Source organism: Mirounga leonina, unplaced genomic scaffold (assembly GCF_011800145.1).
Source record: "Mirounga leonina isolate KUSES-001 unplaced genomic scaffold, KU_Mleo_1.0 Mir_154, whole genome shotgun sequence".
Classification (NCBI taxonomy): domain Eukaryota; kingdom Metazoa; phylum Chordata; class Mammalia; order Carnivora; family Phocidae; genus Mirounga; species Mirounga leonina.
The window spans coordinates 40338490-40408835 of NW_023270389.1; the positions used below are offsets into that span (position 1 = coordinate 40338490).

The window sequence follows — 70346 nt, forward strand, 5'->3', positions numbered from 1 at the left end:
GGTTTGTCTCCCTCTCTGATTTCATCTTGTTTTATTTTTCCCTCCCTTCCCCTATGATCCTCCATTTTCTTTCTTAAATTCCACATATGAATGAAATCATATGATGACTGCCTTTCTCTGATTGACTTATTTCACTTAGCATAACATACTCTAGTTCCATCCACGTCGTTGCAAATGGCAAGATTTCATTTGTTCTGATGGCTGAGTAGTATTCCATTGTATATATACATATATACATACATATATATATACATATATATATATATATACCACATCTTCTTTATCCATTTGCATTGTTTTAAGACACTAGTTTGTGATGATTTGTTACTGCAGCAATAGAAAATGAATTCAGGTGGTTTAGAAGCCAAAGAGGAAATCACTTCGGGGGGGAAAAGGGAGCTATCAGCTGTGTCAAAAGCTGTGTGAGGTTGAGTAAGGGGACGACAGGTGTGAGCTCTGGATAGGGCAACACAGGCTTGTTGTCGACCTTGACAAGCTGTCTCAGCAGAATGGTGAGGTCAGAGACCAGGCTGGAGTGGGTTGAGGAACAAAGGGCAGGGTGAGGAAGTGGGGCAGTGAACACAAACAACTCTGTTGTAAACTTTGGTTGCGAAGAGAAGGAAGCAAATAGGCCAGTACTGGAGAAGGCTGTGGGTTCATCCAGGAGTTTTGTTTTCCTCATCTTAGCGGGAGCCAGAGAGCTGGTTTGTTTGTTAGAGGAATCAACCTAGTAAGAGTAGTTAGGTTTGCAAGGGGGTGGGGGTGGGGGTGGGGGTGGAGATCAAGAGCAAAGTCCTTGCAAGAGCAATAAGAGGAGCTTGACCCCGGGTACAAGTGAAGGGAGGAAAGAGCTGGAAGGGAAACAAAGACATGCACAGGGGCAAGACGGGTTGTAGTCGTGTGTGTGTGTGTGTGTGTGTGTGTGTGTGTGTGTGGAGAGGGAGGTGTGTCGGAGGTTTAAGGAGACAGAAAAAGACACAGAATGGTTTTTCTTGGAATGTGGGAAGCCCCCTGATGCCAGAAGGCGAGCGGTGTTGCTCCAGGAAGGAACTGGCCTTCGCTGTCTCTCTTCTGCCCCTGACGCTGAGACTGTGAGGGGTCTGTCGGGTCCAGGTTGGGCCCCAGGGTATGTTCTGTCCTAGACCTATAACCCTACACAACTTTCTTAGTTGGCTGGAGCCTCCAGTTTCTTTAGCTTCTGCATTTTAATCAGGCGTGGCCCCCCTACTTCCTGCCAAGGAAAGAGCATCTGCCGAAGTGCTCCATGGCCTGCCGAGCACTGTATTTCTGGATGGGTGGGGTCTGTCCTATAGCACCGAGGCACCGTGGAGATCCCTCGAAGGCTGGAGATGCATGCAGGGGAGGGCTCGGCAGCCTGAGACCACTCCCTTCCGAGGCGTGGGCAATTCCTTCCACCTCCACCCAGTCCTGAGAAAAACTCAGGCTTGAGTTTGCTCTCCTGGTACCTGGAACAAAGAGAGTAATAATCTGGGTCGGGGCTTGCTCTCCATGGGGAGTTCCTCCAGCCCTAACGTCTGCAGCTATCATCTGGCCCATCCTGCCCTCCCGCTTGCTGAATGTCTGCTCTCCAGGATCACCCCAGAGCGGCAGGAAGCACGCTAACTTCGGTTCCCTGGGAGAGCTCTCTGCTGGGTTAGGACTTGTTGTGGAGGTGGTTTGGAGAAGGGCTACTTTGTAAAAAATTAAATACGCCTCACTGTGATGAAAGAGAGAGAACATTCTCCCAGCGGAAAGCAGGGATCAGAGAGCAAGAGGACATCGTCCAAGGTCAGACACAGGTCAGCTGAGGAACTGTGAGTCCAAATCAGGTCTATTTGACACCAAGCTCATGTTTTTTCCCCACCATGTAACACCGCCTTCCTGGATCCAACAAACCTGCACGCTTCCAGGAAAGGGAAGAGGAGGGAAAGTACCCGGGGCATTTACAGAGTGCTTGCATACCAGGGGTCATGTGTCTGTTCTGACCCTCTCTGCAGGGGCGGTGGGGGGAAGGCACACCTCTGGGTGGCTGAGAGCCTCTCAGCCTCTCAGAGGTGGTTTTGTGACTAACCCCTGGCAATCAGAGATCTATGGGAAACGGGTATGCTCTGGCACGGAAGCTATGCTAAGGTCAACATTCGGTCCTGGTCGCCTAAGACAGAAGATCCGGGAACAACAGGGCACTATGTTCTTTTCTGCAACCACGTTCTCTACTCCTCCTGCCAGTCCCCCCCACCTTTTTTTTTCACCAAAGTAGGACACAGTAGACAAAAGAAAATTTTCAGGGGAATGAAGATGGAAAGGAACCCCTTCAAAACTCACAGAAACATTCAAATGGTAGAAAAAGAAGTAAACTGATTTTGAGCTAATTCCCAAGGAAAGTGTTTGTAGTTTGTGTCTAGCCAAGTGAATTGCTTGCTAAAACCCAAACAAATCAAATCCAAAAATCAACTCTTCGTATTCCTCCGAGGAATCCAGAGTCTCTAAAGCATAATATTCACAATGTCCAGCAGGTAATCCAAAATTATTTGACACATGAAGAGACAAGGAAATGTGGCCCATTCTCAGTAGAAAACAACCACAAATGATTCAGATGCTGGAATCAGGAAACAAGACTTGGAAGCAGCTATATGTCTATGTTCAATGATGTAAGGGAAAATATGCCTGCAATGAATAGAAGGGTAGGGAATCTCAGGGAAAAACAGAAATCATAAAACATAACTAAATGGCAATTCTAGAACAAAAAATTGCAAGCTATGAAATAAACTAAAAATTACAATATCCAAAATAAAAAAAAATTATATAATGGGCTTCACAATAGACATGACTCAAAAAAAATTCAGCGAACTCAAAGCTAGACCAACAGAAATTAACAGAGAGGGAAAGCAAAAAAAAATTTTTTTTTAATCAGAAAAGGGGGCGCCTGGGTGGCTCAGTTGTTAAGCGTCTGCCTTCAGCTCAGGTCATGATTCCAGGTCCTGGGATTGAGCCCCGTATCCAGCTCCCTGCTTGTGGGAAGCCTGCCTCTCCCTCTCCCACTCCCCCTGCTTGTGTTCCCTCTCTCGCTGTGTCTCTCTCTATCAAATAAATAAATAAATCTTTTTAAAAAAATCAGAAAAGACTTTCAGACACCTATGGAATTCGTGCAGCACATGTCTAACATACTTATAACTGGAGTCACAGAAGAAGAATGAGAAAATGGAACAAAAATATTTGAAGAAATAGTGGCTGAACCCTTTCCAAATATGGTGAAAGACATAAATTTATAGATTGAAGAAGCTCAGTGAACCTGAGGCAGGGTAAATATCTTGAAGAGAACTATGCCTAGGCATCAAACCGTTGAAAAGCAAAGAGAAAGAGAAAGCAGTCACACAAAAACAACATGCTACATACAGAGGAACAGTGACATGAATGACTGTTACCAGAAGCCACGGAAACATCTTTAAAGTGCTGAAAAGGGGAAAAAAAAGTGTAATTCTAGAGCTAGTGAAAATATTCAAGAATGAAGCCAAAGACAATTTCAGATAAAATAAAATTAAGAAAACTCATTGACAACAGAGCTCCAGTCCAAGAAATGATGAAATTCTTGATGCTAAAGGAAAACATTACCAGATTGACATTCAGATCTTCAAGAAGGAATGAAGAGCTTCGGAAATGGAACCATCTCGACAGAAAAGTTTATTTTTCTTCTTAATTCCTTTAAAATATGTATGACTCTGAAGCAAATAAATATTTTCTTGTGGGTTTTATAACATAGGTCGATATAATTAATATACATGACAATATAATATAAAGCATGAGACAGCACCCTTTTCCAGGAAAGGGTAAGAGGGTAAATGCTGTGGCTTTGAGGGCCACAGGGTCTCCGTCACAGGTGCCCAACTCTGCCCTGTAGTGAGAGAGCAGCCACAAACACAAGGCAAGGTGCCTGGCTAGGCTCCAATAAAACTCTAGGTACAAAAATAGGCAGCAGGCTGGATCTGGCTCACTCACCACAGGTTTGTCCACCCCTGGCAGTAGGATGGCAAAAGGCTTTATACAGGGCCAAAGTTTCTGCATTTAAATGAAGTGGTACAATATTAATTCAAAGTCGACTGTGAAAAGTCAGTGTCTCTCAATAGTGGCAGTATGGACCTTTTCAGTCAGATCATTCTTCACTGTGCGTGCGTGCGTGCATGTGTGTGTGTGTGTTGGCAGGGGATGTCTTGAGCACTGGAGGATGTTGAGTAGCATCCTTGGCTTCAACCCACTAACTGCCAGTGGCACCACTCTCCCCAGTGACAACCAAAACTGTTTCCAAACACTGCCAACTGTTCCCCGGTTAACATTAACAACCAGTGCCCTAAAGCAACCACCAGAAACTCGAGAGATAGAACTAAAAAGCCAATAGGTAAATTGAAATAGAAGTCTAGGGGCGCCTGGGTGGCTTAGTCCATTAAGCATCCGACTCTTGATTTTGGCTCAGGTCATGATCTCAGGGTGGTAAGATGGAGCCCCATGTAGGGCTCAGCGCGAGTCTGCTTGAGATTCTCTCTCTCCTTCTCCTGCCCCTCCCCCTGCTCATGCTCTCTAAACAAACAAACAAACAAATAAAATCTTTTAAAAAATTAAATAGAAGTCTAGAAGACATTTAAATAGTCCAAAAGAAGGCAAGAAAGGAAAGTTTCTCCCTTGTGTATTCCTCTCTCTTTCAAAGGAAAAAAGGGAGGAAAAACAGAAAATAAATAACAAAATGATAAATATAAATCCAACCATCTCAATATGTTAATGAGGGCTAAACACTCCAATTAAAAGGCAGATATTGTGAGAATGAATGAATAAAAAGCAAGACCCAACTCTATGCTGTCTCAAGAAACTCACTTCAAATATGAGGGCACAAATAACTTGAACATAAATGAACAGGAAAAGATATACTATGTAAACAGTAAGCAAGAGAAAACTATAGAGAGTATATTAAAGATATACAGATAAAATCAAATTCAAGGTTAAAGAGTGTTACTAAGATAAAAAGGGATATTTTGTAATGTAAAAAATAAAAGGAAGATGAAAGACCTGTACCCCCAGAACTATAAAATATTGATGAAAAAACTGAAGATGACACAAACAAATGGAAAGATAGTCCATGCTCATGGTCTAAAGAACCAATATTGTTAAAATGTCCATATTACCCAAAGCAATCTACAGATTCAATGCAATCTCTATCAAAATACCAACATTTTTCACAGAATGAGAACAAATAATCCTAAAATTTGTATGGAACCACAAAAGACACCAAATAGCCAAAGCAATCTTGAGAAAAAACAAAGCTGGAGGTATCCTAATCCCAGATTGCAAGATATACTACAAAACTGTAGTCATCAAAACAGTGTGGTACTGGCACAAAAACAGACACATAGATCAACAGAATAGGATAGAGAGGCCAAAAATAAACCCATGCCTATATGGTCAATTAATCTATGACAAAAGAGGCAAGAATATACAATAGGGAAAAGACAGTCTCTTCAACAAATGGTGTTGGGAAAATTGGACAGCTACATGCAAAAGAATGAAACTGGACAACTTTCTTATACCATACACAAAAATAAAATGAGTAAAAACCTAAATTTGAGACCTAAAACCGTAAAACTCCTAGAAAAAAACATAGGCAGCAATTTCCTTGACATCAGCCATAGAGTCATTTTTCTAGATATGTCTTCTCAGACAAGGGAAACAAAGCAAAATTATTGGGACTACACCAAAATAAAAAGTTTTTGCACAGCGAAGGAAACCATCAACAAACAATAAGACAACCTACTGAATGGGAGAAGATATTTGCAGATGATATATCCTATAAGGGACTAATATCCAAAATATATAAAGAACTTACACAACTCAACATGCAAAACAAACAAACAAACAAAACAACCCAGTTAAAAAATGGACAGAGGACCTGAATAGACATTTAATTTTTTGTCTATTCAATTGTCTATTTAATTGTCTATTAATAATAGACAATAGCTCTGGGAAAGGGTCCAGAGGAGAGGGTCTGGGAAGGACTCTGCAGCTGCCTCTTGGCCTCTGTCCAGGACCCCTGCTTCAGATCTGGGCTGCAGGCACGGAGCTCTGGTCAGTGACAGAGCGGCGGCGGCATTAGGAATCCCCTCCCCTGCCTCATTCTCTACTCGCCCCTTAGCTCTCAGCTCAGGGAAGCTTCTCTGACACCTGTATTATTTTATTCGGGATACTCCATAGCTCTCCTTCATGACCTTTTCACGCTTTAAAATTATAGATTTATTGGTGCAATTCTTTGATCTGCATCTCTTCCTCTAAACTGTAAACTTGAGAGCAAGGGCCATGTCTTGTGCTCACCACCAGGGGCAGATTCAGGTTTTGAGGGGACGGAAGATTTTTATCGTCTGGGGAGGGAGACCCTCTTTAAGAAAATAAATATATAATTATAAAGCTCAAATTAACTATAAATAAATACTCACTTAGAGGGAGCATTGGAATTGCCACGAACTCCTAGAGCTTAGGAGATGTTCTGAGGAGCTCACTTAGACAATTTAGTAGACATACTTACATAGAAATGCTTCCTGGTGGTAACCAGGCTTCCTCTGGCTACTTCAAACATCCCACATTTCCCAGCGCTCACAAGGGCTGGGCAAGTGAGGAGCCTGAAGCTTCATCTTCATTAGCTGCTCAGTACGTCCATCTCTGTTCATCACCATATCCCCAGTACCTAGCACCATGCTGGATATACAGTAGATGCTCAAGGATTCACAGCTGCTGTAATGGTAATGATTATCTTTCTTCTTGCCCACATCTGAGTGTTGACCAGAATATGCAAAGACAAGAGAGGAGAAGAGAGATCTCATCTCATCTCACACCACCAGTAAATGGGTGAAGTAGACAACCACAAGTGTGATTACTTTTTAGGACTAGATTAATATGTCACCAGAAAGGACAGGAAGGTGGGTAACTTTTGTTCCAGATGGCAAGGCAAAGTTGGGAAGAGAAGACCAGGAAGGTCAGTTGGGAAAATTCAGGCCCACAAAGTGGCTGATGGGGCATTTTATGTTTTTATGAAAATACAGTAGCAGATAACACATTCAAACTTCCATTTTACTTGATTTTTAAAATATTTTATTTATTTATTTGAGAGAGAGAGAGCATGAGCAGAGGAAGGAAGAAGGAGAGGGAGAAGCAGACTCCCCACTGAGCAAGGAGTCCAATGTGGGACTCAATCCCAGGACCACGAGATCATGACCTGAGCTGAAGGCCCGCGCTCTAAGCCACCTGAGCCACCCAGGCGGCCCTTATTTTTTATGTTTTAATATTTTTTTTAAGTAGGCTCCACACCCAGCATGGAGCCCAACGTGGGGCTTGAACTCATAAACCTGAGATCAAGACCTGAGCTGAGATCAAGAGTCAGACGCTTAACCAACTGAGCCACACAGGCGCCTCCAAACTTCCATTTTAGACCAGAGGTTATGGTGCCCAGCTGCCTATGAGACAAGGCTAACCACTGAACTGCAGAGCTTGGCACTCAGAGAGATGTAATGGCTCTGTGCCCAGACATAGCCCATCTAGAAAGCCCATCCATCCAACAGGAGCATCCTCTCAAGGAGCTGGGCAGGAGGGTGGAACCCAGGGCTGAAGGGGTGTGGCTGAACCACGCACGGGCAAGAGCATGGAGCAAGTGGTTTCCATAAAGAAGGAGGGTGAAGCCTCAAGAAATCTTTCAGGATGTTAGCTGATAGCAAGGCCATCATAAAATAAGAATGCAACATCTGGATTCTGATATGGTCACCTGAGAACATAACACTCCATATTTCATTTGGGCAATTGATGCAGCAAGCACTGAGAGCTGCTGTGGGCTAGGCAAGTTCTTGCAAGGTATTCTTTCTTCTTTATGTATGTTTCGTCCCATTTTTGCACCCAAATGGCTTGAGTCAAGTTTATCCGGATACCTGAAAATCTCTAGTATATTCATGATACATCTTGACATAGGTAATGTGACCCCCAGATGTATCAGACCTCAGCCTTCCCTACTATTTTTTAAAACAACTCTTAGTTGTGCCCTACTGTCCCAGGCACTGTGCTAGACTCTCACATTCTCCCATCTGATCCTTACACTTATGCCTCCTAGTGGTGGTCCTCATCTGCTTTGGTCTGCACAGCCCCATCCGACCTCTTTCCCAGATAACAGTAATTCTTTTGGGGCGGTGGAGGGAGGGGAACTGCTCCTTTCTTACTCCGGACATGTAGTCCTGGTTGGGGCTGCCAATTCCTGTGCTCACCCCGCTACCTAGAGGAATGGATAAGTTGCCTGGGATGAACCAGTGGTGATACACCATCTCCCTGTTCATTGTGAGTGATCTGGGAATGAACACATAACCCAGACCTGGCCAGAATTTTTCCCCAGTACGTTTTAAACTAGGGTCAGGAGACAAGTCCTGTCTTTTCCCTCTGACCTCAAAGACGAAAGCATAGGACTACAGTTCTAGACTTTTGGAAGCAGCCAGGCTGCGAGAATAAAGCCAATGTGGAGACTAGAAGTGCAGAGAGACAGAGGGAGCCCAGGTGTCTCTGAGGTCAGATATGCCTTTGCCCTACCCTTGACTTGGTTCCTCGAGGCCATTGATTCCCCTTTCCTGCTTTAGCCAGTTTAGTTTAGGATTTCACGGAATGTAACCAAGAGTCTTCTGAAGGTGTTCTTTATTCAGACAAATCCGAGTCTCAGGCAGCCCCTGCAGCAGGCCAAGGGTGTCAGATCCTGTTCCTCTGAGTTTGGACATGCTTTTGAAATTCTCTTGCTTCCTTTATATCTGCTACCCCTAGCACAGTGGTTAGAAGCTCACAGCTCGGGCTTCAGCTCACAGCACTGCTAAGATAGGCTGGAATCGTCAAAGACTTGACTACAATTCTGAGAGGTGACAGCAAGCAAATAAATAATAGGAAGCAATAAATGTACAAAACAGACATGATTGCAGAGCACAAGTCTTCAGCTAGCTCGCCACAGGGCCTGCAGACCCATTCGACTGCGTGAGCTATACTGAGAATTGCTTCATTCTCACCCTGAAGATGTGGCAAAAGATTTTAGCAATCCAGCCTGGGAGCCCTGCTTGCTAGCTGAGTCTGACCACACATAGAGAGCATGGTTTAAAACATTAGCTAATTAAAAAAAATTAAAACGTGGCAAACCAAATCTGATTTATAGATGCAATGCAATCCCAATCAAAATCCCAGCAGGCTTTTTTTTTAATTTTAGAATTCATTAGCTGATTCTAAAATTCACATAGAAACGTAAAGAACTAGAATAGCCAAAACAATTTTAAAAAAGAGAAACAAAATCAGAGGATGTCTGCTAATTAAAGAATTACTATAGCGATTCCTTGAAAAGTTAAACATATGTAAACAAATGTAAAAGTTGAAACTATAATACTTCTAGAAGAAAACATATAAGAAAATCTTTGTGACCCTGGGGTAGGCAAAAATTTCTTAAGACACAAAAAATACAAACCTTAAAAAAAAATGGATAAATTAGACTTCATGAAAATAAAAAACTTTTTTTTTTTTTAAGATTTAATTTATTTATTTGAGAGAGAGAATGAGACAGAGAGAGAGCATGAGACAGGGCAGGGTCAGAGGGAGAAGCAGACTCCCTGCTGAGTGGGGAGCCTGATGCGGGACTCGTTCCCGGGCCTCCAGGATCATGACCTGAGCCGAAGGTAGTCACCCAACCAACTGAGCCACCCAGGCGCCCTTCCACTCTGCAAGAGACACCATTAAGAAAATGAACAGGCAAGCTATTAGCTGATAGAAAACGTTTGCAAAGTATATATCTGACAAGGATTTGCATCTAGCAAATATGCACATATATATGTGCAGAACTCTTACAACTCAGTAATAAGTCAACCAAATCTTTCAAAAAGGTACACAAAGGGGCACCTAGGTGGCTCAGTTGATTGAGCGTCTGACTCCTGATTTCAAGTCAGGTCATGATCTCAGGGTTGTGGGACTGAGCCCTGCATCAGGCTCCACGTTCAGTGTGGAGTTGGCTTGAATTCTCTCTCTCCCGCTCCCTCCCCCCTGCTTGTACTCTCTCTCTAAATAAAATCTTTGAAAAGTAAAAATAAAAAGGTACCCCAAATTTTGATACTTCATATACAGAAAAAGATTTAAGAGCCATGAAAAGATGTCCAATCATTAGTTACCAAGGAAATGCAAATTAAAACCAAAATGAGATGTCACTACCACCTACCAGAATAGCTAACATTAAAAAAAGATGGACACCACCGAATCTTCGCAAGGATACAGTGCATGCTGGACTCTCATACATTGCTGGTGGGAATATGAAATGACACAACCACTTTGAGAAAAGATCAGCAACTTCCAATACTGAACACTGTAATCCCCCCGTATCTGCAGGGGGTTTGTTCCAAGACCCTCAGGGGATGCCTGAAACCATGGATAGTATTGAACCCTATATATGTGATGTTTTTCCTGTACGTACACACCTATGATAAAGGTTAATGAGAAATTAGGCACAGTAGGAGATTAACAACAATAACTAATATTAAAATAGAATAACGATAACACCACACTGTAATAAAAATTATGTACATGGAGTCTCTTATTGTACTGTCCTCACCCTTCTTCTTGAGATGAGAGAATGCCTGTGTGACGGATGAAGCGAGGGAATGACGTAAGCCTTCTTCAGTCAGCAGAAAGATCATCTGCTTCTGGTTCCTCTTGACAGCAGGTAACTGAAACCATGGAAAGGAAAACTGTGGACAGAGGCAGAGGGGGGCCTACTGTCCACACCAAACCTGTGACACAGAAATCCGCCCCCCCCGCCAAGATGGAGGTCTCTTGGGTGTAGAGGCTGAGTCTCCTCAGATCTGCCAGCCTGCGGGAGGGGGAGGTCAGCTTGCTGGCCACGCTCAGCCCCTGTAGAGAGGGCCTGTAGTCAAGAGACATGTTTAATTACAGGGAGAAGTGTAAGGAACACTTCAGGGAGGCACCTCTAAGCCTCATTCTGCAATCAGCTTGATCTGTAAGAAAGCAGAGGAGTTGGCATCTCTATTTGTTTCTTGTGCTTGTTCCTTACTGGAGAGGGGACACAGTGGTATTACTCATTAACACAGACCCTCAACCCCCTCCCCAATCCCCTTTGCTGAGCAGCGTGCTGCTCGTAAGCACTTGATTATCCCAAACTGGGGGGTGATTACCGTTAGCTTTCTGCTGAGATCCGTGCACCGTATGCCTTCTAGACAGCTCACCAGAACTTCTTGCTCCAAGCTCCAGATTCCAGACTGGGGACAATGTCTTTCTGCAGTGGGCAACTGGCCCCGGAAATGCCCTCACTCTGATGCCAAGACCGGGCCTCTACACCTAAGTGTGGCCTGACCTTCACACATTCGACTGCAAGTCAACCAACCACTCAAACTCTTTTCCTGTTTTTTATGGGCCATCAAAATTTCCAAACTATTTTGGGGACCAAAATAGGGTGCCAACTTTTCATTTTATTCATCCTCTATCATCATCATTCATTTTTAAAAAATAGATTGTATCTTTTTTTAATAGAATATATCTTTTAGAGCAGTTTTAGGCTCCCAGCAAAACTGAGCAGAAAGTACAGAGAATTCTCACACACCTCGCTGTCACTACACATACTTCTCCCACCATCAACATCCTGCTGCAAAGTGGTACATTTGTTATAATCTATGACCCTCCTTTGGCACATCATTATTGCCTGAAGTCTATAGTTTACATAGACTTTACATCGTTCACCCTTGGTGTTGGGCATTCTACGCTTCTTGAAAACTCTACAATGACCTGGATTCACCATTACGGGATCACACAGAGTAGTTTTGCTGCCCTAAATATACTCTGTGCTTATCTATTCATCCCTCAATCATTTCATTTTTTTTAAGAAACACTTAAGAAATCAGAAAAGAATCTCAACATAGAAATTTTTAACCTGGGCGCCTGGGTGGCTCAGTCGGTTAAACGGCTGCCTTCGGCTCCGGTCATGATCCCAGGGTCCCGGGATCAAGCCCCACATCAGGCTCCCTGCTCAGCGGGTAGCCTGCTTCTCCCCTCCCTCTGCCTGCCACTCCTCCTGCTTGTGCTCGCTCTCTCTCTCAGATAGATGGATAAAATCCTTTTTTTAAAAAAAAGATTAAAAAAAAAAAGACATTTTTAACCCTTGGACTGGTGAAACTAGTCTGAGGACAAGTGGAACTGCAGCCAAATTAGACAATCACCACAGCATTCATAGACAAGAACTCTGCACCTCAAGTGGTCTCTGTGCCCATTTTACAGATGAGGAAACTGAAGCTCAGCCAAGTAGAGGTAGTGGCCAAGGACTGAAACCCAAGGACCTTAATTCCAGAGATCAAGCACTCAACTGCCACACTCCAGTGTCTTCCTAAAGAGTTCCCAGACCAGTAGCTTTGAGGTAGAAGGAGGGTTTCCCCATGCTAGCCCCAGGTGACTGCTCTCTTCTGACCCCTCCCTCCACACGCACATGCAATGTGCAACTTCCAACATGTACGATATCATTGTATTGGTCTTCTCTTCAGGCAAATTCTGAGAAGGCTTTTTGTCATAAACCAAGAAGTTTATGAATTCCGTCCCTTCTCAGGCCTAGTGTTACACTTTATAGTTATGTGTATTTATCTGCGATACAGGAACTACAGGACACACCCTTACACCGTGGCAGAAAATATTTTAAATTAAGACCCCTACTCCAGAAACCTAAAGGTCTCTCAAATAAATCGCACAGGATCACTAAGTTGGCAAAGTCCCCAGAAGCCTTCTACGGGGAGCACTGGGCAGCCTCTGCCCAGCACTCAGTGATGTGGTCTTCTTGCTTTTGACCTCAGGCCTCATTTGATGACTTGCAGGTTCCCAGAAGCTTTCACTCCTGATATGAGCCAGAGAGCCTAAACAACAAGGCCTCGAGTTTATAGCCTTTCATCTTCATTCCACTTTAAATAGTTTGTCCTTCTGGGGCACCTGGGTGGCTCAGTCATTGAGCATCTGCCTTCTGCTCAGGTCATGGTCCCAGGGGCCTGGGATCCAGTCCCACATCGGGCTCCCTGCTCCGAGGGAAGCCTGCTTCTCCCTCTCCCACTCCCCCTGCTTGTGTTCCCTCTCTCGCTGTATCTCTCTCTGTCAAATAAATAAAATCTTTAAAATAAATAAATAGTTTGTCCTTCTGTGTGTTGAGGTGGGGGTGGGGCTATTCCCATTGAATTGCCATCCCATGACCTAGGATGAGGGAAGCTGTACATGAACATGGGGTTCTGCCCCGGATATTCCATTCACACACACCCCCTTCTCAATACTTCAACCGTCATGTTGGAAAGCCTGACAAAAATGGACTCTACCATTGCCTTGCTGTTGGGGAAGGTCATCAAAAAGACGAGACTGCTAATTGACCTGTGAGCTGGACCCGAGCACTTGGAGGCTCCTCAGCCCTTCCTCTGTCCTTGGAATGTGGGTTCTGCTTGCCTCTCCTAGAGGCTCCTAGAGCCTGCTCCAAGGACGGAGCCTGGAGATAGTGATGTGGTGTTAAGAACACTTACACGGTTTATGTGACTGAATCCTTTTCAAGGCCTCTTTATGTTCTTTTAAAATTTGGCAGGCGAGTGCAGGAATCCATCAGTCGTACTGCTGCCCAAGACAAGCCTCATACAGAAGTTCCCTCGGTTTATTAAAACTGCCACCTGCCAAGCTGGAGTGGCCTGCTTCTCCCTTCTGTCCCTCCCTGCCCTCCGAGGACAGGGTCCAGTTTCAGATTACACCTGGGAAGTTCCTGGGAGGGTTATGAAGCCATTCTTGCTGTGTGGCCTTGACCAAGTCTCTGGACTTCTCTGGGCCTCTGTCTCCTCTAAGATAAGAATATAGCAACTGGACTAAGTGTGAGGGGGAAGGGACGTACATGTTGGAAGGGAAGCTGGGAAGGGACGGCTTAGCCCCCTCTTCTGCTGGCTTTCTCTCGCTCCAGTGGTCAGGTGGATCTCCAGCCCTCTGCTCCTACCCAAGAGACTCGCAGAAGGACAGTCAGGGATTTTCGTGTTTCCATTCTCATCTCTAAGGCTTCGAAGGGCTCACATTTAGGGACTCTGTACAAGGGTATTCTCTACTCTCTACCTTCTTCCAACCTGCCTTTTGTCTCGGAAGCCAACTTCCATGGACTACAGGCAGGGCGCCCTCCCCTCTGGCTTTGACTGGGTTTGGCCAATGGGAGGTGCTGGCGGAGGACTAGCCAAGGGAGAGGTAGAAGTAAGACTCTCCCGGTGCCTCCCCGCTCTCCTCCCCACTTCCCTGCAGTGGCGGCATCTGGCAGTTCCAGCTCTGGTTGGGTGGCCCCTCTTCCTTGACTCCAGCTCTCACAGGTTCCATCACCAAGTTCCTTTACCTTCTCTCCTCCAGTGGAGGGGCGCTCAAAGGACTTCTTGCTGTCACCCCTTTACCCTGCACACACCTCTGCAGACAATGCTTCCGTTAACAAACACTTCAAATGTGCTTTCTCTTTCCTGCCATACCTCTCTGACGCAGACTCTCAGTACCTCTCTTCTGGCTTTCAGAACCGGTATTCTAACCAACCCCGGCTATGGGGAGGTTCATCTGTAAGATCAAGAGGCGAGTTTTGAAGGGACAAACCCAAGATCTCTTTGCTGCTGGGCACTTGTCTTCCAGCTACACACACCCTCTCTCCTCCTCGGTGCAAATGAGTGAATGGAAAGTCATCTAATGGTTGGCTACCGGGTGACATGTTTTACCAAACACAATCCTGTTGCTCACCATAATTATCTGTATTTGTGTATAAGCTGCATTCCTCTGACCATCTGTCTTATTTTTGGTTGACCGACTCCCAAATTCCCTCTCTTTTATTCATGCATAATACATGAATGATTCACAAGTGGGAAAGTCAACAGGGCTCCTTCTACGCCAGTCTCCTCATCTGTAGCAATGGGATAATAAGACTATCAACCTCATAGAGTTGGTGTGAGAATTAAATGAGTAACATCTGTAAGTGTTTAGAACAGCAGGTGCAAAGTATTATCTAACACTATTATTGTACTCTCTCGTCTGGTTCCTCTTGCCTCACCTTCCTACAGCTTGTATGTAGGAAGGGGAGTAGGGGACCTGGGTAGGAATTCCTAAGTCCCCCACCCCCACCCCACCCCCACCACTTTCAATGTTTTCCTCAGCTTTCCCCTCCCCCTCCATATCCCACTGCTGAGTAGATTTCCTTCTTTGCCATCTTTTTATCCCAGGAAGCTTCTGGAAGGGCAACCAGGGCAAGTTGTGATCCTTATGTTTTCTGCTTTCAATTCCAGACCAGTGGTTTTCAGATCGTGGCCTGGAGAGCCCTGAGGCTCCCAAGAAGCCCCCCAGACCCCAGAAAGTGGGTGTCCCTCCAGGTCATACTCTTTAGCTTGCTTTTATCTGTTCAAGCTTCCTTTCAAGATTCTGTTTGATCAAAGGCTTCCAAGACTTTAAAGAGTTGAAAATCCCTGTTCCGAGATATTGCAACTCTCAGTCTTAATTTCTTGACCCCCATTGCCAAGAAACTTTCTCTACGTCATTCAAATAGTTTGTATTCTTTTCCACTTCTGATGCTCTGAAATGGATATGTGAACAAGCAAATCTTTGTGTACTCGTCTGGGATGTCTTTCCCAGGTGCTCCACACATTCAGCCAATATTGTCTCCCTAATTCTCAGGCCTCTAGGGAAGATAACTACAGCACTGTTTAACAATAGAGACACTTGAAGGCACTTGACTTTTACTGGCACCCCAGCCAGCCACTGGAATACTTCCAAGCCCAGGAATCAAAAGACTACTAGGACTCTATCCTGATAAGCCTGGGCCAAGCCTGGCCCTAAGACTGCTAGGAGAGAGGGAAGCTCCCTGGACTGGCAGGGAGGAGCACTCAGCATCTGAAATTTGCTGTGGGAGTTTGGGGAGGTACTAACACCCAACCGGTCAACATATGATTTCTTCATGCAGTTCAAGACCTTGGGGACAGAGACTATGAATACAGGAAAGGAGCAAAAGCCCTAAGGTGCAGATCTCTGCCTGGAATGCCTTCACCTTAGATTGCTACACACTCCCTCTCATACTTCATTTGGCTCAAATGTTACCTCATTAGAACTGCCTTAAGACTGGGGGCAAGAGAAGCCCCTACCTTGGGTTCTGAGCTCTCTGGCCCTCCTCTAACCATACCCCTTTCCACAGAGCAAGAAGCCCATGGGCCAAGGGGATGTGCCCACCCAAAACTCCTGCTCCTCACCCCGTCTTAGATCATACTGTGGGTACCCAAGGCCCTAGAATTCTCTGTCCCTATAGCACCGGGCCAGCTTCTAGAGATTGCATTGGCCTTCCCACCCTCTTCAGGAGCCAAGAAACAGCTATTTGTAGGAGGTGTGGATGAAGCTCAGATGTGCAGACCCAAATATGACAGGTGTGGGCACGCGGTCTGTTGAAGTATGGGACAGAGTTGGAGTGCAAAGAGTAGGAGGAAGGTCGAGGGCCAGGGACCAGTTACCACCTAAGCCACCCCATTCCAGTGCACATCTTGGGGGAGTCCAGGAATTCTAAACTTAAATTTGGCCTTCTAGATTATGATGAAGGTACACTGTCACAATGAAAGGATAGGAATTTTACATACCAGTTTAACTTGGTTTGTAATTTTTAAATATGCAGACATACAATAAGTACTTCTCCATTTGTACTTCTGACCCTGGCCCTGTAAATAGGAGGGGTAGACCCACCCCTGATCACACTGTGTAAAATAAAATAGCACTTCCTCTGTCACTCTATTCTTACCCTACTGTATAGTTCTTCATAGCATTTGTCACCATTAGATCTACATTTACTTGTATATCATCTCTTTATCCCTATCCCCACTAGAATGGAAGTGGGTGATTGCAGAGTCTTGGTTTTGTTTACTGTCTTATTCTTAGTACCTAGAGCAGTGCCTGGCACAAAGAAACCACTCAGTAAACTCAGCTGAAGGAATAATGAGTCGAGTCTCAGATGGCTTACAGATGAGGTGGGCTAAGGGAAAAAAACACACAGGAAAACGATCATGCGTGACAACCCTCTGAGGAGCTCTTTCTCCCCGTAAAATCACACCGCCTAGGAGCTACAAAAGGTGACCAGGGAACATCAACCTAAACACCTTAATACACACGAACACAAAATTAGTTATCGGGTTACTTGTGAGAGGGACACTTGAGTGCGGAGGGCTTCCAGTAGCCTGGAAAATTAGATGTGGAGGACCTGGGCTGCTGGGAGCCCCCACTGGAGGAATCTCCGCACAAACTTACGGGGGTGGCCAGACCTCTGTGCCAGGAAACCCTGTGATTGCAGCGCAATGGCCCACGCCATCCGGCCCAGCCTAAAGTGGGGAGGGAACTTCTCATCCATGACTGTTTCCCTTGGATGGTCACAGGCCTCAGGAGTGTGGGCACATCTCATCCCTGTGGGGCCATGATGATGATGATCAATCATAGACCCGGAGACCTTCCCTCTTCTCTCTCACCTGCTTCTAACTCACATCTTATTGCGTGGAGGGATCCCCAGAACTTTCTTGGTACGGCATGAATCGGTCCAATCTATTCTAACTTACTCCTTTTCCGTTAGATACGCGGCTCGTGAGAAGCCAAATGACCTCCTCGAGTCCCCAGCAGCCACCGGAATACCGGTCCGCGCCTCTGCCGGGCAAACGCCCCTCTCGTCTGGGGGTGGGGGCTCCTGGCCCGGGCTGCGCTCCCCGCCCCCTGAGCCCGGAGGCGGGAATCCGCTAGCGCAGCTCCCGGGCCGCGGCGGACCGCGGGGCGGGGAAGGGGGCGGTGCCGGGCCGCGGAGGGGCGGAGCCCCCGAGGCTCCTCCCCGCGACGGACGCTGGAGGAGCCGCGCAGCGGCTGGGCGCCCACTCGTCCGAAACTGGTGCGCGGTGGTGGGCGCGGCGGTGCAGGATGGGCTGGTGCGGCTGCCGCTTCGGGCCGCCGCCGTCGCGGCTGCTGCTGCCGCTGCTGCTGGCGGTGGCCGGCGCCGGCGCGGCCCCGCGCTCCGCGCTCTACTCGTCCTCTGACCCGCTGACGCTGCTGCAGGGAGATACGGTGCGCGGCGCCGTGCTGGGCTCCCGCAGCGCCTGGGCCGTGGAGTTCTTCGCCTCCTGGTGCGGCCACTGCATCGCCTTCGCCCCGACGTGGAAGGCGCTGGCCAACGACGTCAAAGGTGAGGGGCGGGCGGGCCGGGGGAGGGGCGAATCTCCTCGCGCCCCGCGGGCCGATCCCCGCCACCTGCCGGGCCGATCCCGCCACCTGCCGGGCCGATCCCCGCCACCTGCCGGGCCGAGGGCCTCTCCCACCCGGCCCGCCTCCCCCGGCCCGGGGCCTCCGCCCACCTCTTCCTTTCTGCCCCTCGCACTTCCCCCGCGGTTTCCAGCCCTCAACTGCCTTTTTGGCTCCCGCGCCTCGCAGGCTCTTTCCCCTTGGCCGGTGTCCCGAGCTTCTCCCCACTCCCGGCGGCCCGGGCCCTCACACCTGCTCTGCTTTCCCGTCGGTCTTCAGACGGCTTACTGCCCCCATCCCTGCGCCGGCCTCTCCTTTGTTCGTCCTCCTGCTCTGCTGACACCTTACGGCCTCCTCTGCAGTCGCCTGTGGCAGTCCCCTTCCTCTCGCACAGGGACCCATGTCGCCTTCCTGCAGAGTTCCCCGGCTGCCGTGGGATCAGTGCTGGGGAGAAAAGGAACTGACACTCCGTCTGCCAACCCCTTGGCTAGTTGACCAGCTGCCACCTAGACGTCTCTTCTCTTTACTTTTGAGACAGAGTTTTCCTGTGTGGGTTCTAGGCCTCTCCTGACCCAGCGCCTCCAGCTCATTAGCTTCTCGGCCACACCTTCTCTCTTCCCCTTGGCCATGCACCCTCTCAGACCCTTCTGTTTTAACCCATGAACCCAGAGGCCTGACTGAAGGCAGCCTCTTGGTGTGTGTTTGGCCCTTTGCTCCATGTTCCTATTCACTGGCCTGACCCTTAGCACCATATTTCCTTGATTCTAAGCCCCTCAGTTGTGAGACATACCATTCATTTACTAACAGCCTGAGGGGCTAGAGAGATAACAAGACCACTAAATGTATAGATATTTAAAGGTGTACTCTATTAGAGAAATGGTAAATTAAAAAAAAAAAAAAAAACTTAAGACTAGAACTGAAAAAAATATGGCAATAATAGTAATTGATATTTACAAGTGCTTACTATATGTCTGACACCTTCCTGGCTAAGTACATGACATGCATTATCTCAGAGTTTCCTTTCCAGAATTTAAGGATCTCTGTGGTGTCACACAGCTGCCTAGCTCAGATAGTGGGTGTTTGGCGGGTGTGGTGGTAGTGATTTGCTTCTGATTTGCTGCCTCTGAATGAAGCTGCTTCCTGATTGTGTTGCTAGGGCCCTGGCTTGGCTCCTGACTGGAAATTATCACTGAATTAGGACTGTGGGCGTCTTAGGGAATAGGCCTGTTTCTAGAGAGAGAACTGGAACTGTTGTTTCCTTGCTGTGCTGTTGGTATTTCTTTTTTTTTTTTAAGATCTTTTTTTATTATTCATTTGAGAGAGAGCAAGAGCACAAACCAGGGGAAGGTCAGAGGGAGAGGGAAAAGCAGACTAGCCGCTGAGCGAGGAACCGGACATGGGACTCAATCCCAGGACCCTTGGATCATGACTTGAGCCGAAGGCAGACACGTAACCAACTGAGCCAGCCAGGCGCCCCTAGTATTTCTTGATCAGCTCAACCATTCGTGGTAGAATAGCGCATTTGTAGGCGTTGGTTTTCAACTCACCGCTTCCCCTGAGCAGCTTGCACAGTGGTTACTGAAGTGGCCAGATGGAAAGATGTATACATTATTAGCCATATGGTCCTGGAAAGTTATTTGTTTTTGTTTTTTTTTTTAAGATTTTATTTATTTATTTGACAGAGAGAGACACAGCGAGAGAGGGAACACAAGCAGGGGGAGCGGGAGAGGGAGAAGCAGGCTTCCCGCGGAACAGGGAGCCCGATGCGGGGCTCGATCCCAGGACCCTGGGATCATGACCTGAGCCGAAAGCAGACGCTTAACGACTGAGCCACCCAGGCGCCCCACTGGAAAGTTATTTTTAACAAAACCGATAAACCATTTTACCTCCAGTGTACACGTAGACTTTGTCTGCATGCCTCTCTGGTCTGATCACCTGATTGTGCCATTTCTCAGCAGCTCCTCGCACTGTTATGGTGCTATCAACACATCTGGTCAGGGCAAGGGGGAGGAAGAATGTTGAGCATGGAACTGGAACACCTGAGGAGACGTTAGGTGTTCAGGGGACCTTGTGGGCCTGAAAATCATAAAAATCCCCAGGTCAGTTTCCACCTTGAGGTTATGAGAGGTCTCTAATGGCTGCAGATGAACTCAATCTAGAAGATTCTTATGTCTTAAGATGCTGGAGGGAAGGTTTAGCTTCCAGTTGACTCATGCGTTTGGCCTCTTGCAACCCAGAGTTTTCCAATGAATTGCATAGCCAGACGCTGACCCAGCTTACTCCTGGGCGAGGGTTGCCGCTTCCAAAAGGGGTCTTGCCCTCGTGCATGGAGTGACAGTCTTCCCCTAAAAAACGCAAATCGAAACTTAATCTCCGGGAAGGAGAGTGGAAGCATCAGAGTCTGTGGAGAGGAACCACAGTCAATGGGAAGTAGGAAACCAGAGGTCTCACATGAGCCACGGGGTTGGGTCAGCCCCCTTAACAAGATTGTGTTGGGGGAGCATCAGCCGAATCTGGTGTCAGTCTGCGGTGATAAAGAATGCCCCCACTTCCGAATGCAAGCTGGTGCAGCCACTCTGGAAAACTGTATGGAGGTTCCTCAAAAAGTTGAAAATAGAGCTACCATATGATCCAGCAATTGCACTACTGGGTATTTACCCCAAAGATACAAAAGTAGGGATCCGAAGGGGTACGTGCACCCCGATGTTTATAGCAGCAATGTCCACAATAGCCAAACTGTGGAAAGAGCCAAGATGTCCATCGACAGATGAATGGATGAAGAAGATGTGGTATATATATACAATGGAATATTATGCAGCCATCAAAAGGAATGAGATCTTGCCATTTGCAACAACGTGGATGGAACTGGAGGGTATTATGTTGAGTGAAATAAGTCAAACAGAGAAAGACATGTATCATGATCTCACTGATATGAGGAATTCTTAATCGCAGGAAACTGAGTGTTGTTGGAGTGGGGGGTGGGGTGGGAGGGATGGGGTGACTGGGTGATAAACACTGGGGAGGGTATGTGCTCTGGTAAGCGCTGTGAATTGTGCAAGACTGTTGAATCTCAGATCTGTACCTCTGAAACAAATAATGCAATATATGTTAAGAAAAAAAAAAGAAGAAGGTAGCGGGAGGGGAAGAATGAAGCGGGGGAAATCGGAGGGGTAGACGAACCATGAGAGACGATGGACTCTGAAAAACAAACAGGGTTCTAGAGGGGAGGGGGGTGGGAGGATGGGTTAGCCTGGTGATGGGTATTAAAGAGGGCACGTTCTGCATGGAGCACTGGGTGTTATGCACAAACAATGAATCATGGAACACTTCATCTAAAACTAATGATGTAATATATGGGGATTAACATAGAATAAAAAAAAAAAAAAAAGAATGCCCCCACTCCCATCCAATGGTGAGGCCCTGCTGAGAAGCCGGGGTTGTGCTTACATCATCTCTGTATTCCTGAGGTTCCTTGAGAAAATGGTTGTGGGTCAGCAGAGGGCTCACGCCACCCCGGAGCCTGTTGGAGTGTGCCCCTGCCTTCTGCCAATGGTAGGAGTATCTGGGCTAGGAGCAGTGAGAGTGTGGAAGGTCATGAGGGGGGAGAAACATCCTGCAACCCTGCCCGGCTGGCCTCAGGCCTTTCTCTGACTGGCTAGGGCGCATTTATTCAGTGACTTGTGGGATGGGTTCTCCGGGACAGTTGTTACCATGGACCAGAGCGCTGGCTTCTGAAGATCTGGCTCCTCCGTTTCTGGTCCAGGAAAGCTCTTCTTGTGTCACCCTATGTTTGGGAAATTGATTGTGTTCATCTTAGATCTTCATTACTCTTCACTGGCTAATCAATCCCATGAATATTTGTTAAGTGACCTCTATATGCAGAACATTGTTTACATTGCAGTTTGGGAAATGAACTACACACGGCAGGAAAATTGGCAACAGTGAGAAGCTGTGTTTGAAAAAGGCTGAAGGAGTGGCTCGACCGTTTCTTGTAGGAACTCAGGGCAGGGCGAAGTCATGGAGGGCTAATCTGTCAGCAGGCCTTAATTTAAGCAGTTATTTATTACACACTTGCCTTATGCACTTTGCTAAGGGCCTTTACAGGCCACTAGTACGTATATATGACCTTTATGAGAAAATATCCGAGCAATCGATGGGTTTTTTTTGTTTCTAACAGGTAAGTAACTTGCCCGAGATTGTGCAGGTACTGGAGGAGGTTCTCGAACCCATCTCTTTCTCTCTAGAACCTAGGCAGGTGGAGAGGTGGGTGAAGGAGGAGGAGTCCTCCGGGTGGGAAAATGGCCTCTGCCAAGCCACAGAAATGACATTTATAAGGCGTTTGGGTGACACTGAACAGTGGTGGTTGCCTTTTCTTTTCCACGGTGTAGACCACCTCTCTTGTACCCCATGACGCCTTAGTGCAGAGCTTGGCACAGGGTAGGAGCCCACTGAACAGTTACGCAGGCCAATGGTGTGAGCCTCACAGGATTCTAAATGAGAATATAGTGACCAGGCCCTCTGCTGGTGCCGTGGCTCCTCTGGACTCAGGCCTGGGGTGGCAGCCGGGTGTGAAGGCTAGGGAAGGCATTTTGTCTGTCCCGTGACCTCACTGCCCAGAAGTCTGCAACAGGGAGGAAGGGATGCGGTGGTGATGGCAGGGCATGGGCTAACTCCCTGTCAGGACTCCTGGAGACTTGCATGGAGGTCTTCTGACCACTTGACTAGCTCTTGGTGGTTTGGGTGGGTCTGGCCTCTGTATGAATAGGAGCTTGCTTAACATGGGGAGGACTTGTGGCCATTTTTCATGCTGAGAGTTGTTTGCCATCCAGCACTTGAACAGCTGTTCGAGCTGTAAAGGACAGGAGAGACCATCTATCCTGGTCCCCGTTTGACTCATAAGGCCCAGAAAGGAGACATGTGGCCCTCATGGTGCTTTGGCCACTTAGAGCTCTAGGCAAGTCATGTGACCCCGGGTCCATGCCCCTTCCTGGAGTGGTGAGTGGGGGCGGGGATCCTGCCTCTGACTTCAGAAGGAGCCCATGACCCCCCCTCACTATAGGGTGTCTCTTCACTTGCCACCCAGAGACCATAGATGTCCCAGTTATGCTTGTGTCCCCACACGTCCCCCCTCTCCATTTGCTCATTTACTCTGTTGTTAATAGAGAAGTTACTTTGCCAGGGCAGTAATTGTACCAGGAGACTTTTTTCTCCCCAGGAGTAGGGCTGGGTTGATACTGCTGATGTTAGGTGTTCAGCCCGCAGGTTGTGGTGTTTAAGTCACCTGACACTTTAAAAAGCCTCCCTCGGCCAGTTCTGTTCCTTGACAACCGTGCACTTTACTTAAATGCAGCTTTGCATTACCAGTGGAGCGCCCCGATAAGGGTCCTCTCCATTCCTTGTACAATGACTAGAATGGATGGTCAGGCCCATGGTGATGAGTATCACGCAAGATCTTTATGTCATTATGGCTCAGTAAGGTATTGACATTGATATTGCTGAGAAACATTCCTTAGCCAGGACTCCCAGCACCTGACTGTCCCCAGCCTACCCCTGTGCCGGGGGCAGGTAGGAACAGGCAGCGGTTCCATTTCTTGGAGGGACAGCGAGTCAAGGTATAAAGATAAGGAGTCACAGGGCTACCCAGGAACAAGGGGCTGATAATTCCCAGACATCCCCTTTCCCCCCGGCCCCCACTGCTAACGCCCCACTCCCCGCCCCCACCCCCGGCTTTCCTGGTTGGGAAGCCAGCAGAGCAGCTCTCTGTTCTGTCTTGGGCCCTCTTGAGACCAGGGGTTCAGATCCCAGATTTACCACTGATGCAGTGTGCCGTGGGCATGGTTCTCGGATGTTCTTTTACAGGGGAGGAAAGCAGGTCTGGAGATAATAGCTTCTGCCTTGCCCCCGAGGGTAGTTGCACATGGAATGAGATAAGTTAGGCACATAGCAAACTCTTCCTAAACTCTCTGTGTGTACGATATCATCATCTAAGAGCTGAGTCTCTGATAGTGACTGGGTGCTTGAGTTAAAGAATCATGTGTCGCTTGAAGACGGCACTGTTTTTATCATTCTCTCTTTCACGGGGAAGGTTGTGATCAAAGCAAACAGCAAAAATAGAAGGGTAATATCCTGTCCCCGGTGAGGTGGCGGGGGAAGAGAAGAGGGTTTGAGTCTGGTAGCCCTTGGACAACTTAGAGACTTCAGTTGCTTTTTGTAGAGTTGGGGGGATAGTGCCCCCCCCAGGAGCAGTAGTGGGGAGAGGTGGTGGGCACCCCCTGAGTGCTAGCTCCCTGTCCCTTCAGTCTTCGTGCCTCAGTGGCAGTGGGCAGACTCTGGCCCCGGCGATGGTGAACTGTACTCTCAGAGAGGAGAGGAGCAGCTGAGGCCTTCAGTCCTTGGTCACCCTGCCAGGTGGCTTTGTCAGACCCCTGCTGGTGGCCCTCCCTGGTGGAAGGACAAGAAATTGTTCCTCTTCCACCCTTTTGTCTAATCGACTTACTCTTTTGAGAGGCGCCAAGTCTCTCTTGGGGGTTTCCCTGCACAAAGTGACCAGAGCCCGAGATGCAGAACAGACGGAGCCAAGCCTGGAGCGTGCCAGATGGCCATAGAGGGTGACCTGGGCCTCCCTCGGGCAGGGAAGAAGTCACAGAAGGGCAGCCTGGTGTGCTCTTGCCTGTGATCCAGGGCAGCTCTTCTTGCATGCCTTCCCAGGGGATGGCATCACATTCCTCCCTCCGGCCTGGACCCACTAGGCTGGGGCAGAGCTGAGAGACGCCGTTCCAGCACCCGAGCTGCTGAGAGCCGGGCCCTCGCCTGGGTCGACTGTGTCATGGGGTCAGCGGCCACGGAGCACCTATTGTGTGCTACTCACGGAGGAAGCCAGGCAGTGAGGATGCAGAAATGAAGAGGCGCTTAGGGACGGACAGGCTTGTGTCTGTGGAGGAGACCTGAGCAGGGCCCTGTGCCACATGGTGGGCACCAGTCCATCCCACCCCACGGTGTGTGCGGAGCCTGCCTTCCCGCTGAAGCAGCCTCACTGTGACGGAGAACTTGAGTAGGTGTCCAAGGGGCACCTGACCTGGAACCAGAGCTCAGGGGGCCTGCCTGGTAGAGAAGCCTGTTTTCTGCTTCACAGATCTTGGGCCATGGCCCAGAATGGTGCCTTTATGTCCTCTGCCAGTGAGTTTCAGTGGAGGGAGGCCTGCAGCCTGGGGCCTGTTGCAGGAGCGGGGTGCCCAGGCAACTCGGGGAGCTTTTCATCTCCCTCCAGACTCTGGCCTCAGGGCTTCTTTCCCGGTGGTTCCTAGATTCCAGGTGCCTTTCCCTTCCTCCCCTGGGCTCCCTGCCTCCCTCTCTGGCAGGGGGGCCAGTCCTCCCCACCTGTGAGCCACCCATGCAGGCTGGGCTGACTGCCAGTACCTCTGGCCACAGAGACCTTCCCGAGCATCCGCCGGGGAGTTGTAAATCTTCACCCTTCTGGAACTGATGCTCTCTGGAGGGCAGCAGGGGCAGAGGCCATGTCAGGGTTTTTTCCCAGGGGTTCAAGCTCATCTGACATCTTTCTTCGGCCCCTGCAGCCTCCGTGCCCCTCACCCACCCAGAATAATGGAGGACTGCAGATGCTATCACAGGAGAGCATTGCTTGTGCTATTAGCCACGTCCTAGGCACGGGCTAAGTGCAGAATGACCAGACTATTTCAGAGATCCTTCCTGAGGAAGGGATGACCTTTCTCGTGAGAGCGTTAGGGGCAGGTGCTCTGGGCATTGGTGTGGGGGGAGTGTGGCTTGGGGGAGGTAAGCGGGCAGAGGTGCCGGCCCCTCTTACTTACCTAGTTGTTTTTCTTTTCCCTTCAGGCTGGAGACCGGCCCTGAATGTCGCTGCCCTGGACTGTGCTGACGAGACCAACAGCGCAATCTGCAGAGCCTTCGACATCCCCGGCTTCCCGACTGTGAGGGTGCGTGACAGGGAGGGGAGCGCAGGCGTGGTGCCAGCTTCCCGTGCTCCCTGGGCCTCGGAGCTCCGTGGGGTCCTCCCATCGGCTTCAGTCAGAGCCCCTGAAGCACTGTCCCTGGGCTTGATGAGACACCTGCTGTAGAGGCAGCAAAGCATGTGAATTGGGAGGTTCATTGGGTCTGACAAGTTCTGCCCTTTAAAAAGGAAGGGGCTGTGGCAGGGGAGGGTAGTTGCGATGGGCTGATTTCAGCTGTGAGGTGGTTTCCGCCTGGGCTGGTGAGAACCCCCAGCTCCCAAGGGCCTCTTTCCAGTTCTTCTCCCTCCTGACTCCCAGCCTTAGAGGCCTGATCTAACCCTATAAAACCCAATTCAGGCTCTGACCCACCCATGGTCAGGATCAGATTCAGGGGGCCTGATGACCTCCCAGAAATTACCAGCAAGCTTCATCCTCATCAGGCAAGTGCCTTGAGTCCAGGTAGCTCAGAAGTGACCTGTCAGGGTAGCCTCACCCCATGGTCAAATGCCAGTGCCTCAGGCGGCAGGGATCCCCGCATGAGGGCTTTGTCACCCCAGCTCTGGCTGAGAGTAGCGTGAGCTCGCCAGTGAGGCCTTGCCTGACAGCCTGCCCGCTGTGAGGCATCAACAGCTTAATTAACGTCTGAGCACCTTCCAAGGCACTCAAGTAGGAGGTTCTGGGAAGCCGAGAATGGCAAGGCTGGGCAGGTGTACTCAGTGCCCTCCCCAGGGCTCAGGCCCAGCTATAATCTAATTAGTTTGCTTCCAAATTAAAGAATCGGAATCTGTCTCCCTACCTCCAGCTCTAATTAGCCTCCTTCTACCAGAATGGCATCTAGAAAAGCATTTCCTCTGTAACCACTAAGAAAAATTCGGAAAGGCCTCTGAAAGCTAAAATGCCAAGCATTGTCCCCTGAACAAGATCTCTGAGCTCAGGGGCCTCGAGTTCCAAGCAGAACCAGGAGCCGGATCTCAGCCTCATTACTCCGAGAATTTGTCTAGGAAGCCAGGCTCCAGGCTCCAGCAAGAATGTCCAGCTTGAACTCCATGTGACCTTTTTATTCCTCATGCCCAGTGAAATCCTGCTGGGCTCGAGATTCCCACAGACTGAGAGGGCTCCCTCCTACATGCTTGTTACCATGTGGGGTCAGGCCTAGACCCCAGGTTTAGCTGAGACCACATCATTTAGAGGTGCCAGTAGAGAGATTGCTTATCAGTCATCTCTTTCAAGTAAAAGACCTCCCTGGCAGGGCCATTGCTTTGCTTTATCCTCATCCCGAGAAACATGTAACTGAAAATACTCAAAACTACTAACCGGGGGAGGACGAGGATCTCTGTTGCTTTTGCTGAGCCAGGGTGAGCAGCCCTGTGTGGGAAGTTGTGGGAAGACCAGTGTATCTGGAGGAGTCCTCGTTCACAGGCTGATGCTTCTCTCAGTGAAGACTGGCCATGGGGGTCCAGCCCCCTGGGAGTGGGATGGGCATCGGTGCCAGGGCCGGTTCAGGACATCTGGGGTGGGGCAGGTGCATTCTGTGGGACCTGGCACCCGAGGCTTGGTGTTTCCACCTGGGAGAGGCCGGGGCTCGGTGGGTGTAAGGAAGATCCGGAAGCTCCCAGCACCTACCCCAGTCACGCAGCCAACGTAGCCCGAATGCCTCAAGTGATTAATCATCTCCTGCACCGCCCAGGTGGCTGTGGGAGGGGAGCTGGGAGGGCCCTGCACTGGAAGGGCCCTGGGCTGGTTGTCTTGACCTTCCCCAGCCTCCACACGGGCAGTGCCTGGCTGGGCCCTGGCAGTTCAGTTTCAGCCGGGAGGGGCCCTCAGTGCCCTCTCCTCAGGAATCGAGCCAGGGGGCAAGTGGTTCTAGCTCCCACTGGGTCTCTGCTCTAAGGCCCTATGAAGTAAGATACATACATTTCACAGTGAGATCCAGAAGTTGGTTTGTATGTGATCGCCAACACGAAAGTTTCATAAAACAGTATTTATTCTTCCTAAATGCAGTACCCGCTGCTATTTTCTGTTCCATTTTTTTAAATTAATTAATTATTTTTCCTTTTTTTTTTTTAAATACTGGCTGTGATTTGCTAAACTGATGTTACAGTTTAGGTTGCTTCTAATGTTTGGAAAATGCCACTCAAACAGATTGCAGATCCCCAGGGAGTCTAGTGTGCCTGTGGGCATCATGGCTGGACTCCCTGGAAAACAGAGTAGACCCTCAAGGTCAGCCTGGCTGCCAGTGGACCTGTCTGCTGCCCACCCTGGGGTTGGGCCTGTCCTCACTCCTACCCATAAAGGCTGTGAGAACTCTAAGATGAGAGCACACGTTGAACCGGGGAAGAGAGGGTGTTGCTAGTGTGATGGAGACAGATCCACACACGAGGCTGGGTCACCCCCAGGTACATGTGTCATTGTCCCTTTCCTCTGCCTCCTGCCCCTTGTCACCATTTGCAAGCAGTGAGCTTCCACTAGCCCAGCCTGTTTAGCAAACACGGGGCCCTGCAGGCCCTGCTGTGTCAGGAGCCCATCAGACTGGAGCCGGAGCTCAGCTGGAAGAAAACAAAGGTGTGGGGGAGGGAGGGAGGAAGGGAGGGAGGGAGGGAGGGAGGGAGGGAGGGGCGGGGGGGGGGCGGAGGGAGGGACTAGTTGGCAACAGGTTCCAGCTGGTGCTTAGGGAACCTAGAGGCTGGAACTCGTGGGGAGGGGCCTTGCCATGGGCCACAGGAGTGCCGTCAGGGGGTCATCCGTCAGGACCCCTTGTAGCCAGAGGCCCAGCTGGGATCAAGATTCCAGAGAGCATCAGCGTTGGGGTGAGAGACGACAGAAGTCTCCCCTTTGCAAGATTCTGAGATAATTGATGTGGGTTCAAATCCTGGTTCCACTGCTTACTGTACGTACTGGATATGACTCAGAAGATTGTTTAACAGTGCCTCAGCAACAGGCCTCAGTTTCCTTTGTCTGTAAAAAATGGGATGATAATATCTATACCTAATAGGATTGTTGCCAATGTGACGTGAGGCCTTACATGTGAGAGGGCCAGGACACGGTGTGGGATTACTCGGAGTTCAGTTAATGTTACTGTCCCATCTCCTCCCTAAGTCACCCTGTGGAGCTCACCATAGCTCGTCTGTGGGCACTGCGTTTAGGTAGTCCGTCAGGCAGCAGCTATTGAGTGCATGTTTGCTGGGGGCCCTGAGCTTACCAGCCCGCCAGTAGGCGGGGAGTGATCTGTATGCAGCGGATGCTGGAGGAGCTCCCTGGGCCTCACTGAGCCCTTTCCCTCACGCATCAGAGAGAAGGGGACTTCCACTTGGTGTTGAAGGCTGCATGGGGTTGGGCTAGGAGAGGAGGAATGCGGGCCGAGGAGGAGGTGAGAGCAGAGGCCCTGTGTGGGCAGAAGTGTGTGACATGTTGGGAAGACTGGTCTGGCTGGGGCAGAGGCTCATGGGCAGGGCTGAGGCAGCATAGTAATGTCAGGGCCCTGAATTCGGGGCCAGGAGGTGGATACCCTGTGGGGGTGCAGAGGCTAGGCTGTTACCTTCTGTGGCTCTTGTGAGGGGGGAGATGTCAAGAAGGGTGACTCTGCCTCTCTCTGAAAGAAGGATATGGGCCCCCAGTCACCTGCTGTCCTCTGGCCTCCACAGTCAGTCTCCGGTGTAGGAATGGTTAGCCCTGTGGATCCTCCTGGGCTCCCCGTAAGCTGTTTGGAGACTGGGTCATTTTCCTTGAAACTTGTTTTAAAAGCTTGGATTCAGTGTCATCGATGGTCACCACTGGAAAGTGTGCTTCCCATTCAGCCTTACTTGACCCCTAGAAAGGCAGTTGATGTTGGTATTGCTTCTTGACAGTTTGGTAAAGACCCACCTCATGCCTCTGGGGAGATGTGGAGGCAGAGGCTCCTGTGTGAAGTGATGGAAGGAAAGGGACCGGGTGCCGACCGCTCCCAGAAAAAAGAAAACTCACTGCTGACATCTTAATTACCTGTTCCCAAGGAGTTGTGGTGGTTTCCCCTGTGGAGGCATGCGCCTCCAACAGCTGACTTAAGAAGGATGCATTTTAATAGGAGGATCAAAATGTGCCCTGACTAGATTTTAATATGATTTTCACATGAGCATCTACAATGATCAAAGGACAGAGGTTCTCTGTTTGACTGAGCAGATGTCTTCTGAGTCCTAGACACTGTGGTGCTTGCCAAGATGCCCAAGTGTAGTCCTGTCCTCAAGAAAGTTCAGGTTTCAGGCCCATCATAGCCGAAGCGTAGGGAAGAGGGGCAGTGGAAGGTAAGTTTTGGAGTTTGGGTCAGATCCTGGAAGGCCTCAAAACACAGTGAGTTTAGACATTATTCACTGGTAGTGGGGGGTCATGGAAGAGATTTGAGGAGTGACACAATCAGACCAGAGTGGTGCCACTAAGCAAAGTGGCAATGAGGAGCAGCTGGGGAATTAAAAGATGGAGCAGATTAACATTTCTGAGCTCACAGAGGGACAGGTAGGGACTGGTGCATTAGTCCAGGAAATAGGTGGTAAGCCCTGGTCTAGACAAGGTAGCTGGCCCACAGGACTGTTGAAGAATCACAAAGGCCAAATTCACAGACCTTGTCCACTGACTGGCGGATGAGAGTTGAGGGAGGAGAAGATGCTGGTCTGGTTAACAGGGGAGGACATGGGGTGAGACAAGGAACACAGATGGAGAAACAGGTTGGGGAGGGGTGACTCGGTCTTAGAGGGGTGTGGGGGGCTGGTACCTGTGTGGAGGGCACCAGGAGGAAACAAGTCTAGGACAGGTGAGGACTTGAGACAAAGGGTTCAGATTGCAAATCATTTAGACCAAGTACATGAAGTTGGCAAGGAAGACAAACAGTAGGCTTGTTTGTTCACTCATTCACTTGCTCCTTCATTCAAAAGCATGGATTGACCCTCTGGTTTGTGACGATTCTTCCCAAGGCTTTTTATTTTTATTTTTTTATTTTTTATTTTTTATTTTTTTAAAGATTTTATTTATTTCACAGAGAGAGAGAGGGAGAGAGAGCACAAGCAGGGGGAGCAGCAGAGGGAGAGGGAGAAGCAGACTTCCCGCTGAGCAGGGAGCCCCATGCGGGGCTCGATCCTAGGCCCCTGGGATCATGACCTGAGCTGAAGGCAGTCGCTTAACGACTGAGCCACCCAGGTGCCCCTTCCCAGGGCTTTTTTTTTTTTTTTTAAGATTTTATTTATTTATTTGACAGAGAGAGACACAGCGAGAGAGGGAACACAAGCAGGGGGAGTGGGAGAGGGAGAAGCAGGCTCCCCGCAGAGCAGGGAGCCCGATGCGGGACTCGATCCCAGGACCCTGGGATCATGACCTGAGCTGAAGGCAGACGCTTAACCAACTGAGCCACCCAGGCGCCCTTCCCAGGGCTTTTTAAACAGAAAGAGTGTCAAGAGCTGATACGTGGCAGGAGGAGAGACGGGGGGCAGCAGACACAAGACAGGAGTCAGGGAGAAGCTAGGACAAGGGCGGGGGGAAGGCTGTGAAGGTGGCCAAGCAGGCCTGGTCAGTGTCGGGTGAGGCAAGGGAGGTGGCAGCATGCAAGCCAAGAGGGAGAGCGTCGGGGATATGTGCTGCCAAACATGGCAGCCCCTGGCCCTGTGGGGAAGGCCGGCAGTGCTAACGACAGACACTGCAGAGAAAGCAAGGGGGGGTGCAGAGGGGTCAGCGGAGCGGATGGCTCATGGGCGTGAAGAGCGGGGCGGTCGGAGAGGCAGAGCAGACTCTGCTTTGAGAAACCTGGCAGCCCAGGGAAACGGGACCTGCAGTAACTGGAGAGGGGAGGAGGGCTTCTCTCGATTCCCATCCACCTTCCCTTCCTGTCCTTTTTGTTATTTTATTTTATTTTATTATTTTATTTTATTTTTAAGAAACTAGGAGGATCAGAATCTGTTTGTAGGCATAGGGAAGTTGCTGGCAGGAAAGGGGAAAGGGAGACTGATAGGGAAAAGTTCCTAAGAACATGAAGTGTGGGAGCCGGGGCTCCAGTGCTGTCCTCACTTTGGAAGGCAGGTGGGAGGCGTCTGAGGACAAAAGGGACAGCGGTGTGGTAGCACAGGAGGGACACGGGGGGCCTTCCCGTAGCCGTCCATTCTGGGGCTGTGTCTCCGAGTCCCTGCATTCCCCTGGGTCAGTCTTGCTGGGGCTCCTGGCCGACTCCCTGCTGCCCCCAGCCGGGGCCTTCAGAACGCTCAGCTGGGGGCTGGCAGCCTGCCTTTAGAAGGGGGTGAGGTCCGCCGCCTTCAGTAAGGCACCTGCTCAGATCTGGGGGAGGGCGTGGTGGCCGAAGAAAAGTGACCATGCTGCTTTTCATAACTGAAAATAACAGCTGTAGCCGCATGGGTCTGCCCTAAATTCCCACAATTCAGGGAATTTGTGAGCATTTTTACAAGTGTTAGGATAACGAATAATTTCACTCAAAATTTGTTCAGTAACCGCAAAGAACATTATTATAAATATATGTGGCATGTATCAGCAGATGGTTTCTACCCAGAATAAAAGTTTATATTGATGGTCTAAGAAGAGAGAGAATAAAGGAGTCCGCAGGAGTTAGGAGCCAGGTGAGGGCAGCGGGAACAGGAGAAGGTTGCAGGTGGGAAGAGATGGGCGGCTTCTGTGCATCTCTGTTGTTCCTCGAGTGGGAAGATGGGCAGGTGGCCTCTGAATTTTTGGGTTCTGCCTACAAATGGCTGGAATAAACACACACTAGCTGATCAGTGTTTCCTAGTGCTTAAATGGTGGAACAAGGGAAGGGGATGATAATAATCCTGCAGTTAACGTTTATTGATCCCTCACTGTATGCACCAGACACAAGCACTTGAGATGTATCATCTTTGAATCCTCACAGCAGTTCCTCAAGGTGGATGGCGCCATCCTCATCTTAAAGATGAGAAGGCACAGAGGGGTTAATGGATTGCCCAGGGTCACACAGCAGGTGCGTGGCAGAGCCAGGGCTTGTACCCAGGTCTGGTAGACCCCAGGGCCTGCCCTCAGCCACCAGCTTGGAATAAGGCCAGATGGCCATGCTGTTGCAAGCAGAGGCCCAAGGAAGCTACAGGTGGCCCCCAAGGATCTCAGGAAGAGTCCTCTTCCTGGCCAGCAGGCTCTCTGCCAGTCACTTACATGACTGTCTGTTTGTCAACTAAACTTTATTCCCTCCTGAGCCCAGGAGAGCACAGGCCAGAGCTCTGGCAGCAGTCTTGCCACTTAGGAGAAGCCCAGATTGTGATGACTTGTCTTTTGTTCTCTCTGTCCTCTTGCCCAAGGACTGAGCCTGGAGTGTCCTATAAAGGGGAAAAGGGGACAAAGTGATGAGTTAAATTGACCTGTCTGTAACAAGACCTGTGTCTTCAGGGGCTCAGGCCCACCCTTCAGCAGGACCTGACCTGCAGACCCCTCCCTTTGTGGGGTGTCTGCTGAGCCAGGCTGCGAGTTCTTGGTGGACAGACACCAGCCTCTAAGGACAGATTGCCTCAGAGAGCAGCTAACATTTTCTGGGGGAAGTATGAAGTAGCTTTGTTTTATCAGTTAAGTGTGCCTCATCCACTCATTCATGCATGAATATTTTCATTCATTCATTTCAAGACGGAGAGATAGTCCACCACACGTAGAGTGTGTAAGCTGCTGCCTGCATTTCCCTGGGTGCCTCAGAGCCATGGGGGTGGGGATCGGATGCGGAGACAGTGGGGACAGGAATCTGCGTCCAGCTCCAGGAGCGGATACCTCGCTGTTCTCCTTTTACAGACAAGGAAACTGAGGCTCACAAAAGTTAAGTAATTTGCCCCAAGTCAGCCCCTTCAGTAGGCAGCCGGGTCTTGGACATGGATCCATCTGGCACCCATATGGTAGTCTTAGCTCCGTGTGTTACTGATTCTTGCCTGTGTGTTTGCTTCTAGTTCTTTAAGGCCTTTTCCAAGAATGGCTCAGGATCAACACTGCCAGGTGGGTGTCCTGGTTCCAGTTGTCAATATCTTCTTTTTCTTTCTGTTGGGTTACTACTGAGGTGAGGAGAGCCCAGCAAGGTCCACAGGGTGAAGAGTTTCCCAAGTGAAAGCAGAGTTTGTGTTTTCCCAGGGCCTTCCCAGCCAGCCTGGAAGATGCCTTCTGGAAAAGGAGGCTGAAGAAGCCCTTCTGTTTTGGTCCATTGAGGGTCCTGGGAAGAGGGGAGGGTCACCATGTACCCAGGCCAACCCTTCATGTCAAAATGCGGTTGACAACCAGAGGGACAGACCAGACAGCCTCCGGGGAAAGCGCTCCTGGGCTCCAGGCCTGAGGGACTGTTTCCTGCCCTCTGAGGGATGGGTCTTCTTGTATAACTTAGGGCCACAGAAGAAGACCCACCCCACTGCTCTAACAGAGAAGGACTGACCCGTGCTCTGTTTCTCTCAGAACTAGCCTGTGCCCTGGGCCCTTTGTTTCAGTGAAGCTGACAAAGGTGCTGGGATTATTCTCCCTCCCTCCTCATGCACCCCCCTCCCCCGTGTCTGTCTTCATCCAGTGGCTGGTGCTGATGTGGAGATGCTGCGGAAGAGGCTCATCGACGCCTTGGAGTCCCATAGTGACACGTGGTCCCCCACCTTTCCCCCGCTGGAGCCAGCCAGGTATTCGGGGCTGGAACAGACTTGGTGCAGCGTGGGCTAGGATCACAGGCCTGGGAGGGAGAGGGTTGTGGGGACAGCTGCGTGGGGGATACGAAGGCCTTTGTCTCTGATGCAGACACCTCTGTGGGCTAGAACCCAGAGCCGCTCGGGAGCAGCTCGTAGAAGAATCCCTATCACTGGAGGTCCTCCCTGAGGAGCCCTGGCTTCGTGGGACCGACAGGGGGACAAGGGCCCGTCCTGCCGGGTGGGAAGGAAGAGATGGGCGGGGGTTCTCCAGGCCATACCTGCCTCTGCTTTTCACAGTCTGTCCTCAGGAATGTTTAGGGGGTGCAGCAGACTTCACATGATCTAACCCGGAGGGGGCACTGAGAGAGTGGACATAGGGATGAAGAAGGAAGGCTCAGAGGAAAAGGGAGCATTGTCTGTAAAAGGAAGTGGTCATCTTTCTGAGCGGTGGCTGTGACTGGGAGGTGGGGCTCGTGACTTGTGCTGCAGAGTGTCAGGCATGGTGGCTGGTGGCCCGTGTCTGCCTGCCAGGCAGGCTGCCAGGATTGCCTCTTCTAGGAGAGGAAGGGGCGCAGTGCCTTGCGTTCGCTCTCCCACAGAGGATAAATCGAGAACCCTAGGTCTTGCCCTCCCAGATGAGAACTCGAGACAGGATAGAGCCCACCTCAGGGATTCCTGCCAAGAAGGAACAAATCCAAGGACCAGCAGACACTGCTGGAGGGAGCCCAGCCTCAGAGCACAGTGAAGATTCCAGGGCCTGGGGAGCCTCATGAAGCAGGCACTGGTGCCCCAGGCCCTCCACATCGATTTACTGATGTTCTCGAAAGCCATAGCCCTGCTGAGAGAGTGTGCTTCTAAGCATCAGTTGGGGTTGAATCCAACCCACAATTTTTTTTTTTAATCAACTTGCCCAGATGTCCTTCCTCCTGGAGAGTCCCACGGAGACCCTGGGCCCAGCGTTTGTCTTGCTATGGTTTGGGGCTGCACAACTAGACCCTTTCTCTCCAGGAAGCGTTCACACCAGCCTGCCCCTTACTTACTCATTACATTTCTCAATGACCGTGTCCGTCTCCCTCTTATGCACACACATCCTTCATGGTGCATTTTCAGTCCCAAGGGATCTCAAAAGCCTCAGATCAGGTAAACTTGCCAACCTGATGGGTACTAAACATTGGTCCATATTCACTAAGCCTTGCCTTTACCCAGAACATAGAGACCCCTGGTCTCAAAGCCCCACTCCCCCACCCTCTGCCTCCTCCCCAGACCACCTCGTACTCACTCCAGATTCTTAAAAGAGACAGCGTGAAAAAAAAAAATCAAGGTGGGCCAAATGGAGAACCAGCGTGTGGGGTAGCAGAGGCAGAATCCTCTGAGACTAGGGGTTTGGCTTGCTTCCCCTGGAGGGCTGGCAGGGGGAGACTTCCACGGAGCCTCGGGTGCAAACAGGAGGGCTCTATATGGCTGTGCCCACAGTGTTGTGCCAGCCGCGCCTGGGTCCCCAGCAGGTCTGTGGAGGGTCACTGCCGCCCTTGTCTCTTGCAGGCTGGAGGAGATTGATGGATTCTTTGCAAGAAACAATGAAGATTACCTGGCCCTGATCTTTGAAAAGGAAGGCTCCTACCTGGGTAGAGAGGTGAGCTGCCCCCAGGTCCCTGCAACCCCAGGGTATCTGTCGGGAGAGAGCCCAGTGAGTTCAGGGACAGGGCTGTTCCAGTGAATTCTAGGGTCTCGGCCACGTACGCTTCTTAGCCCAGTACTGGCCTGACCCCCACTGGGGGACCTGGGAAGTGTGGGAGCTGGACCTTCCCATTTGAAAACCATGTCTTTTTTATCTCCCTCATTGAACCCGCGTCTGTAACATTCATTCGCTAATCTTCACAATTAAGGTTGATAATCAGGGGCGCCTGGGTGGCTCAGTTGGTTGGGTGACTGCCTTCGGCTCAGGTCACGATCCTGGAATCTCAGGATCGAGTCCCGCATTGGGCTCCCTGCTCAGCAGGAAGTCTGCTTCTTCCTCTGACTCTCCCCCCTCTCATGTGCTCTCTCTCTCTCATTCTCTCTCTCAAATAAATAAATAAAATCTTTAAAAAAAAAAAAAAAGGTTGATAATCAGGTAACATGTTGAAGATCCCCCAGCCAATGAATTGGTGGAACAGGGCTTTGAACCAGGTCTGTGAGCCCCGCAAGCCCCCGTGGTTTCCACACTGCCCCACCCCCGCAGAGTTGGAGCTTGGGATCGGAGAGGGGCCATCAGGAGGAGGTGAGGTCCTTTGCCACGTGAAGCTGGTAACAGAACAGGCAGGTGTGAATTTCCAGCCCCTGGTGATCTGTCTGTAATCAAGTTACCCCGCTGTCCCAAGCCCTGTTTCCCTGTCTGGAAAGCAGTGATCATTACCTTTCCTCAGAGCATTGCTGGCACAGTCCAACGAGGCAGGTTAGGGAAAGGACCTGGATTGGTAGCTGGCACAGAGTAGGTGCTTTTTAAAGATCCATTCCTCTGGCCTCATGCAGAGTGCTCTCCATTCTGCCGCTGGCTCACAGACTTCTCGAGACCCCTTGCGGGCTTTTCCTGGGCGCTGAGGGGGGACGGGCCAGGGCATGGGTGAAGTCCCAAGGCAGTGCAGGGGCCCAGAAGAGGCATGAGGGTGGAGATGAAATTAAACCCGGCTGTTGGCTCTGAATGGCTTTCCTCCTGAAACTCATCAGGCAGATCCAGAGAGCTCCGGGCTGTCTCCAAGCCTCTGAGCCCCAAGAGGGGAAACAGAGGGAGATGGGGCGGGGCACGGAGCTTTGCTGAAGGACTGCCTGACCCTTCTGGGGTCCCAGTTCAGGCCTGGGGTTGTTCCTGTCACGAGGATGTGATTAATAAATGTTTATTGGAATCAGAATTTCTCCCTACTGTCCCCCAGGGGCAGGGACCCTCTGTCCACGCAGAGGTGCTCAGAGATGGTTAGTTTGAGAAGCAGGAGGGCACAGTAGCCAAGAGCCCAGACTCTGGAGCCAGATTGAACTGGGGCTTATTGCCCAGTTCAGGAGCTTGCTAACTGTCACCCCAACACTTGATTTCACTGCTCAGCCTCCGTGTTTTCATTTGCAATAGGCATTTTAGTTTTTTAATGAACACTTATATACCTACTATGCGCCAGTCACTATTACACATTTTATAAAATGAACCCCTTCGGTCCCTCTTAACAGCGCTCTGAGGTTGGTATGTTTATTATTATTTCAATTTTGCAAGTAAAGAAATTGAGTCGGGGAGGTTTCGGCCAGTGGGGCCAGGATGCAAACCCAGGCAGCCAGAGTAGACTGTACCTGCTGGCTTGGTCTCCTAATAATAGTTCCTGTTTCATAGCATTATTTTGAAGATTCAGTGAAGCAATCTATAAATAGCACATAATACCTACCCAGTAAAAGTTAGCTAATATGATTTTTCACCTTATTTCTTTCTAAAAATAAAATCACGTCTAAGTATGTTTTTCTGATTTGGAATATAGATAGAAAGCCTTATAAATATAAGAATAAAAATGAAACCACATTTTATTGTGCTTTCTGCAGATTGCTTTCATTGGAAAGAAAATTATATTAAATTGGACTACTCTAGGAAATCCAGGGTATGTGGTGTGCAGTTCCAGGGCCCCTTGTCCTGGGCAGCCTGTGACTCGTGTCCCCTGTGGGGTAGATGTGGACTTGTCCACTCTCTGAAAGGCTTAGAGTCTGGATGGCTCCCGCCCGACACGTCTGTCTGTCTCCACAGGTGATTCTGGACTTGTCCCAGTACCAGGGCATAACAGTGCGCAGGGTCCTGAACACGGAGGGTGACGTGGTGAGCAAGTTTGGGGTCACCGACTTCCCGTCTTGCTACTTGCTGTTTCGGAATGGCTCTGCCTCCCGGGTCCACGTGTGAGTGCAGTGCGTCCCTCTGTCCCTCTCCCCTCTCCCCCTGCGTGCATCCTTTCTGCCCTCCCAGAGAAGCCTGCTGGCCTCTCGCAGGGGCTGCCAGGTTCTTTCTCCCGCAGTTCCTCTGACGAGCCCCCTCTGCAGGAGGAACAGCTGCCTGCCCTGGCGGGGGGGGGGGGGGGTGAGCGGTGGGCAGTGCCAGGCATGCGGCCCCCGGCCCCCAGCTCAGGAGTCCCGGCCTCAGGCTCCTGGTGCACTCACCGCGGCTCCAGCACTCTCGCCACCCCAGCCCTGGCCCTAGTCCCCATCCTCCTCCATTCACAGACTCCTCTTCACAGACTCCTCGCAGGCTGCAGGGCCTGGCAGGCACTCAGATAGGCCTGACCGCCCCCCCCTTTGGTTTTCTAATTGCAGAAAAGTTCATTAGGAGCTAGACAATAGCCAGTTCCAAAATGCCAAGAGAAAACAATCAGGCCAGCCGCAGCCGCTCTGTCAGGCTCCTGCCGCTGAATGGCCCGTTAAATGGTGCCAGATGGTGCCTCGGTGCCCTCCCTGGGCAGATGATTGATGTCGCCTGGCTCCTGTAGGCAGGAGCTCGAGGGCCAGGGAGATCACGACTTGCCTGAGGTGCCCAGTGAGCTGCTCTGCGGGGCATTAGTGCTATCCTGGACGGAGGCAGGCAGGACAACGGCCCCGGGCCCTTGCCAGCCCCAGTCGCCAAACAGCACTGGGCCAGCCTCGTCAGGGAATTCTGCCCCGGGAGGGGGAGGGAAGCCTGACGGCTGGCTGCAGGGGGGCAGGGAGGGACAGAAAGTGCCAGTCCTGCTGGGGGGAGGAGGCATCGTTTCCTCACTTGGAGCTGGTGGAGGGGAAAATTGTTTGTGACGATGCTGCTCCTGAGCCATCTGCTCCTCAGATAAACATCGGGTGGGACCACGGAGGGGAAGCAGGCTTCCCGCTGCCAGCCCCCCTGGGGTGTCCCGTCCCACCCTCCCTCCAGGTGGCCATGACCAGGAGGAGGGGTTGCCTGCCCTCGAGGACTCTCGACCAGAAGAGAGAAAGAAATCAAAAGGATTGTACAAGGACTTGAGAATTTTAGTGTTGTTGTTACTACCTGTTTTTTAAAAATCAGGTATCAAACTCCCTTGACATCCTGGGGAAGTAATGTGGCCCCTGGTACCTCAGAGCAAGCTTGTGAGCGGGCAACCTCCCTTGGTCTGTGGTGAAGGTAGTCTGACCCCGCCATCCTGTCCACGGGCAGAAGTAGCTCCGTCCCACAGCCTCTCCGAGGCAGGCTGAGGAATTCTCAGGCCCGCTGCTTTTCCAGATGGGCCTTTGACCTCAGACTGGTGTCAGAGGGGCTTTCCACAGCATGAGTGGTGGATAGAAAGGCTAAAGTGAGGCCTGGGTGCCTTGGTTTGACCTCACTCAGGATGAGACAAAACCAGCTTCAAATATTTCTTCATAAACATTTCTGTCAAAGGGTGCTTGGGTGGTGCAGTCAGTTGAGTGCCCGACTCTTGGTTTTGGCTCCAGTCCTGACCTCAGGGTCATGAGATCGATCCCTGCATCAGGCTCCGCACTCGGCGCAGAGTTTGCTTGAGATTCTCTCCCTTTCCCTTTGACATCCCCCCTACAATAAATAAATGAATCTTCAAAAAATAAATTAAAAAAATAAACATTTCTGTCAGTTGAGCCACCTGCCTCCTCTCCTGACATGAATTTGTCCTGGCGTCCGTTTCTCCATACTCACTGCCTGCCCTCTGTGGTTTCTTCCCTCACAGGCTTGCGGAATCCAGGTCCTTCTACACCGCTTACCTGCAGAGGTTGTCCAGCGCCCCCCGGGAGGCTGTCCCCACCAAGGTCGTGCCAACCACTGCTCACACGGTAGCTCCCATTGTGTGGAAAGTCGCAGATCGGTAAGGCCATGCCCACTGCCCTCCCCCCAGCCTTGCCTCTGATCGCAGACCCCGGCCTTCACACCACACTCTGTTCCCTGTCTTGAGCTTAGCACATGCCTTTCCGATCCCAGACCCCCCGAGGCCTGGCCTTGGCCTTTGGGCTCCCCTGGCTGCTGACCGTACACAGAAGAGTTGTGGTTGTGTGGAAGCCGTGTCTGCTGCCTGGGGGAGGTGCCGGACAGCATTTACTGGTGTCCTTCATGATGGCACGAATGCCTTGCGATGCCCATATTCCTTAAATGTAACACTATTCCAGACCGAGTAGAATCAGCTTAGAAGGATACTCTGTGGCCTTGCAACCAACTTCCCACCGGAGCAACTATCTCTTCTGCAGATACTTTTGAGAACCTGCTGCACACTAGGCACTGTAATACAGATGCACACGGATGTGCAGGCCCTTCCCCCAGAGAGTTTACAGTCCCTTCTAGGAAGTTACTGACCTCATTTGAATGCCTCCGATGCCGGAGAGCTCACTACCTTCTGGGGTAGCCTGTATCTCTGTGCACAGACTAACCATGAGGAAGCTGCGTTTCTCTCCAAGGCTCCTTGGCTCTGCTCTTACAGTGGAATCCCTGCTCATTGGGCAGGAGATGGGGCTATAAGCCTCTTGCCCTGGCAGCCGGCGGTAACCCAAGTAGAAATGGCTGAGCGGGGAGCTCAGAGTTGCATCAGGAAGGTGGCCTCCACAAGGAGACTGTACAAGGGAACTGGGGGAAAGGTCATCTGATTTGCAGAGGATTTTGCATCCCAGCATGAAGGACTTTCAGGGTAGAAAGCACTAATGGGGAGATTTTTAAGAAATCAGGTAAGGAAAGAGAGACTGAGAGGTGGGAACGGTCATTATGGTCATTCACATTATGATGATTCACATCATTCAAATTACAATAGCTGACACTTACTGGCCTTAGGTGCCAAACTCTGTGCTGGGCACCTTCTATACATGATCTCCTTTAGTCACGGGGCCACATCTTGAGGCAGACCACAAGAATGGAGGGGTACCAAGACCCAGGACAGCACAGTGGGGCCCAGAGGGTAGAGCACAGTGGTCACAGTGCTCACCCCATTAGCTGACCCTGTTGGTTCCCTGCAGTGTTAGGAGGTAAAAAGTAATCAGTTCATTTTACAGGTGAGGTCACAGGCCCAGAGGGGTAGACTAAGTTGCCTCCCAGAGCTGACTCACTGTAGAACTGAGGGCAGAACCCAGGCCTCAGGAGCAGGGGTGGGGAAGCAGCCAACACATGATGAGCCCTTTGCCTCAGAAGCCCGAGTCCAGACCCCAAGCAAGTATCATGGGCTCCATGTGGGGCAGCCTGCTCGGAGCCTGCAAGCTTTCCCCCCGGGGCTGGGATCAGCCCAAGAGGTATGACATGGAGCCTCACCCGCTACCCAAGGCCTGGCAGTTGCAAGGACATCAGCCCCAAATAAAAACACACCACTTCCCCTCGTAACCCCTCAACTCCCACCATGCCCTGCCTTGGTGGGCAGCCAGAGCCTTGGTCTTTCAAAGAGGGCCCAGCTTTTCCAGAGCCACATTGTTTGGGTGCACCTATTGGTCTGTCTGTCCCTAGGGGTCTTTGTTAAGAACAGGGAACAAAACTCAACCTTCTGCCAGCAGCCTAATTAAAAGCACCTTTAAGGAGTCACAGGAGGGACTGGCCCTGAGCCTGAACAAGGGGACCCACTACTTTATGCCAGGAGCTGCTGAGGGACTTACAGCTGTGCTTTTATTTATTCCTCTCAGAAACCTACCCATGAGCAATATATTATTTCTTTATTATAATAAATGGGGAATAGAGGCTCTAGGAAGTTCAGTAATCTACTCAAGGTCACAGAGCTAGTTAGTGGCAGAGCCTAGTGCTAACTTACAGGACTCTGTGACCATCGGCATAGCCCTCCCTGTCTCTCCCTGTAGCCCTGGGTGCTCGTCCCCAGCCCCTGGCCTGTGGTTAACCCTTTCTCTCTCCGCCTCCTTCTGGGTCCTCAGCTCCAGGATCTACATGGCTGATCTGGAATCTGCACTGCACTACATCCTACGGGTAGAAGTGGGCAGATTCTCTGTCCTGGAGGGGCAGCGTCTGGTGGCCCTGAAAAAGTTCATGGCAGTGCTGGCCCAGGTGAGCAGGGCCCCGGCCTCCCTTGCCACACCTCCCTCGGGAGCTCCTGGTCTGGCTGGACATCTGGACCCACAGCTGTCCCCGTCCACCGTGGGCTGCTACCCTGCAGTCTCAGTCATACCCTGCACCGGGCTTGCACTGCCAGGGACAGCGCCCTTCCCAGCCCACCCTGTGCAGGTGGCTGGGTAGGGCAGGGCCAGATGCCCTGGGGAATGTTCTGCACTGATTCGGTGACCGTGGCTTTGCCTGGGTCCTCCACCGCAGTCTGAGCCTGGAGTATAGCCGTGGTCACTGGGGAAGCAGGACCCGTGGATGCCACAGGGAAGGAAAGAAGGCTTTTCTGAATCTCCTCTCTTCCTTCCCCGTCACTGATCATAGTCTGACCAGGGCCTTGGCCCTAGCCACGCCTGCCTTATGCCTTTGTAATTTCCTGCCGACATGGCTACTCTCTGAAGTGTAGCTCCTGCCTACTGGGGGTCTGCTGTGTGTCAGGCATTTAATCCTCTTGCCTTTGCCCAGTGGCAAGTATTACCCCCATTTAAGAGGCCCAGGTTGTTCAAGGGACTCGCCTTATGCCTCCCAGTGAGGAGGTGTTATGAGGATCTGAGATTTCTGGCTGCAGAGCCTGTGGTCCTTTCTTTGCCACACGGCCTCCTCATCTCTGAAGGTGAGGTGCAGGCCCCCTTCCCCCTGCACCTGTCTCCTTCTCCCTCCCTGCATCCTTTTGTCTGCTTCCAGATCCCCTGCCATTGCTGCCCTACTTAAAACCCAAGGCTCCGGGCTGCTGAGGGCTGCTGAGTCAGATGCGGGCCTGGTCCCCTCCACAGGCTGACTGCTGACTCAGCCACCCCACCCCCGCCGTCCTGTCCCCCCCCCGCCCCGCCCCCTCCACCCATGTCAGGCCTGCAGGCAGCCGGCGCTACCTCTGGGGGTGATCTGGGCCTCCCCATCAGGAACTGCCTGCCAGCCTCAGCCTCATTCCTGGCCTTCGGCCCACCCGGCTCAGTCTGGGTGATGCTGTCGCAGCCTGAAGCCCTTGGCCCCTCCCCCAGGTCCCTGCTCTCTCCTGGAAGCAGCGGGCTGGACTGGCCACTGGGTGGCGTGCGGTCACCAGCGTTCCCGCTCCAGGCAGAGGGTGACTCCCTGAAGTCCAGAGCCCTTAATTCATCCTTCCTCCTGACACCAGGGCCTGAGAAGGAGGAAGGGTCCAAGTCAGGATGACGGGCGAAGGTCAGTGAGAAACACTGACTTGAAGCTGTAAATTCATGTTGAGAGCCCAGAGGCCTGAGTGAGCTGACCCAGAGGGAGCATGTCAGAGACCAGATTCTTCCGGCCACTTCTCCCTCGGGGCCAGTGGCCAGCCCTGGAGGTTTGATGGGAATATGTAATGGTTTTCTCAGGGGACCGGGTCCATGGGCAGGTTTTTGTTTCGTGATCATTCTTTGCTCTTTTTCCTCCACAAGTTTCTCAGTGTCTTTGTCCTTTTGACCTGTGTCTTGGTGGTTTTATCTGACCTGCTCCGCTGGCCTCCCTCCCTTCTCCTGCCCCCCGCCCCTGGGTGTGTGTGTGCACGCGCATGCACGCACACATATCTGTCCTCCTCCCTGGAGTCCTTGTGGTTTTAAAGTGCTGATACTAATCGGATTTCAGTTGACTTATTGTCAGAGTAGCTTTTCATGTTCCTCGGAGACTCTCGGGAGTTACCATCAAGGTCTGGACCTTGGCTACAAGCCCCCGGGCCGCCTTGTCCCCACCAGCGGCCGGGGAATACAGATGAAAGGCTGTTGGCCGGCCTCGCCCAGCAGTCAGCTGGTCTGTCAGAAGATGACCCGCAGAGAGGATCGCGTGGCCCAGGTTCCCAGCAGCCCTGGGAAGCCACGCAGGTGCTCAGCCTTCCTCCCAGGGGCAGTGTGGGGTCAGGGTCAGCTTTGAGAGAGGGAGGCCTGAGGGCCCAGCCTCACTTGGAGCCTGGGTCCTCTCCCCACCCCTTCCCTCACCTTGCCAGGTGCCCCGGAGCAAAGGTAGTGAGGAACCCGCATTTGTGTCTGAGGCAGAATGTTTTCCTGGTGGTTTCGGAGCATTTCAAGAAACTGCCTCGGCTCACTTCTGTGTAGCCCCCTACCCTCTGTGGGACCTCGGAGCTCCGGGGGAATTGCTTTTCCCTCCCCAGCTTCCCCTTGTGCCTCCCACAGCACTTCCCTGGCCAGCCCTTAGTCCAGAACTTCCTGCATTCCATAAATGACTGGCTCAAGAGGCAGCAGAGAAAGAAAATCCCCTACGGTTTCTTTAAAGCTGCCCTGGACAACAGGAAGGAGGTGAGTATGGGGGCAACTGAAGTCCTTCTCTGTGTCCTTGGTGACTGGGGGGGTGGAAAGGGTTAACCCTGTAGCCTCTGACCTCCTCTACCCACTTGCATTCAGGGAAGGAGTCCTTGATCTTGGTTGGGCCCTTCCACCAGTAATTAATAAACTGCTACTTACTGAGCCGCCTGCATGCACATCTCACCTTATCTTCCCAGCATTAGCGGGAGGTAGCTCTTATCCCCATTTAGCAGATGGAGAAGCTGAGGTTAAGAGAGGTTAAGTAACTTGTCTAAGATCGTAGAGCCAGTAGGTGGTTGGGCCGGGATTTCAGACCGAGTGTGAGCCACCAGTTGTGAGCTCGTTTGTCGCCGGTGCTCCCAGCAGCCTGCAGACACACCGGGCCCCTCACGCACAGCCGTACAGATGTGTCGGATGCCAAAGCTCCAAGGGACCTCAGAGGCCAAACCCCTCATTTTGCAGATGGGCAAGCTGAGGCTAGAATAAGGATGTGACTTGGTCTGTGTCACGGCTTTTCAGATCTGCCGCTCCTCTGACGGGTGTAGCCGGTGGAAGGGAGATGCCACCTTCCAGGTGATAGACTGAGGAGGGACCTCATTTGTCTCAGGGCTGTGTGCTGACCTTCAAGTCTCCTGGAAGCTTCTTTCCTCACTGCCCATCCCATTCTTTCTCTTTTCCATATATGCACTCGTGCATGTGTATGTTCCTCAGGGCCCTGTGATTGCCAAGAAGGTGAACTGGGTTGGCTGCCAGGGGAGTGAGCCACATTTCCGGGGCTTCCCCTGTTCCCTGTGGATCCTCTTCCATTTCCTGACAGTGCAAGCAGCTCGACAGAATTTCGACCACTCACAAGAGACAGGTGAGCCTGAGGCCTGTGTCCCCGCCCGGCCTGGCCCTGCCCTCCACAGGCGCCCCACCACAGGCCCAGATGTAGCAGATTCTGCATTTGCAGCATGCACCCCACACACAAGCAGAATGGGGAGGACCTGGAGGAGCCACCCAGTCCTGTCCCTGGCCCCAGGTGGTGCCCCGTGCAAGCTCAGGGGCATAAGGTTTCTTTCTAGCTTTCTTGGGGCCACAAGCTTGCTTTGTTTACAGAACTTTGTGAAAAATTTGTGGTTCTATTTTTTATACTTCTATAAAGGAAAGAATTCTGTCTGTTTCAGTCTACATGGCTGATAGTGTGCACTTTGAACAATTTTATTGTTTCCCATGGAAAAATCATTCTTTTTTTAGAGAGAGGGAGTGTGCAAGCTGGGGAGGGGGAGGAGCAGAGGAGAGGGAGAGAGACTCTTAAGCAGACGGAGCCCGATGTGGGGCTCGATCTCACAACCCTGAGATGGTGACCTGAATTGAAATCAAGAGTCAGACGCTCAACCAACTGAGCCACCCAGGCGCCCCTGAAAAATCATTTTCTAAGGGAAGCTGGGGAAACACATTGCCCCTCCTGCCCTGTTCCCCCCTCAAACTGTGTGGCTGCCCTCCACCACCCACTCTGCCCCCACCCTCGCCTCACGGTCAAAGGGCAGGCGTCCAGTTCAGTCCATGCTGACTGGGGGTTATATCAGGCCCCTGCTCAGCCTGGAGGATGCAACGGTGGGAAAGAAAGCAGGGCCAGACAGCTGGGCGGAGGCAGAGGGAATTAGAGGAGCTGCGGGGTGCAGCCAGCCAGCCAGTCTGTCGGCCGGTTTTTATGGAACATCTTCGAAGGGTCGGGCCCTGCTCTGGGAGCGGGTACAGTGGTGCATGAGACCAGAAGCCCCTGCCTCAGGGGACAATATTCCAGGGACGGGAGACAGTAAGCTTACCAGTAGATGTGATGACGAGTGCTCCGAAGAAGACACACTAGGTGGTGCAGAGGCGGGGGGTGCGGGGGGCTCGGGGAGGCCTCTCTGAGGAGGTGGCCCTGCTCTGACCCCTGACTGGTGAGACCGCCGGGGAGAGAGGTTTCCAGGCTGCACTGGCTTTGCTCGGGCTGCCCTAACAAAGTGCTACACACTGGGGCACTTACCCAGCAGAAACTTCTTTTCTTGCAGTTCCTGAGGCTGGAGACCCAAGACCAGAGTGTCGGGAGGGTCGGTGTCTGCTGAGACCTCTCCTTGGCTTGTAGATGACTGTTTTCTTCCTGTGTCTTCATGGGGTCTTCACTGGGTGTGTGCCGTGTCCAGATCTTCTCTTCTTCTATAGCTTGGACCCCACCTTAGTGACCTCATTTGACCTTAATTACTTCTTCAGACTCTGTCCAGATACAGTCACATTCTGACATGCTCAACATAGTGTGGGGGGACGCGGTGCAGCCCGTCACACAGGCCAAGGACTAGCAGGTGCTGAGAACGAGTCTGGTGTGTGTGCACCCCCAAAAGGAGGCCAGTGGCAGAGCCCAGGGTTGGGGGGGCGGAAGGGGGGGTGCAGGCCTGGGGGTCTCCGCGGGGGAGGGGTTGGGATTTGTGAGTCGGCGTGATGAGACGCTCCTAGAGAGTCTCACAGGGGAGTGTCACCCACGATCGGGGCTTTAGAGAGACTGCTGCTGGGAGGAGGGCGGGCTGCCCCAGGCGTGGTGGAACGCTCCTGGAGAGGTGGTGGTGGCCTGACCAGAGCGGTAGGTGGCTTGTGGAAGAAGTGGCCAGACTGGGGAGTATTTTGAAGGTGGTGCTGAGAGGAGTCTGTGGATGAAGAGTACGCGCGGGGGCAGGACCCAGGGTGGACCCCAGAGCTGTTGGGCCTGAGCATCTGGTGGACGGTGGTTCTGTGAGCTGAGAAATGGGAGGGTGTAGACAGTGGGGGACTCCTTGGTGTGTGCCCGCTGGCTGTGCGAATGGAGATGTGGACGGTGAGTCCAGGCCTTGGGGGCGAGGGCCAGGGTGCAGAGCGAAACCTTTGGGCCTTGTGGGCAGTAGCCTGTGAGTGATGTAGGTAAAGCGTCGGGACTGGGCAGCCAGAGGACGGCACGGAGGCCTGCGCTTGGGGAGCCAGCGAAGGACACGGAGTGGCCGCTGCGATTTCAAGGGCCCGTGTTGGAAGAAGGAGGGTCAGCCGAGCGGGGCCACGGTGCTGCGTGGGTGTTGACGGGCGAGCTCTCGGGCAAGCACTGTCGTGGTGGGGCAGTGTGAGAAGGGCCTGGCTAGACGGGGTGAAGAGAGAGTAAGAGGCCGGGAAGGAGAGAGAACGGGGCAGTCCCCGGGGTCCCACAGGGGATGTCTTCATTGCAGTCGTCTTTACCAGTCAGAATGAGCCCCCATCAAGGGGGAAATCGATGACGTGCTAACAAAAGAACGTATGGACAGCAGTGAAATCCTGTGGAGGCCAGAAGGGGTGAGGTTCCAGGGCACAGGGCAGGAGGGGGGAGGCGAGTACAGCTGTGGGCTGGAGGCAGGAGAGGGCAGCACTGAGGAGGCCCAGGAGGACAGAGGTGAGGCCTGGCCTTCAGGGCTGCTCAAGTTGCCAGGAATGATGGCGTGGGGAGTGGTCGTGAGCAGGACGCAGAGCGGGGTGCAGAAACCCTAGTGGATGGAGGGGTGGGACCGTGAGTTCGGGGGTTGGGGTCTTGCAACAGGACAGTTGGGAAGCAACCCACAGCTGGGAGGGTCCTTCCACTACCCTCGGGCCTGACGTATGGGGAGTGTGGAAGACAAAAGGGTCTAAGGGGGGCATGTTTCAGGGAGCCCAGGGTCAGGGCAGGAAGGTGAGGGGAGTATTCAGAGGTGGGTGCCGATGCCAATCCAGAGGGCACCATGGGAGGGAGTGGGGGGCAAGGGGAGATGGAGACAAAGCGGGAGATGTGCAGAGCCAGATCCAGAGGGACCCCTCAGTCAGTGCCTGAGGGAACAGGAAGCCTAAGGTGGGTTGGGCACAGGAGGGGTGCAGAGGACGGGGTGGTGGGCCTTCTGGCCCCTGCCTGCTTCTGCAGACAGGTCTCAAAGAGCCTAAGTGTCCTGCCGACGAGTTTGGGCCTTATCCTGAGTGTCAGTCAATGACAGGGACCAGGATGAGTGGCAGAGAAAGGAAACTGGGATTCAGGACTTTGGGAGGAGATGGGGTCGACTGTAAGGTGACCCCTGGAGGGCGGACGGGTATGCAAGGAGGCTGCGGGCCCCTCATCAGAAGGTGGGCCTGCGGCAGGGGCAGTGGTGGGCTGGCGGGCGCAGGCGGCCCCCGAGGCCCCCGTGGCCGGAACAGCGTCTCCTCTGCCCATAGCCAGGGCCCAGGAGGTCCTCCAGGCCATCCGAGGCTACGTGCGCTTCTTCTTCGGCTGCCGGGACTGTGCCAGCCACTTCGAGCAAATGGCCACGACCTCCATGTCCCGGGTGGAGAGTCTGAACAGCGCCGTGCTCTGGCTCTGGTCTAGCCACAACAAGGTCAACGCTCGCCTCGCTGGTAAGGAAGGGCCCCCTCCGAGACCGGAGTCACCACAGAGGGAGAGGGAGGTGGGGGGGGGGGTTGGGGACCTGGACCAGAGGTAGGAGACAAGACACTCATTGTCCCCGAGGTAGCACCCGGTGTTTCACAGTGCAGAGCCCTTCCACATGCTCTGCCTGTTCTGCTGACGTAGGGCGGTGTCCTCAGACCCATTTTCCTGATGAGGAAGCTGAGGCTTTGACACTCTAGGACTGGGTCTTCCAAGGCCACTGCTCACTCTTTCCCCTGCACCAGGGCCCCTTCCTCAGAACTCTTGGGGCCCCTCTCCCGCCTCCCCTGTTCTGCCTTCTGCCTTTTGGCCCCTTCCTTACTCAAACCAACAGGGAGGAGAGAGCTGGGCTTTTCCATCCACTGGGAGGGTTCTAGCAATGAAATGTGCTGGAAGAGAAAGACCATGTCCTTCCTAGAAAAAATGGACTGATCCCCATAGCGGGAGGCCTTGTCTTCTGAGGGTCCCCACTTCCAGTGTTTTCTGTCCCCGGGGCACAGGAGTCTGATGTGTCCAATAGGCAGAAGCATCAGACTCCAGGGTGACCAGAAGCGGGCGGGTGGGGAGGGAGCCATCTGTGGTCGGGAGCCTGGGCTTATCTGTGGGGAGAGGGGAGAGCACGTGGCGACAGACCCCCCAGTGGTGGGAGGTTAAAGGAGCCAAATAGAGCAGGTGGTGGCTCAGGCAGCTGGGCTTTCTCTGTCTCCTGGGGCCTCCCGCTGGGCTTTGAAAGGAAGACACGTGCCTGAGTCTCCTCTCACCCCTTCCCTCCCTGCTGCCCCGCCCCCCCCACCACATGCTCCGTTTGACCCTCCAGCCTCATGACCTGGGCGGGCTTCCTGCCCCCCCCCCCCCCCCCGGGGCCCGGCCGCTGCTGGAGGCTCGATCTGGGGCTTCTCCTGGAGGGGCCCAAAGGAAGGCAGGACCCTGACCTCTGTGGTGGGGTCCTTCCAGATCGAACTAGGAACAGTGCTCACTTGGCAAGGCTGGTCACTACTGCTTCTCATGGGACTTTGGAATTTACTCGATGTCCCCTCCCCAAAATAACCGTTCGGGACTTGCACATCACTTGCTGCTGCTTCATTCTGGCCAGCACCTTTGTCTGCCCCTGTGAAATCCTTTAGGAGAGGAGCCTCCTCCAAGAGATCTGGGCTGCTGGCCGTCCCCGGGCAACCCTGGGCCAGTGCTTCCTGACGCTCCCGAGTGCCCTCTTCCCCGTCCAGGCCCCCAGGCGCCCCTACGCCCACCCCTCAGAGCCCACCGAGCAGGAAATCCCACTGACCCCTACCCCAGAGGGGGCTGCTGTGGCATACGGGGAACACCTGTGGGATGACCACGTGCCACGAACTCTTGTTTTAAAACACATTTTCCCCCAAAAAAACAAAACCAAAAAAAAAAAGATAATAAAACACATTTTCCCTTTAATTACCGAAGTAAGGAAGGGGCAGCAGGGGGCTGTTGTCCACCCCTGGCAGGCTGTGGCGACTGCAGGGTGGGAGGCCTCCGTGGCCAGAGCGGCCCCAGCGCCGCTGGTGGGCCCCGCGGGCCCTGTGCTTCTCTCCCACCCGTCACCTCTGAGGGCAGCGGGGAGCCCTTTCTGCAGATGAGGAGGCGAGCACTCTGAGTGAGGAATGGGGTCTGGGCTCCGAGGTGGGCCCAGGGGTCACCGCCAGCCCGTGTGTGCTCCCCTCCGCAGGCGCTGCCAGCGAGGACCCCCACTTCCCCAAGGTGCAGTGGCCGCCCCGCGACCTCTGTGCCTCCTGCCACAACGAGCTGCGGGGCACGCCTGTGTGGGACCTGGACAACACCCTCCGATTCCTCAGGACCCACTTCTCCCCAAGCAACATCGTCCGGGACGTGCCTTCCGCTCGGCCGGGCCCCCGGATGCTTGCCCAGAGGATGGCAGCCGGGAATTTTACTCTGGGCCCCGAGAAGGCGGGGATCGAGGTGGGCCCAGGGACCAAGTCCCCCGGAACCGCTGTTCCTGACGTTCCAGCCGAGAGGCTCAGGGCGAGTCACCCCCAGGATGTGCTCATTGGCCCCAGTATGACCCCAGCCGACACAGCAGAGCTTCAGAGGGACGAGGTGGAGCAGCCGAAAGGGCAGCCACACTTGAGCAAGCGGGACACGGGAGCCGTACTGCTGGCTGAGTTCCTGGCGGAGAAGAACCTCCCCAGAGGCCCTGCAGAGCTAAGGCGATTAGGTCGCAGCTCGAAGCAGCTGGCCAGCATCCCTGACGGGGGGCTGGAGGCTGCGCCCATGCGGGGCCAGGACCAGTGGCTGCAGGTGCTGGGAGGGAACTTCTCCCACCTGGATATCAGCCTCTGTGTGGGGCTCTACTCCCTGTCTTTCATGGGCCTCCTGGCCGTCTACACCTACTTCCGGGCCAGGATGAGGGCGCTGAAGGGCCATGCGGGCCACCCCACAGCCTGAGCCGTTTGACTTGGGAGGGGGGCAGGGACGGGAGCTGCCACTCGTGGTGCTCTCCCAGCCCCCTGCCCCTCGCCCCTCTCCCCCTGTTCCTTGTCCCGGGAAATCCGGGGAAACCAGTTGCTCCAGTGAACCTCCTTGGGCCCTCTGGGAAGGAATGTTCCATAGACATGAGAGCATGCGTAGGGTTTGTGTTCATCTGACAGCACAGCAGAGGGCAGCCTTGGGCAGAGGGGTTGGGAGGCTCAGTCCCTGGCCTCCCAGCACCAGATTCCTCTCTCTTACCTTATTTGAAGTCCTGCCTGTTCTCGCTGAAGCTTCCGTGTCTCCATCTGGTCTTGGCCCTAAACTGGGGCAAGCAAGGCCATAGATCCCCAGGTTCCCCACCCAGAGGAGGGTTCCCCGGCCTAGTGGGCTAGAGCAGAACTCTTCACTATATTCCAGGGCTCCGTCCATCCTCCTCCCTTCAGGATGCAAAGAGGCCTTTGTGCCAGAGAAGGAAGGCCCTCTGTGGCCTGTACATCCTCCAGCCCCTCGTATCTCCAGGGCGGGGTGTGCTTTTGGGTGTGGGGGGGTTGGTCTGGAAGCTTCTGAAAGTCCTGCTGGTCTCCCAGGTGAGGCTTGGGGTCAGGGTTGGAGGGAGGAGAGCTGCTGGCTCCTTCCCCGGACCTCTGCTGCTGGAGCTGGTGTGGACTTGGGCGGGTGATGGCCACGGGGCTGGGTGGTGAGCGGCTGGCTAGGCGGGGCCTGAGAGGGGCTAGTATGGGATTTAGGGAGAGTTACTGGTGTCTTTAGTGCCTTGGCTCTGAGCCTAGCTGTGAGGGAAGAGGGGAGCCTCAGGGAAAAGACGGTTGCTTCCAATGTGCTTTGGCTCCTCCCTAGTGGACTCTACCCCTTTTGGAGCTGGGTCTTTTGTCTTTTGATTTTGGTCTCCAAAACAGATGCTAATCTTTGAATGTGGAGGGTGCTGGAGTGAGGGGCGTATCCTCTCTTGAGGGTCCACCTCCCATCGTGTAGAGGTTAAAAGGGTCAGAGGGGAGGGTGGCTCTGTACACATGCTTGATTCCCACTCTACCCCACTGCCTGGGAGGGTTGTGGAATAAATTATTTTTGTTAAAGCAAGCCCTGGTGTGTTCTTTAACCTGCTGTTTGGGGACCTCGTGTCCAGAATGCACAGAATCCAGCCTCTGTAGGCATCCAGCCTGATGTGATTGCCCTTGGCTCACGTAGCTCCTGCCCTGCAGGGGACAAGGTGCCCTGGCACCGCCCCTTTCTCCTGGATGGGGTCCTCCTCCGCTGCCCCTTCCATCTCCACAGGCGCCGGGGCACAGAGCTTGGTGGAGGTCTCATGCCGCCGCCTCCTGTTCCCCCAGCCTCCCCTGGAGCCCCTTCCTCTGTGCTTCCAGTTCTGCTCCTGGAACCTTCCTCTGCACCTGCGCAGCCCTCCACAGCTGCGCCTTCTGCATCTCCCGTGCTCTCTCAAGGAAGGAGAGGGTTTGTGAGAGCAGGACTGCACCAGCTCTTCAGCAGGGAGGAGTCAGCCGGATCGGAGAGCCTGCCCCTAATCCGGCCCGCCGGGTTTGCAAGGCTCGGAGCAGCTGGTAATGAACCTCATTAAGGGAGGGCAGGAGCCCCAATCCGATTTGGGGTTTTCTCTTTGACATCTTCACTCTGCTCAGATGGCCTTGGCACTGGGTGGAGCAGGGGGGATGCCAAGCAGGCTCCCTCTGCGGGGGCAGCTGGGATGGGGAGCACAGGCAGGGGTCAGAAGCCCCCCCAATCCCTGCTTCTGTCAGCCCTGTGTTACCTCTTTAGCCGGATAGAGTCCAGCCTGGAGCCTCTCTGCAGGCCTGTCGTCTGCCTGCAGGTTCCCTCCTGCGTCCCTCCTCCATCTGTCCCCTCTGCTTTCCTAAGCCGGCTCTGCCCCTCTCCCCCTGCCCCACTGGGGCCTGGCTGGAGGCTGACAGGCCAGCACCCAGGGCAGGGTGACCCTGGCCTGCAAGAATGAGAAAGAGGTCCCAGGGCCAGTGCACACTGGGCCAAGACCACCTGGGACCTGACACAATGTCAAGGGCAGAGAGCCCTTCTAGCGCCAGTGAGTCAGGCCCCAGGAGGGCCCCGGCAGTGGGTGTGGGCCTCCTTCTCACAGCCAAGCCTTTCTTGGGCTGTCCCAGCCGCTCTGATTGATAAACAAGGGTGGGCCCCCTCCTTAGCGGGGCTGCTGCCTTTCACCTTGATTTCCCCAGGGCGCGCTCAGCGGCCTCGGCAAACTGGCTTGCCCACCAGCCCGTCCCCTCCCTGCAACCCATCTGCCAGGCTGGGAGCCCAGGCTTCTGCGACTTGAACTCTGCTTGCCATTCTAGATGGTTCTCTGCATCCTGGGAGAGCCCCCACGCAGGAGAGGGTCCTCAGAGGAGTCCTGCAAAGCAAAGGCTAGTTGTTCTGGGACCGAACAGAGAAATTCCCCGCTCCCTGGGATGCTACCTACTGAGCGTTAAAGAATGATTTCTTAAGAGATGGAGGCAACTGAGCTGCCTTTTGAAAAATGAGTGGGTGTTAGCAAGGAAAATGAGGAGGAAAAAGGCATCACAGGCCGAGGGGAAAGTCCATGCCAAGTCCAAGAAAGAAAAATAGTGAATACAAGAAATTCTCAGTAAAAAAATGTAGAAAAAATCTTTTGTTAAAAAAAATTTAAGGGGTGCCTGGGTGGCTCAGTCAGTTAAGCGTCTGCCTTCAGCTCAGGTCATGATCTCAGCATCCTGGGATCGAGTCCCACATCGGGCTCCCTGCTCAGTGGAGAGCCTGCTTCTCCTCCCTCTGCTTCTATGCCCACTTGTGTTCTCTCTCTCACTCTCTCTATCTCAGGTAAATAAATAAAATCTTAAAAAAAAAAATTTAAGGGGTGCCTGGGTGGCTCAGTCGGTTGAGCGTCCGACTCTTGATTTCGGCTCAGGTCATGCTCTCAGGGTCTTGAGATCCACGGGGGTGTCTCCTTGAGGATTCTCTCTTCCTGTCCCTCTGCCCCTCTTCCCTGCTCTCTCTCTCTCTCAAAATGAATAAATCTTTAAAAAAATTTAAGGATTTTTTCGGTGCTGCACTGGACTAAAGCCGGGGATACACAGAAGATGAGGTTCCTGCTGTTGTGGAATTACCAAGCTAGAGGAAGAGACAGAGGAGAGGAAAATGTGCTAAATGCTCCTTAAGGAGGGACCAGCAGGAGGGATTGGGGGAGGCTTCCCTGAGACCTGAAGGATGAGAAGCCAGGAAGTGGGAGGGGAGTGGGGGGACCACAAGCCCAAGGGGCTGCTTTGTTCAGAAGCCACCGCCAGGCTGGTGAGGTCCCAGGGGGTGGCCCCCCCCCAGCCTGGTAGCCTTGGCATGGGGTAGGGGTGGGGAGCTGGTGCAGCACATCATTCCCTGGGTGTGGGGGTGAGGAATAGGCTCTAGGGGACCCACACAATCTTGGCCCTGGAGAAAGTCACCAGCAGTGGAAGGAGGAGGAGATCTGGTTCATTCCCCTGGCTTGGCTGCTAACCAGCGGCATCTGACAGTGGGTGAACCATTCCCCTCCTGGGTCTCAGCCTCCTCACATCTAAGGTGAAGGCCTCAGATGAAGCTTCATGGTCCCTAGGGGGCCTTTACATCTCTGAGAGTGATTTCAGCTAATTCCTTGTCAGCTCAGTGAGGGGCTTGTCCCTTCAGAACCTTCCAGAAAGGACTCCTGGCCAAAGGAAATCGTAGCTTATATGATTTGTGTCCTTCTGGAAGCCCAGGACAACTATGAGAAGGGAACGCTCACTCATACGAGCCTGCAGCCTGCACCCCACAGGTGTCCTCTGCCCCTGCACTGCCTGAGTCCCTCCAGGACCGCCTCCCTGGGCCAGATCCAGGGCAAGCCCAAGGACCCCTCCCTAATGTCCCTATTCTTCCCCTCCGCCTCATTTCAGGGCCAACCTCCTATGAGGGCAAAGGCTGCTTCTTAGGCAGGTTGATAAGATTTCCTCATTCACATATACACAGCTTTAAGAACGAAACCAAACTCCAAGGAGAGCAATTTAATTTTCACTCCTGATCCTCTGTGGCTGGCTTGCCCCTTCCTCAGGCCTGCCTCTGCATCCCCCACAACAGCGAAGAGCCCTGGCTTCTCCTGGCTTTTTCAACCTCGCCCCGACTGTCCCTCACACTTGCTTTCTCCCTTCCTCTGCAGCCCTGGGGGCTCCTTCACACCCAAGAAGAAAAACAACTGCCTTTCTCATTCCTCTCTCTCCTGCGCTGCGTCTTAGCCCTCCTGCCTGGGCCCCGGCAGTGCAATCTCCTTGATAGTGAGTAGCCCCATGCCCTCGGGATCCCAACTCCTGGAGCGACTCTGCTCACCACACTCAGGGACCCCTCAAAGCTTTGGTCTCTGCTCTGGAAGAGAGCACCCCTAGTGAGCACCTCAAGGAGGGTGGCTGGAGCCCAGGGGTTGGTGGCCCCATCTCTCTGCTCCCCATCCCTGGCCCCTTCTCTCTAGGCTTCACCTCTGCCCAGGGAATGTGTGGGCTGGGCTTGGGTCACAGGCAGGAAGGAAAGAATCTAGAAGTCATAAGGCAAAAGTGGGGAACCGCTGCCAACATGAGGCAATGATGTTAGGGGGTGCTCCATGGGGGCATTGACCTTGGGGGAGTCAAGGAAGACTCCAGGAGCATCTGTTTAGATTTTAGGGTGAGATCCATTATGGCTGGGCTCGCAAGTTTCCAGGTACCTCTTTGGCAAGACTTGCTCATCTCTATACTGAGAGCAAAAGGCCTTTCCCTGGGACTGCCGGGCTCATCCAGAGGAAAATGGGCCTCCGTGTTGCCTGCTAAACCCCCCTCCTCCACCACCGAGAGGGCATGACTTGCCTCTCCCCACTGTGTGTCTGGAAGCCTCGCCACTCCAGAAGTGCAGGGTGTGGTTGGGACCAAGGACCTCATCTAGCGGGGCACCTGGGTGGCTCAGTCCTTAAGCGTCTGCCTTCGGCTCAGGTCATGATCCCAGGGTCCTGGGATCGAGCCCCACATCGGGCTCTCTGCTCCGCGGGAAGCCTGCTTCTCCCTCTCCCACTCCCCCTGCTTGTGTTCCCTCTCTCGCTGTGTCTCTGTCAGATAAATAAAATCTTTAAAAAAAAAAAGAAGAAGAAGAAGAAGAACCTTGTCTAGCTTGAACCTGCTCTGCAGTGTCCCCGCTGAGTCCTCAAACATCAAAGCTTCTGAGGGTCACAGAGTTCTGCCTTGAAGAGAGAAGGGCTGTTTAGCAAATGATGTGGAGAATATTGATTATTTGAGGAAAATTCAACTAAGAGCCCACCTTCACACCATACGCAGTGATGTAAAAAGAACAAGGCATAGGAAAATATCGTCAAATACTTCACTGTTTTTGTAAGCATAAAAGCCATGGAAAATATAACTGAAGTGAGTGTTTGCTCCACCAATTTTAAAAAATAAGTTAAAAGTGAAATCAAGCTACATGTTAAAAAACTGGGAAAATATGTGCCTTAAATATGACAAAGGGATGTGGCTATTATGAAACGTGCAATTTTAAGAATGAGGTCAGTTGGGCGCCTGGGTGGCTCAGTCGTTAAGCGTCTGCCTTCGGCTCAGGTCATGATCCCAGGGTCCTGGGATTGAGTCCCGCATCAGGCTCCCTGCTCTGCAGGGAGCCTGCTTCTCCCTCTCCCTCTGCTGCTCCCCCTGCTTGTGTTCTCTCTCTCACTGTGTCTCTCTCTGTCAAATAAATAAAATCTTTAAAAAAAAAAAAAAGAATGAGATCAGTTCATGTGTATTGACATAGATGCCCAAGAAGGATACACTTCTGTAAACATAAATATTACCGCATTTATTTATTATTTAAAAGTGCATGTAGAGGGCACCAGCTGGCTCACTCAGAAGAGTGTGCGACTCTTGATCTTGGGGTTATAAGTTTGAGCCCCACGTTGGGCGTAGAAATTACTTAAAAATAAAATATTGGGTGCTTGGGTGGCTCAGTCGGTTATGCATCTGACTCTTGATTTCAGCTCAGGTCATGATCTCAGGGTCGTGGGATCGAGTCCCGCATTGGGCACCATGCTAGGCATGGAGCCTGCTCAAGATTCTCTCTCTCCCTCCACCCCTCCCCCACCACCACTCGGGCTCTCTCTCTCAAATAAATAAATAAATCTTTAAAAAGATTAAAATAAAATCTTTAAAAACCAAGAATGTATGTAGTTATAGTTATATATAGATATATAAATGTTGATGTTTGTCTACAAAAAGTCTGGAAGACTATACACCAAACTCTGACCAGTGGTTATATCTACAAAGTGAGGTTAGGGTGGCCTGGAATCAGGGTTGGGACTAGAGTGAGGCAAGGAGGTTACCAGGGGCACAAAATTTAAGGAGACCCTTATCCTCAGGGTTGGCACCTGAGAGTGAGCGCCGCCTTAAATTGGGGACCCTGGGTGTCTCCATAGCCTCACCCTAGTCCTGGCTCTGACCTAAATACTTAAATACCTTTTTGAATTTTTGCAATAAATACATTTCTTTTGAAAATGTATTTTCAAATGTATTGAAAAGAAAGAATAACAAGGAAAATATATAGGATTAAAGGATTTTAAAGTTCTTTTTTTTAAAGATTTTATTTATTTATTTGACAGAGAGAGAGCACAAGCAGGGGGAGCAGCAGAGGGAGAGGGATGCAGAGGGAGAGGGAGAAGCAAGCTCCCTCTGACTGAGCAGGGAGCCCGACGTGGGGCTCAATCCCAGGACCCCGGGATCATGACCTGAGCCGAAGGCAGTCGCTTAACCAACTGAGCCACCCAGGCGCCCTACTTGGTTCTTTTTAAAAAGATTTTGTGTCACTCATTGTTTTCAATAGGTTACACGCGATTAAGTGTTCTAAAAATTCAAAAGGACCTAGAGTGCCAGGTGTCTGTCCCTGGCCTGCCTGCCAGGCTCTCAGGTCCCTCCCCGGAAGCCGACGGTGCCCCTGGCTTCTCGTGCGTCCTTTCAGACCTGTTCTCTGCAGACCCAGGGAGAGACACACACCACGCACACCACCGGCACCTTGTGTGTCACTTCACGCTACATCTCGAAGACCCTCCCGCGTCACAGACACGGACGGCCAACCCATGTGGGGTCCTGTCTCTGGGGGGCACCCTGCTCTAGCCCCTTCCCGGTCTCCCTTCCGAGCTCCAGTTGCGGCTTCCGGTGCCGCTGACTGCCTTCCCTGGGCACCTCTCTCCAAGTCCCCCCATGGCTGCAGCCCAACGTTGACCGAGGCTTCCTCTGCAAGCCGGCTCCCTCTCTTGGCAGCCAGAGGAGTTCCCTTCACTCCTCCAGCCCTGGAAGCCTCCTCCCGCCCGTCCTGTGAGGGATGCTCTCCTCTTTCCTGTGGCCGGCCCCCTCTGATCCACAGGGAGAGAGCCCACACTGCTTGGGTTAGTAACACGCCTCCCCCCAGTGGCCCCAGGAGGCCTCTCCTTGCTTATCTTCCTCAGAATCACAGCCACTGGCGAATTGGCCACCTCTGCCACTGTGGGACGTTCAGCTTTCCCCCACTCTGGGGGTTTTTTTCAGTAGCAAAGTAGGGTCAGGGTCATCCAGGCACTGGGGACACAGGGAGGAGTAAAAGGAGGATCTCTGATGACATTTTGTGACGAGAGGGGAGGAAGAGACAGACTCCAATCAGGTAAAGAAATAAAGGAACAAGGATCTCACAGAGTGATCATGCTATGGAGAAAAGAAACAGGACTTTCTTCCTTAGGACATAAAGATCTCACTACACTGAGAGACAGTCTGTGGTTATGGATGGGCAGGTCAACATTGTAAGAGAGAAAAGTTCTCTTCAAATTAACCTGAAATTCAGTGTAACACCAATCAAAAGTCCAGATGGATTTTTTTTTTTTTTTTTTTTTGGTAGAACTCATGACCTGAGCCAAAACTGGCAACCTTATTCTAAAATGTATATAGGTAATTAAAGGTCCATGGATTACCAAGTCAGTCTGAGGGGGGAAAGGGAGTAGAGTAGGGGACTTGCCCTTTGAGAACTTTTTTTAAGTGTGATTTTTACCATAGGAACCAATGGCTCATAATAAAAAGTTCAAAGGAGGACCCATGACTATGGGGACCCGTGAGCTAGGACTAGGAGAGCATTAGACATCGATCGGCCAGAGGTGGTGGGAAACTGGCTCACTATATGGAGGAAAAGGAAACGGGACCTCTGCCTTGCACCGAAGATGAGCCCAAATGGATTTAAAACCTAAATGTGAAAGATTAAAAGTTACAAAGCTAATAAAAGAGCATGTGGGAGCGTATCATTGCAACACAGGGAGGGAAAAGCACTTCTTTTTTTTTTTTTTTTTGAGAGAGAGAGACTGAGAGAGAGAGAGCATGAAAGGGGGAGGGTCGGAGGGAGAAGCAGACTCCCCGCCGAGCAGGGAGCCCGATGCGGGACTCGATCCAGGGACTCCAGGATCATGACCTGAGCCGAAGGCAGTCGCTTAACCAACTGAGCCACCCAGGCGCCCGGGAAAAGCACTTCTTAAGAACCAAAGACCACCACCCACAAGGTGAAGAGGAGACAGATTTCGAAGACCACATGAACAGTTTCTGTTTGATGAAGGACACCACAGGCGAATGAGCAGAGGGTTGACAGGCTGGAAAGAGGTATTTGCAGTGTCTAAACCCCCCCTCGGGCCCAAGGACAACCCCCGAACCTGTAGGGGAGGCCTGGCGGGAGAGTCTCAGCACTGGGATCAGGGAGGGGGGGCACTGAAGAGGAGACCTCAATGGCAGGACAATGACTGTCCCAGCCCTCTCCCAGCCGAGTATGAGGGGCTCCCCGAGACCAGTTTCATTCACGGCCAGTCCGGGGCCAGACCATGAGCCCCAGCCCTGAAATGTGTGTGGTAAAATGGACAAATTACCCTGACAAGTTCCAATTTTCACTCTGCAGGAGCAATTCCCTGCAGGCCTGTTCCAGAGTGGCAAGTGTGAAATGCAGCCTTCACGGTGGATTACCAGCCTGAAGGAAGCTGGGGGGCGGAGGGGCGGAACGTGGGGCTAACTCTGCTTCTCCATGGGAGAATTCCTTTCTGTGTTCAGCCGGTGGCCTGAGCAACACTTCCTGTCACCACTGTCCCGTTTCTGTAACTGCACAGACCGAAGCAAAGTTGTGCGTGTGTTTTGGGGGTGGAGGGGACTTGCTACCAAGAGTCTCCCACGGAAGTGCTGCTCCCGACACTTTGTCCCCTCAGTCACAGACCCAGCCCAGAGTCAAGGGGAGGGGGCTCCACAAGGTTGCAAATACCAGAGATGTAGTTCATTCGGGGTCACCAGTGTGACACTGCCACGTGGCCTTTTCTGACTGGTATAAACACCAAAGGTCTGCTCCGGGCATGAGCATGTGGCGTGGTGTGCGTAGTCCTCAAGGGTGGGGCCCCCCGAATTGTAACTAAATCTTTGAGAGCGATTCATTTTTGTGTTTTCAGGAAAGAGTCAACGATCTAAAATCCAGTGACACATCAGTGGACCCCTTTGAAAAAGCCAAGATCTAATTGTGGAGATCACCTCTTACTCCTATCATTGCAGGTTAAGGAAATGGTGGAAAAGCAAGTAACTCCAGATGCTAAAGTCATTTTGAAAGTATTTGCAACAATGTAAGTGCTAACTATAAAGCATATGTAATAGGCACGCACACACCAGCAAGATCACACTTTCAACCGAATTTATTCAAAGGTAGACTTTGGGGGAATGGTGATAGTCCTGTGCAGAACTGCCTGGAAATGGCCTGGACTGCCTCTGAAAAGAGAGAGCCCCGGATGCCTGCCCTGCAGGGGTGCACAGGGGCTGAGGCAGGGGTGCGCAGACAGGGGCTGGGGCAGGGGCTGGGCTACAAGTCCTCTCAGTCGCTTCCAGTCTGAGGACCTGGTTCTGTGCTGCTGGAGGCACCTGGAACTGGGTGCTGGAGGTGAGGAGGGGCGAGCACTTGGAGAGGAGGAGAGGAGCAGCTTGCATCCTGGGCCTGGGGAAGCCATCTGAGCGTTCGCAGGCAGGAGCCCCCAGCCTCCCTGCAGCGACAGGGACTGAAGTAGGAGGCTGATGTGGCTTTTCCTGCACCTCCATGACCGGGTCACCATTCCAGGCTTTCCCCTCCTTCTTAAACTCATCACAGGGACCCCGGACCCATGTAATAAAGTCTGCAGAGAGCCGAGGGAGAGCAGGAAGTCCATAAAAAGCCAGGGCCCATTAGGGGCGAGAGGTAAGCGGGGCCCTGACAGCTGTAACCGTGAGGATCCAGCCGGCGACCACACCAATAACGGGTCCGACAGCCTAACCAGGCCTGACAGGGCCACCAGCGGAGCTCCGTGCTCGGGGCACAGCTGCTCGGAGCCTCACCACCGCCCCAGGGAGGATGTGCTCAGGCTTCTCCCGTTCCTGGGCTGTAGCAGTGGATGACTTAGGAACTCCCTCTCTCCCTCACCCGTTCACGTAACAAGTATTTACGAAGACGCCGTAATAGGCTGGGCCCTGGAAGCGTAATGGTAAATAAGACCGGTTCTTTATTGTCAGCAGAGAGGTGTAAAGAAAGGGGCAGAGGACCTCATAACAGCATTTGTTACCATCTACGGAGGCCTCTTAAGAGCCCGGCACTGAGCCTCATCCCGAGAGGCAGGTGTTAACTCCTGTGGTTAAACAACTTGCCCAAGGACTCCAGCGCTGAACGCTCTTGCAGTAAGATTGCCTTTGGAGGGTGAGGCCCATGAGAATCAACAGTCCTTGAATGCCTTCTCAGAACCACCCGAGAGGGCCCCCGTAACTATGTGCCTGGACCAGGATAGGGGTACCCAAGTCCAGTCAAGGGCATGTTATCAGGAATGTTCTTGTCATGAAGATCGTTGGAATCCTAAGGGGGGGCTGCCCCTTGTTAGTAAAGGGGGTGAATGGGTAGAGGGTATTCTTAGGGATCAGGGGCCTTGTCAACACTATTGGGGTGTCTGAGGCCGGGAAGCCGGACCTTGGGAGACAGACCAGCAGCCTCCAGGCTATCTGTAACACCAGCTAGTTCCCAGGACTCACCAAGTGCCTTCAGACGCTAAACTCTCACCCTGACGTTGGGCAGGGGGCGGAGTCTGGGTAGAGGCTTACTGGAGCCCATCTCTGGGCAGGAGCCGCCCCACTGACAGGCTGGCCGCAGAAGGCAGAAGGCGCCTGGGCTTCCCTCTTCAGGCCGCAGTCAACAACACCACGAACCTGCCCGCAGCCTCAAGACTGGGGACATCCCCGTCCCCAGCACACCACACACTTTCTCTTTCCCTCCCTCAGGGCCTTCCCTTTCTGAACACCCCCATGGAACACAAATCCCTTGCTATGTGGTCTGGTACAACCACCCCAGCTACGTAAATACACCGCTTAACCCTTGGTTTAAAGGTTAAGCTCACTTGGGGCTGGAATCCTGTGTCCCAGGGCACTTGGGTGGGCCATAGAAGAGCCTGGAAGAGGAGGGTCACGGACACTAGAACAATTCATGCCACAGGCCAGAGACAATGCCTTATGTCCCATTACATGTTCTCAGTACCTGTTTCTCCTTGTTCGGGAAGCTGTGCACTGTTCTCTTCAAGATACATTTCGGGGGTGCTTAATAAAGTTTTATTAAGCAAATGAAATAATTGTATAGCCAGAAACTGAGGGAAATCAAGCAAACTCTATCACTGGCTAATATATTTTTTTAATGCTTTTAATTTTTTTTATTATTTTTTTATTTATTTGACAGAGAGAGAGCAAGCACAAGCAGGGGGAGTGGCAGGCAGAGGCAGAGGGAGAAGCAGGCTCCCCGCCGAGCAGGAAGCCCGATGCGGGGCTCGATCCCAGGACCCTGGAATCACGACCTGAGCCGAAGGCAGACGCTTAACGACTGAGCCACCCAGGCGCCCCATCACTGGCCAATATTGAAGGAGAGGAGGGACCATCTCCATGGGCAGGTGGCCAACAGGGTCTGGGGGAGGGTCCAGCCAGTTGTGACTGGCCTGTGAAGCAGGGACCTGAAGTGCCACTGGGGCTGGGAGGTTGGGGGCTGGGAAGCGGGCCTTCCCGGCGCCTCAGGTCTAGACCCTGCTGCCAAAGCTTGCATCCAGCGTCACGTGTATGAACACAGCACCAATGGCTAATCATAAGCCTCAACACTTGCTGAACTCTTAGAATGTGCATTAAAGTGGCACCACTGGGCACCACTACCCAGCCCCGTAAGGTACAATTTATTACGATTATGCCCATTTTCCAGATGAATTCATGACACCATTTACCATTACATTCTATTAGTCATTACATTTGACATTCTCCAAATGTCAGCCACTTATATTTCTCTGTACCTACTTCCAAATTCTGCTGATCCGAGCCCTACCTCTTGCTCCTGTCCTTGTTTTTATACTTGCCCATTCACTCACCGGGCCACCTTCATTCTTCTCCCTTATTCCCCTACCCAGATCCTTCCTGCTTTCCAGCCTGCTGCCCATCCCAGTGCCCGGTGGGCTCTCCCTCATCAGGGGAAGTCCGGTCTCCATTCTCTCTGGTGTGGCCTCCCCTTGTTTTCCGTGTCTATTCCAGAACACCCCCACGGCCCGAGATGTTCTAGGCGAACACTGGGGTGTTCATGCCCTCCTGGCCACTTTCAAAGAGCTTGGGGGCTGTGAGTGTTGAGAGAAAGGTCCTCCCAGGGTGGGGCAAGAGCGGGGAGCAGGGGCAAGAGCGGGGAGCAGGGGCAGCTGGGTCCCCAGAGGCCACAAGCCTGGCTCCCCCAGCAGAGGGACAGAGCTCACCAGGCTCTGGGGTGGAGGTGCTGGGCTGAACTAATCACCTAAATGGACGCAGGCTGTTGAGAGACAGGCTCTATTCCCTAATAGAATTTGCCCTCAAGTGCAATTTAATTTTCTCTGAGGCGGTCTCCAGCCCCTCTGCTACCCTCCCCCAGACAGACCCTTATTTCCCCAGCTTCCAGGGGGGAGCAGAGCACCTTCTCTCAGAGAAAAGAGGAGAGGGGCCTCCTCCAGGCTCTGTCCAAATCCATCCATTTGGCCTCCTCCTTTGGAACAGCCCCTGCCCCACCTGCTGAGCCCCTTCCCCAGATGGGGTTGCTGCTCCCCTTCCACTTTCTGACTTTCCTCTAGAGCGGCCCACATTCAGCGACAACAACCACTCCCAGCCTCCAAAGCCTCACCATGAAGGCAGATTCTTCCCCTGACCTCTGGTAAGTTCACATGCTTCAAGAATTCTCTTTGTCCTGCTCAGTGTCAGAGGTTTGGAGGGGATCTCGTCAGGAGGTGGGTATGGGAGCTATGGAAGTGGGATGGTGTGGGCCTCATGTACACATACTCGGCGCCCCATGAAGGGGCAGAAATCAGCTCAGAGCCCGGCGGTTGGGGCAGAGCCCAGTTCCTGGATACCCTAAGGTTACCCCTGGCTCACTAGAGCCTTTCCTGGGCTGGTTTTCCCTCCAGACACCCCATACTCCCAGCTCTCAGCCTGCAGTGTCCTGAAACCTGACGCTGGTCATTGGGAGTATAAAAGATGTGGGAATCTGGACTGAGTTGTCCTTTCTTCTTCCCTGCTAATTCCAGGGTGGAGGTGGCAGGGGGTGGGGGGGCATCTTCAGAAGCTGCTTTCCATCTCTTTCTCTGAGAGCCTTTTGGGCTGTGATAGGGGCTCAGGAAGGTCTGTGCAAGTTCATGTCTTGCCTGTGCCCCCCTCCCCTCTCCCCGTGCTCATGGGCTTTCCCACCCCCACCCCCCAAGCAGGGATGCGGCGAGGACCACAAAGAGCACCCTGGGGGAGGGGAACAGGTTAGCGGAGGTGGCTTTTGGGGAAGGCAGGAAGCCTGTGTGGTGCAGAGGGGTTGGTCCCTGGACTCCAGGCGATCCCATGACTATCCTCTTTATCTGGCAAGCTCTGGGGAGGGAGCACTAGAATTCCTTTTTTTCTTTGCTATCAGAACCTTGAAAAGAGCAGAGGGTGGGGCTGAGGAGGATGGAGAATGGATGGGTGGCAGGTCAGGGTCAACTGCAAGGGGGAGATGGTGATTCTTCGGGCACGGCCACCTGCTCAGCCCCCCGCCTGCTCTCTTGTGCAGCTGAGGTCCCTTCATCAGTGTGTGGGGCCCATGTCTCTTGGGGCTACATTTGTGGGCATCCTCTTTGCACATTCACCCAGCAAGGGCTTATTAGTCCCTTACTTGGTGCCAGAAACTGTGCTAGGTGCTAGGAGGAGAAGGGACTGCTGAGTGCGTGAGTGCGTGAGTGTGTGAGTGCGTGAGTGCGTGTGTGTGCGTGTGTGCGTGTGCGTGCGCGTGCGTGCAGCACATCCAAGCCTAAATACCCTAGGATAGCACTGTCCACTGGAAACACAAGGCCAGCCGCTTGAGTAAGTTTCGGTTTTCTGATGGCCATGCCAATAAAAGAAAGAAGGGAAATTAAGAATAGATTTAATTTAATCCAAGATATCCAAAATGTTATCATTTCAACATGTAATAAAATTTGAAAAATCTTAATGAGATATTTTACATTCTTTTCTTTGGATTAAGTCTTTGAAATCCAGCATGTCATTTGCCTCCCTAGCACATCTCATTTCTGAACAGCCCCATGTTGGTTCTCAGTAGCCATCTGTGACTAGCGGCCACCACACTGGACTCCTAGAGCATTCCCACGCAGTGTGGCCTACAGGCCGGCAGCATCAGCATGGCCTGGCGACTTGTTAGAAATGCAGAATCTCAGGTTCCAGACCTGCTGAATCAGAATCTGTATTTAAACAAAAGGCCCCAGGGATTTACGTGCATAGTAAATCTGAGGACCTCTGTGTGCAAGAACTGGGGAATAGAATGAGCATTCACGGAGCATTTGCCTTAGGAGCTTTTCAAGTTGGATCTCATACAATCCCCCAACACCCGCTTCTCAGGAGAATGATCTGAGTATTATCATATCCAGTGAAGACAGGAACACGGAGGCTCAGAGAGTTTAACTTCTCATAGCCATAAAACTCAGATGTAGAGTCGATCCAGGATTTATGTTTTCTATGGAATGCTTCCTCAGATGAGGTCTTGGAGAAACCCTTTGTCCCCCAAAGCTCTCAGTATTTCTTCCTTGACCATCCAAAGTGGCCATAGTGATAGTGTCCCGGTCCCTTCTCTGGGGACCTGTGTTTTTAAGCAGAAGGCTTTGGTGACCAAGGGCAAGCCCCTTCCTGCTAAGCCTGGGCTATGAGCAGGGGAGGAGGCCAAGCAGTGAGGGATGCAAAAGGTGTCGAGCTCCTTGTCCTTTCACTCTGATCAGAGCTGACATTAGTGAGAACTCTCTATGTGCCAGGCCCTGTGCTAACGGCTCAGCCCTCCGGTGACAAGACTATCAGGCAGGTGCTCTTACTCTCTCATTATACAAATCAGCAGATGGAGGCTCAGAGTGGACAACACTCCAGCAGGCATGGGCCATGCCGTCCACCTGGCTCCCGGGTTGGGAGTCGGACCCTGCCTCACCCCTTCTCCCCACGAGCCTCCTGGGCCGATCTCCTGTCTCCTTGGCCCACATCTAACACATTCACATTTTTTGGTTGTAAGTCAGTTCCTGAGAGGAAACCGCTGAGTTAAGCTCCTCCAGTAAAAGTCTTTTGCCAAGATGATGACGGGGTTATTTTATAGATTAGCCTTGACACCTGCAGTTATTTTAGATGGAGCCAGGCTGGATGTCCCACCCCTCCCCTATCCCACAGCCTCCTCTTCAGAAGTTGAGAAATGGGCCCATGCGGGTCTGAGCCCTCATCCAGTAGTGCAGACCACTCTCTCTCCCTGGGCTTCAGCATCCTCATCGGGAATGCTGTCTTAACACCAGGGACCCCACCTATCTGAGGAGGCCTGGGTGAGCAAAGGCATGTGACGGCCCTTCACAAACTGTAGAGCCCCATGAAGTTGTGGGTGACGAAGCTCATCCTCAGATTCAGGATGCCTCTGAGCCCTGGAGCTTGAAGAGAGAACACAGGGAGAAAGGTTGACAGTGGTGCAACATCTGGAGTCCAGGTTCTTTAAACAAACCTGGATATTAAGTCAACTTTAAAAACAAACAAAAACAAAGAGCATAATTGCAGGGTGCGTGGGCAGAGGGGCTTCTACCAAGAAGATCTCCCTGTGCTGTGGAGAATCAGGCAGAAGGAGCAGAGCCATCTGATGAATACTGTGGGTCACCGTTCTTAACCACTGTGGTGACATTTGAGAGTCTTCTGTGTATGGAGCACTGGGCTCCCGCATTTATACCCATTCTCTCGAATCCAACTAGACCCTACCATGTAGGCTGGTTTTATTCCCATTTTACACATGAGGAAAACGAGGCCGACAAGTTTAAATCATTTGCCCTAGGCGTCAGGAAGATTTTCATAAGATGGCTGAAAATTTCACCCAAGGGGCAGTTTTGGCACCTGAACCTCAGCTTGAGACCATATTGGAGGAGCAGGTCTCCTCTACTCCCCAAGGGGGGAAAAACTCCCAAAGAATAGCCCCACCACCATGGACCTTTCTCTTCCCCAACGAACATTTTTAGGAAAGAAGAGCTCCCAAGTTCTAGTCTTTGCTTGAAAACACCTGAGTAAGTTTCTTGTCCCCTGGTTTCTCCCATAAATATAAAACAAGAAAAAAAAGAAAAGAAAAGAAAAACAGACACAATACTGCAGAAGGGGTACAATAATGATGCCAGCCAACTTTTCTAGGGGAAAGCCTCCTAGATGCTTCCAGTGACCACCTGTGAGGAGAGTACTATTGTTACCCCAACTCGCCTATGAGAAGGACCCTGCCAAACTTGCCCCACTTCAGCTGTATCCAAGTTGGAATTTGAACGCAGACATTCTGAGCCCAGAACCCAAAGATTTGCTCACCCATTCTCCAACCCCCTCCCAGCATAAGGCATGCATTCATTGCACCTGGGGAACTGGGCTGACACTATCTCACAGGAATGCTGGGAATTCTGGAGCAAAGCTAGTTATGGACTGTCAGCACTTGGCACTCCAGGGCATTGTCTTCCAGGGTCTAGGAAGGAGCTGACGTACAATGGACGCTCAATGAGTGCATGAATTCAGGAATAAGCTAAGATACTCTAGATTTTGGATGGGAAAGAAAGAGAATAAGCCCTGAAATTTGAATGTGACCAGATTCCCTGATTTATTCCCCAGCTTCTCATGCACCCAGGCATGGGGTGTGATGGTTGCACAGATGGATCTCAGAGGAGTTGGCCTTGCCAGGTAATGGGCTCTGTGTGGACCCACCACCTGGCTATGCCCAGGGACTTTCCTATGCCAGGGACAATTATATGATGATGCTGGTGGTGCCGGCAAACATAGAGCCAGACTACCTGTGATCATATCCTGACTCCACTGCCTACTGCTGTGCAACCTTGGGCATGTCACTTGACTTCTCTGTGCCTCAGTTTCCTCCTCTGTAAAATGGGGATAATAATACCTGCCTCAAAGGGTTTGTGAGGATTGAATGAGTTAACACATATGGAGCGCTTAGAGCAGTGCTGTTCATCTAAGTGTTAGCTATTGTCACCTTCCTTCTTCCTCTGAGGATCCCAGTGCTCTTGTCTGACTGTTTCTCAGCCCCTTACTGCTTCATAATCTTATCTTGAGTGTTAGATGCCCAGGGGCAGAACCATCTCTTTTCCGTGTCCCTTCAATTCCTGTGTCAAGGACACAGGGCAGGGTTAGGTTAAGCAGCAGCTGCCTTCTGATCAGCATCCTGGGGGTGGGGGCAGATCCCTGGAAGGTCCTGGGAAGAGAAGGAGACAAATGACAAAGTGGTGGGCTCGCAAAAGGGGCCCTTGACAAATGACTGGAAGGACTGGGTGGACAGATGGGGAAGAGCAAAGGCCCCTGTCCTTTTATTGGAGAACTCCTTGTGGCTCCCTGAACAAGACAGTGGCTCCCCAGGGGCCGGGCTGAGGGTTGGTCTCCCCGGTTCTCTCTGCTGGGATGAGTAATATGGACCAGGGCAGAGGGTCTATATCAATCTAGCTCAGCAGAAAAATGAATGAAAATTGGATTCCCCAAGGAGAATTGGGGAGCTGTTATCCAGACAGAGATAAATCAAAGGATGCCACAGAGAAGGGGGAGAGCAGGTTTCCAACAGCAGGGGAATAATTAAGGAAACAGTTTCAAAATGCAAATGATGAAAGAGGGTTGGAGAGGCAGGAGGACAAGGAGGAGGTGATTGGAGATGGGCTGATGGGGAACAGGAGTGGTAAGTGGAGAAAGAGGCTGGGGTTCAGAATTCCTGGCATCTGAGGGTGAACTCGCCCACTCT

At 52.2% G+C, this 70346-nt stretch overlaps 1 protein-coding gene across 1 annotated transcript; it reads left to right on the top strand.

Annotated features, from left to right (window-relative positions):
• Window positions 1-17982: 17982 nt before the first annotated feature.
• QSOX1 (quiescin sulfhydryl oxidase 1) lies at window positions 17983-53147 on the top strand. Its single transcript, XM_035010273.1, has 12 exons — window positions 17983-18244; window positions 26152-26252; window positions 34187-34232; window positions 34789-34891; window positions 36440-36530; window positions 38652-38797; window positions 40579-40713; window positions 42740-42869; window positions 45062-45184; window positions 45902-46049; window positions 49385-49564; window positions 51292-53147. Exons 1-12 carry the CDS (start codon window positions 17983-17985, stop codon window positions 52026-52028), a joined length of 2202 nt encoding a protein of 733 aa, XP_034866164.1. The 3' UTR covers window positions 52029-53147.
• The last annotated feature ends 17199 nt before the right edge of the window (window positions 53148-70346 follow it).

Bases quoted from the DNA above. Each gene is read 5' to 3' on its own strand.
- QSOX1 (XM_035010273.1), top strand. From the start codon at position 17,983: ATGGGCTGGTGCGGCTGCCGCTTCGGGCCGCCGCCGTCGCGGCTGCTG. The intron at 36,531-38,651 runs GTGAGCTGCCCC...CTGTCTCCACAG, and splicing joins GCTCCTACCTGGGTAGAGAG to GTGATTCTGGACTTGTCCCA. The intron at 42,870-45,061 runs GTGAGCAGGGCC...TGCCTCCCACAG, and splicing joins TCATGGCAGTGCTGGCCCAG to CACTTCCCTGGCCAGCCCTT.